Source organism: Rhodnius prolixus, unplaced genomic scaffold (assembly GCF_049639745.1).
Source record: "Rhodnius prolixus isolate KJV_2025 unplaced genomic scaffold, Rpr scaffold_1, whole genome shotgun sequence".
In the NCBI taxonomy this organism is placed as follows: domain Eukaryota; kingdom Metazoa; phylum Arthropoda; class Insecta; order Hemiptera; family Reduviidae; genus Rhodnius; species Rhodnius prolixus.
This window is the reverse complement of record NW_027411581.1, coordinates 32,044,332-32,116,420: the sequence shown is the minus strand read 5'-3', so window position 1 is coordinate 32,116,420 and position 72,089 is coordinate 32,044,332. Positions and strand designations below refer to the sequence as shown.

The 72,089-nt window shown below is 33.6% G+C and overlaps 1 protein-coding gene across 1 annotated transcript; it reads left to right on the top strand.

Annotated features, from left to right (window-relative positions):
• Positions 1-13,272: 13,272 nt before the first annotated feature.
• Positions 13,273-69,404, top strand: LOC141458952 (homeobox protein B-H1-like). The gene is made up of 3 exons (XM_074137582.1): positions 13,273-13,694; positions 45,358-45,568; positions 68,357-69,404. Exons 1-3 carry the CDS (start codon positions 13,433-13,435, stop codon positions 68,766-68,768), a joined length of 885 nt encoding a protein of 294 aa, XP_073993683.1. The 5' UTR covers positions 13,273-13,432; the 3' UTR covers positions 68,769-69,404.
• The last annotated feature ends 2,685 nt before the right edge of the window (positions 69,405-72,089 follow it).

Below are 72,089 nucleotides of genomic sequence, written 5' to 3'. Positions count from 1 at the left end.
CTCCATCAAAGAAATATTAATATTATAATAAGAAATAATACTGTGAATGCTAAGATTTATAAGAGTGGAGATTTTTTATTTTTAATGATTTAAGGCGCGTCAACATCTGAGGTTATTGGCGCCCGCAACATTTTTCACTGCACTGCCGGCCTCCAGACATTGTTCTCTCGTTACAGACAACACTGGACAGTGAACTGTAAGAAGATCCTAGGAAGTGGAGATCTTCCAAAAAAGATATTTGCCTTAAATGCCAAGATAAAATGATAACTTTGGAAGACCTTAATTCAATTATCCCTACCAAATTAATTATAATTAGATTAATACCATTTAGTTATATAGTTCAAAGTAAAATATTAGTAAATTCATTTTCTGGATGCTCCAGATAATAAATATCACTTAGATAGTTGCAGTTTTAAACTGCAGGTGTTGCGGAAAAACGGAGTTTGAACACCAAAGGATAGTTCATGTAATCTGAACAATGAAAAATCAAAAACTAAGAAAATAAATGGGAATGATATTTTTTAATAATATGAAAAAATAATATTGTATCTACTGCTACAGACATAAATTATTACAACTACTGAGATGTCGATTCATTTGTTTTATCCTTAATATTTATATATTAATGTCAGTGAATATTAAATTAAAATAAAATATCGTCTTCCACAATATTAATTTCATATTCAACTTGTTGTTTTGGTTGTATTTAGGGTCTAGGTATAGTAGTGGGTGTCGGTAAGTATATACTTACATATGGACAACTTGTAGGTAGAAGACAGACCTCCGCCGGTGTAACCAGGTTAGTATACCAGCCTGATGTTCTTTCAATTATTTCATATTTATGATATGAATAACGATATTTGAAACATAAATCTAATAATTGGGAGAAAAAATTACTAAACTTTTTAAAATGTCTAATACGCTCTATTTCCCCAATAATGTATTATACTAATTTATTCTATATGAAAATGGTTAGATTATTGATTCTCTTATGTTATAGTTTGTAACACTTATAACTGGCCGATCATTTATCCCATTTATCTATTATGGGTTATTGCGTATTCAATTTTAAAAAAGTTTTCTCTATAACTGAAATAAACTTATCTAATAAAAATAATAACTGCATTTTCATTTTATTACGATGGTATTTCAGTAAACTAACCATTATTATAAATAAATTTATCCTCAGGGAACATGGATATTTTTAAATCGTACCTTCTGAGGGATGGAAAGGTAGCGTTGCCAAATGGCCTGCATTACCCAGGGTACTGACTGGTTAATGCTAGTCCACTATGATGTAACTGATTTGTGCACCTGCACTGATCTTTAGAGATTGGAATCGTGGAGTTTATGCCGGAACTCTATCATAGAGAAGATGATAAAAAATATTATTGGAACTGTGGGAATTCGCTGAGGGGATTCCCAGACGAGAAAGAGTAACCAGGATCAGATTATGACGGAGAGAGCCTGAAGGGCGCAGCAAGGAAGCTGGTATCCACGTTAAAGCACTGCAGTTGGTGTTTAGCTGGAGGAGTTCAATTAGGAGGTATTTGGCCAGCTGCATGCATAAAACGCACTCCTGAAAGAGTGAAGTCTGGAGCGTGCATTCATCTGATTTTTTTTTTTACAGCAACTTACGTGAAAAAATTATTTTTGAACCATTTTCTGTGGCACTTGTCCATTTCAGCACCTGTCTTTCAATTCTATTTGAAGCATTTTATGGGTAAACATATTTTAGTGTTTTGCAGGTGATAAACATAAGGACAAGAAACACGGTTTAGTCGTTTGGCGTGGAAAGGCTCCTGCGCAGTTTTAACAAAATCCTTTCGCGGCACCGCAAAATTTCTTGCCAATGCGGTCGTCAGAAAATTGGGTGCACAACAAATTGAAGTAGTGATGGAGTGAAAACCAGGCCAGAGGCTAGCAGCTACACTCCCAAACTTACTCCAGCAATGCCGGCCTGCCATTAGCATGGTACTAGGCCTCTTCAATGCTGGCCATTGTAGACTAAATAATCACATGGACTTGCAGCCTAATTAGGTTGTGCCAGGAAGAAGATTCAACTTCAAAGCACGTATTATTTTAATGTTAAAGGTTTTTTTTTTTGCTCAGGGTTCAGCAGTTCAGTAAAAAATGAACTCACGGTTTCATATTTGCCAAGGAGCCCCTTACCAGACCCCCTAAGTAAAGTTAATCAGACAGAACTTAAAGATGTGCCACAATAGATTCGCCTAGATCGGCGCAGGCTTTCTAGCCTCCCTTCTAAGAACCTAATCTAATCTAGGGGATAAATAAACCTAGAAAACATAGTTCTGAATTTGGCGCTGCAAGGTTGTGCGAAATATAACTACTTACATTTACTACAGTTTATGTTATGGCGCTGACATAATGGTCGACCGAATCACCTAATTAGTTATTGTAACTTGTAATATGAATATCTAGGTTTCGTGAACGTAAATTATTGAACTAAGGATTCAAGATTGGCAAGGAATCGGTCAAATAAAAATAACAACTCGTCTTTTTTTGCCAACGTTTCGACAAACATATTGTCTTCTTCAGGGCGTGGCTATGCGGGTAGGTTGAGTTACAAAAGCAGAAGAAAACAATACACAGGGTGACCATGGTTATAGGCTCCTCCCAAATGTTTTTAAAATTATCTAAAAATAGAAAACACGTATTTAATCATTTTTAGTCTAGTTTATTTCCAGTGATTGACCAATTTTTTTTAAACCCTTGTATCTCGAGATGCAGCGTCCAACTTTGTTTTTTCAAATGGAAAGTTATAGTTTTTTTTCAAATTTAATAGTGTTTGAGCTCCTAAAAAACAAAAAAAAATTTTTGAAATCGGCTAGGTTTTTCAAAAGTTATGGTAATTTAAAATGTGAAAAACAAATTTCAGTTATATTGTCAAAATTACGTTATTTTTTTTAAAGAATCTGTTCAAACTGAGCACAACCAACGGATAGGCAAGCTAAAACTCTGGACTCCCACGCTCTGTGTGTAGCAGCACTTATGGAGGCGAAGTCAAGATCTAGGCAGGCTAGAGTTATTCGACGTTTCATCAGATCATCGACTGAAGCCACTGGCTTAAGGTTACTGTACACTTTATTTTTTAGATATCCCCACAAAAAATAGTCCATTGGTGTTAAGTCCAGAGATCGAGGTGGCCATTGGATGGGAAAAAGAGTCCCTAAGCACTTTTCATGGAAATTTTGTCCAGGTAACCTCGAACAACTCTCGCATTATGGGCCGGGCAACCATCTTGTTGAAAATACATATCTAGCTGACGTTGTATAGGAACATCTTCAAGCAGAATTGGCAAAGTGCCTCTTAAAAAAAGTTAGATACCTTGCACCAGTTAAGTTCTCTCTGTAGAAGTATGGGCCGATTAGTTGATTTCCTAAAACTCCACCTAAACGTTTGTTGAAAAAGCAACCTGAACGTCGAATAACTCTAGCCTCCATAGATCTTGACTTCGCTACCATAAGTGCTGCTACAAGCAAAGCGTGGGAGTCCAGAGTTTGGGCTTGCCTATCCGTTGATTGTGCCCAGTTTGAATAGATTCTTTAAAAAAAAATAACGTAATTTTGACAGTAAACTGAAATTTGTTTTTCATATTTTAAATACCCATAACTTTTTAAAAACCTAACCGATTTCAAAAAAAATTTTTTTGTTGTTTTTAGGAGCTCAAATACTACAAAAATATGCAACAAAAAATATAACGTTCCATTTGAAAAATAAAAGTTGGATGCTGTATCTCGAGATATAAGGGTTTAAAAAAATGGGACAATCACTGGAAATAAACTAGACTAAAAATGATTAAATACGTGTTGTTTTATTTTTTTGAAATTTCCCGCCGTTAAAAAAAAAAAGTGGGTGGAGCATATAACTCCGGTCACCCTGTATTTGTCGAAACGTTGGCAAAAAAGACGAGTTGTTGTTTTTATTTGACCGATTCCTCGCCAGTCTTGAATCCTTAGTAACTTTTAATTTTTGTTCACAAAAAATTACTCAATAAGCATTGTTAATAATTGCCGTTAATAAAAGTCGTGTGAGTGTTCGCGTATTTATTTTTTTAAAAAACTAAATATTTAATGTGTGTTTTTCGCTATAAAAAAATATTAACTCCATGAAAATAGTTTTGTTCCAGCTAATTGTTCTGATCTGAATAATCTTTAATTCTCCAAAATATTCATTTTAGTATTATTCTATTTTTAATTATAAAAAAGGCAGCGTTTATAAAATTAAGGATAATTATTACTATAAAACTAAAAAGTTTATTAACAAAAATTCCTCATTAATTTTCAAAAGATGGGTAATTGAAGTGCGTACCAGCCCAATTATAGAAGTTAAACTTTCCGCAGTTTTAGTTAGTGTTCCTCTAAGCACCACTTCCGTCTCCCTAATTGTTTTAACTCAATAATAATTAATAAGCAATTATGTAAGTTAGTATATACATATAACGCAAGAGTTCTGTCTTGTTACTTGGACACGGACGAAGAGTTCTGGATGGGCGATAAACATGTGGGGAGTGAATTAAGTGAACGACATGGGCCAGCTGAAGAGAGGTATATTCTACTGGAGAATTTCAACCAAACGGGACACCAATCTGAACATTAAAACGAAATTAATAGCCCAGATAGAGTTTTAAAAACATTAGTTCAAGTTACCAAAATTAACTCAAATTATTGAACTTCATTGCACCCTCTGATAATTAACTTTCTGAACATTAATTAATAATCCAATTATAACAAATACTTCTTCTAGCGAGAAAAAATATTGTGATCCTATTTTGGAGGTTAAGTTTTCTCTAGATCTAGACTGTTCTAGATAAAGTGACCCCAAAGGAGCCATTACAGCCCCTTTTGAGTTTGTTCAAAGAATTTAGACGTCTGATTGAGATCAATCTGTAAGTGTGAGGCATTTAAGCATGGTGAGAAGAGATAGGTCTTATATGTGGGTCCCATAAATCCAAATTGGCGCCCACCCACCTACCTCTGGAAGGCTCTACGTATTCTTTGTGTTGTGAGTGTCAGAATATGTATCGTTAGGTTGGCATATTCGCAGAGACGCCATCATTCCCGAAGAAGTGGCTAGTCTATCTCCGCTCCTGATTTATTCGTGTAAAAATATTCATTAAATGAAACATCAAAAAAAAAAAAAAAAATTATCGATTGTTGGTGAGTACGGCGCTGCAGACTGAAAAACCCCGGAAGTAAAAATGACTGAATTATTTTTCGATTTCACGATTTTCTTTGAAAATGACAAACAATTTATTGTTCTTCCAGATCTGATATTTTGATTGTCCATTGTTTTTACAATAAAATTGATTTTGAGCTTGGCGAAATGAGGCGTCATATTATGGACAACTCTTACATGAACCTACCTAAAATTTATATTACTGTATAATTTATTTGTCGTATTAACATAAATACATTTCTAGATTTCCGGTTTGAATTTCTCGAACTAGCAAGTTACGAATGTGTTCTAAGTGTCCTACAACTGGCACCCTTCTGCGTTTAAAATCTAGCATACAGGTTAATCTAGAAGTATCCCCAAAATTAATGTGTCAAATAAAATAATAGCAATGATAATGGTTTATTTTCCTCACAGGAATTAACATCTTCCGCCATTGTTTACCAACTTCCACAGTCAAATGGGATTTCTTTATCAATATAAAATTAAATTTAAATAAAAATGTTCATAAGCTAAGGCTAAAAATAAATATGTATAAAACAAATAATTTCTTTTAATACAGATCTAAATAAATACAATTAATTTATAAATTATTGTTCTAATAAAAATAAAATACCATTCACAATGCAGAGCAGACTAAATATCTCATTAAAGAACTTCAATCGCAACCATTTCATTAACAAATCTTTCTTAAACTGATAAACGTTTCCAAACGCTCAGTAGTCGATCTTTAAACTCCACCATTTTTAGACATCTTCGACTTTGTGTGCTCAGTTATTATAAATAAAGGTAAACTTATCGGTTAGTGGATAGAGGTTTGACTTGATTTATTGTATTTAAAAACTTTTACCTTATTTAATTTTATTAAAATCTTTTAATTTATGTAGATATGAAAAATTATGAAGCTAATAATGTTATTATTATTATACTTGTGCTTCCTGGAAATGCGGTGCGCACGCTCCTTCCCCAATTTGCTAGTTTAAATAATTACATCGTGCGGCCGATGTGAGAACTATCATAATTAACAATGAACACGTTGTGCAAATATCATTATTAACCGTAACAGTTACGTCATCTAGATTAATATTATGATTCTTTTATTTCCATTAATTATTCTAATCCAAACTTTGGATTCGAGTGGTATTCATTCACTTTCACAACTCTGAGTGTTAAACAACGTCAAGAGGAAAGAACAAAACAAAATAAAAGGAAATGCGATTAAATCATTAATAAGTGGAAAGTAAATGTTTATTTTCGTAAAGTGCAATAAAATACAGTCGAAACTCGATAATTCGAAACTCGATAATTCGAACTCTACAGCTGCTAACTTCGGTAAATCGAAAAAATGCAGTGTATTTAGATACGCTCGATAATTCGAAATCCTTTTATTAACAACAGGGGGTAGTGCTGCACGAGACCGAGACAAGGCGAGACTTTATGCAGTCTCGATCTCGGTCTCGGTCTCGGTCGCTCAAGTCTCGGTCTCGGTCTCGTCGAGATATCTCGGTCTCGGTCTCGGTTTTTTGAATTTTTGTTTAAGTATTAAAAGCGGTTTGCTGTTAATAATCTTTTCAAAAAATGTTATTATTTTCTAATAATTATTTTAATTAAAACTGTCCGGTAGGACAGTTGTATAAGGGTTGATTTATATATTGGTAATGAAAATGTGTGTAAAAGAAGACAACTACTTACACTTCAATGCATCATATATTACTATTACTGTTATATATCTTTATATAATTTCAAAAAGATGTTGAAAACGCGCCAAATGAAAGACCCAAATAACATATCTGCCTGCTATAACAAGTCGATTCGTGAAATAAAAAATACACTTCCCAACAAACTTCCCGCTCCATTAGTTATGGCTGTTGGTGAAGATAAAGAATCTGATGATTCACCTTTTGACGACGACGACGACTGCATCAATATTTTTGCAACATTTGCTCAAAAATCAGCAAATATCACCGAAGCATGGAAGACAGAAATAATTAATTACACCAAATTAGACCAAGCACCAGTAGACGTTGACATTTTAGAATGGAGAATTCCTTCCAAAATTTGTCTAGAATGGCGAAAGATATTTTTAGTATCTGTGCATCTTCAGTGCCATCGGAAAGATTATTTTCGCAAGCTGCGATGATAATGACCAATAGAAGATCTTCTCTAACTTCTGACTCAGTAAAAGCTCTTTTATGTATCAATGCTTGGGCAAAGTGTATCTTAAAAACGAAAATTTGTGGCAATATTTTTTAGGTGCATAGATAGTCTTTTTTTCAAATTCAATAATTCACTAATTCTAAAATATAATTCAAATAATATCAAAGTTCAAAGTATTAGATTATTAATAGTGAAATTTATGAAATTGAATGAATGAATGATATGAATAGTGAAATTTAGTGAATTTATGTAAAAATTATGTAATTCGAAGGGGGCCGCCACGGTAGCCGAGCGGTGCGAGACCTGCGAAGCTAATGTGAATTGTGGTACTGGGTTCGATTCCCGGTCTTAGGCCTTGGATTTTATTTAATGGTTAATATGAGAAATTTACAGTAAAGTATGTTTGCTAGTCGCCTCCGTCCGCGACACCAAACTGGTAGTTGGACGTAAAGCCCCGCCTGAAAAAATAGGCGATTACTTTACTTTGCTTACTTTACTTACGTAATTCGAAGTCAAATAGATGTAGTAATATTGAACATATATAATAAAATCGTATCTTTTAATAATTAATTCATTACCCGTAATGATTATTTATTAATAAAGAACACAATTTTATAAGTTTGTAGCTAAAAATTAATATTTGAAAAACCGAGACGAGACCGAGATTTCTCGACGAGATATATATCATGTCTTGATCTCGGTCTCGGTCTCGGTTGCTCAAGTCTCGTCTCGGTCTCGGTACCGAGATTTGTCTCGTTTCTCGTGCAGCACTAACAGGGGGAGAGAAGGCTCTATAATTCGAACGAGGCCGCTTCCCCTCTTTATAATTCGAATTTTTCCTAGTAATGTTAACTTCTCATTTTCCGCTTATTGTTCATTTCCTGCATAATGTTTCCCTCCTTCCAGCCCAGTTTAACTTTCCAATTCTCTTTCTTAGTTTGTCACGATGGGAAGTACGTCTCCCTTACTGTGTCCGACAAAAAAAAATTATCGCGGCCGTGAAAAGTGGTTCGAAAAAAAAAATATGTCGCCAAAACTTTCAATATTCCACCATCAACGCTTTCCACAATTCTAAGTCACTTGACCAAGTCAAGCCACATTGAAACAAAAACTGTTCTTCATTTTCTTAATTAGGTTCATGTGTATATTATTATTTATTGAAATGTTAATACATATGTAATTTTTTCGTTATTTTTACTTTTTTACTTGAGGCTATATATGTCTAAAACTTAGGTGAGCTCATACGTATTTTCAATGTATGTATGTACATACATATATACGTAATAAAAACTCTTAATAATTCGAATTTTTTTCCCCCTTCTTGATAATTCGAAGTCTCGATAATTCGAATTTTTCTTGTAGTCCCTTGGATTTCGATTTATCGAGAGTCGACTGTAATTCTTAGATCTAAGTGCTAGCAAAGTTTTGATTTGCCCAATTCTCTAAATGTAGGATATTGTCCTAAACGAATTATAATTACAAGAATTCAGTTTAGTACATCTATAACTGGATCAGAGTGTTTAGAACCATCTGATTTATGTAACAATATCATTACGTAAAATAGAACTTAACAAGCAATTTAAAAAAGAAAGCTCTCTTTAGATAATTATATGATGCTTTGGCATATTTATATTTATTTGAATTTCATTTTGTTATTAGTTGATAGAAAATATTAACCATTTTGTAGCTAAGGTTATCAGGGATGCAGTGCTTATAATCGTAGAAAGAACACAGTAACTGCTTTTTTACAATAAAAAAAAAGAAATTTGTAATAAGCATATTACGCACAAACGTTTGTACCGAATTGTGGGGGAAAATAATTAAGTAAAAACATGAAGTTTATAAACTACATATTAATCAGTAAATAAACATTAGAACAATAATTAAATATTGCATACAGGCTCGCCAACTAAACTGTACTGCAATCATCGGACGTTTCTTCTGCAAGTTTTGGTTGCTGTCAGCGACTGGTTCCGGACTTGTGTTTGGTATAACTTATAGGACACATCACTGACAGAGCATTTAACGAATCACTTCCACATTGTGTAAATTTACGTTCGATTAAAATCCAAATAAATAAAATCATTCACCAGAGTTTTATTGCTACAGTTCTCGAGGTGCTAATTATTTCTTTAAACTCAGAATATCCAAAATAAATTCCATTTTTAAAAACTCACTCTGTAAAGTCAACTGAAATGTTAGTTTAGAGAGACCCTTTCTTTCCTCCATATTTGCCGTTGAACAAATTTTTGTGGGATTATGTATTGAATAAAAGTTGTATATCACCATGTATGTATTTAATGGGAATACTAAGTGAATCTGGCAGCCTCCAATCTACACTCGACTGACTGTAAACTGGATTGCCTTGATTTAACAAGTATGAAATAAATAATTGAATATCTTTATTGGGAAGGGGTCCGGCTCAGTGCAGGCTGGCGCAGAGCGCTGCAGAGAACAATGCTTTACATATTTTACTACATAGAGATCTAATAGACTGTCGTCTAGTGAAGAGCTGGGTTATCACAATCGAAAAGTAACCTTTAATTTAAAAATATCGTATTTATTCAGCGTGAAATTTGTACAATCAGGCAAATTTTGTATTAAATTCTATATAAGACTAATTATTATCTATTATTCAATACGACAAGCTGAAAGCAAAAACTTAAAAGAAAAGAATTTTGAACTTACTAATTTGAAAAAAAAAAAAAAAAAATCCACACGCGATTTAAAAGTAATATTTCGCTAAAACAATAAGACTCCACATTGGTTTGAACAAATTGCCGTTAATTAGACTGTTGTAAGAAAAGCCATAACACGCATTACACATAACACAAACCGTAATATATAACTAATAATTAATTTGAGATAGAATAACACCATTCAGGAAAACATAACATATATTTAGAAACCAAAAATTTAGACATTTATCATTGTAATAAACATCTATTGCATGAATAACCTATTTTTATTATTATTTGATTAGTCTATATTAGTAACAACTATTTTAATTATTATATAATGTATACATTCACAATGACAATGGTTTCATTGTCCAAAAAAAAAGTATTTCTTGCTGTTGGCAAATGAACAATTAGATTAGTAAAAATTCAATTTGAAATTAAACTAACAATAGCTACCTTTAGTTAATTAATTTTTTGCTGCCAGACATAACATACTTAGTCACAAAACATTCATTCAGGTTGATTCTTGAATTATTTTCAGTTAAAAATACGAAGCCCTTATTTCGTCAGTTTGTTCTCCTAAAAGTTCTTTCTCGAACGCCGAGACTGTTTTAATCACCAGGTGTGAGACTTCTTGAGCTTTATTTGGCAATTGGCCATTCATTTCTTTGGCACTTTTCCCAGTAATATATATCAGAAAAATAAATGGAAATCCACGAAACCCGAAAAGTCAAAGCTTTACTTACTATTTGCGAATTTAGAGATGGATTGTTTAGGGATCATGAGAATAGACTAGAAAGCAGGAGAACCCTAGATAGATTTCCACGCGTAGCAACTCTTTACTTTCACCTTCTTAGCCATTAAGAGAAGATGCTGCAAAAAAAGTGCATTTAATCACATGGTACTCCCACCAATCTATCTGAACCATATTCCTATTCCTCCGGCAGATAAGGTGCGTTATCTCTAGCCTGCCTAGATCTTGACTTTGCCACCATAAGTGCTGCTACAAGCAAAGCGTGGGAGTCCAGAGTTTTGGCTTGCCTATCCGTTGATTGTGCCCAGTTTGAACAGATTCTTTAAAAAAAATAACGTAATTTTGACAATAAACTGAAATTTGTTTTTCATATTTTAAATTACCATAACTTTTGAAAAACCTAACCGATTTCAAAAAATTTTTTTTTGTTATTTTTAGGAGATCAAATACTACAAAAATATGCAACAAAAAATATAACGTTCCAATTGAAAAAAACAAAGTTGGATGCTGTATCTCGAGATACAGGGGTTTAAAAAAATGGGTCAATCACTAAAAATAAACTAGACTAAAAATGATTAAATACGTGTTTTTTATTTTTTCGAAATTTCCCGCCGTTAAAAAAAAAGTGGGTGGAGCATATAACTCTGGTCACCCTGTATAAACTTACTCAAAATTTTTAGCAAGAAGTAATAATCAAATCAAATCTACATTAATACGTAAAGGAAACAAAGTGCGCATGTCACTAAATTAACTTCGATACGATGCCTTTTGCTTAATGTAAATTATTTGAAAAGTGGCCGAGCTAACCAACCGGATTCACTATCTAATCAATGTATTTTTTTAATATGTTTTACAAGATGCAATCTTTCCTGGAATGCATCTTAAATGTATTCTAATTGAAAATCAGCAGTACTGAGATGCACTTCTGGAAAATAATTTAGTAACGAAGATATTGAAAATTAGTGATTAGAAGCTTAAAGAATGTGACAATTCTGATGCACTTTCGCTGCAGGATTTTCCCTCTTTTTCTTGCATTTAACTTTTTGCATCACATCCTTATACAAACAGTAAGTAAGAAGGGATTAATATTATCAGTTTACTGTATTTCTTTAAAAGTTTTACGTAAGATGAATCATACTTGTAATAAGGTAGAAAAAGCTTCTTTGAAAATTTAGAAAAGAGGAATAATGGGATTTTGTGAATTCTTATATTTGTTAGCGAAAAGTAAAAGGCAATTTGGAATCGCGTAATTCTCAAAGATTAAGAAATTAGCGCCCGTCTATTTTTTTCAGTCAGATTTTTTGCCCATTGATCGAAGGCAAAGAGCTGTAACATGTTTTGCTTAAATATTTTATTTGACCCTTTAAGTGAAAGTAAAAAAAAAAAAATAAATTATATAATCCAAGGTACTGAACGGGAATTGAACCTAGTACGTCAAAATATCTTAGTATTGCGGACCTCACCTCTAACCGCTCGGCTATAGTAGCGGCTAAACTGAACCAACTGTCATTTGTTAAATAATCGACAGCTGATAAATACAATTTACATATTTATTTACCTGATTGTAGTGGAGAAACAAGATGCTATGGCCCCTTAGGGCATTTAGAAGGGTTAACCGCAAGAGATCGGGAAGGAAGAGGTTGACCTAATAGGTCCACCAGTGGATGCAAATTGAAATGAATATTTTTTTGGCAAACTTTTCTTTTGGTTAATTTCTTATAAAAATTTCTCATCATAATAGAACGATTTTTTTTTATCAAATAAATGTTTCAAATTACTGAAGAATTAAAGTAGATGTAGAATAACGCTTATTTTTTCATACGTTCAACTACCAATTAGGGATAGAGGCAATTAACAAATAAATTTTATTATAAAATTCTCATATTTAACATTAAATAAAATCCAAGGCCTAGACTGGGAATCGAACCCAGTACCACAGTACATATTAGCTTTACAGGTCTCGCCTCTTAACCGCTCGGCTATCGTGGCGCCTTAAAATAGATATACTTATGGGTTAATAATAAATTTAGCAGGATTAATATATAAATGGGCGGAAGTGCCTACGCTACATATCAATTAAAAACACTTATTTTAAACTTTTCAAGAAAACACAGGGAGAGTGTAGAACAAATACAAATTTTTAGAAATAGTAGAGATAATAAATAATTGGAACAAATTCTTATGTAAAAATAACGTTAGCAATGTAAACAAATTAGGAGTTAAGAGAAGTTAAAAAGCAGGTAAATGGATCGAGAAGGGGAATCAGAGTTAACCGTTGATTAGAGATTAAGTGTTTGAACGCGGGTATGAGAACTAGCGATTGGGGGTGGGCGGGCTCTGGCCAACTTCCAGCCACTTACGTCATTTGATCAATTCAATTGCAGGGTACTAGTCGGCCAACGATTGGCTGGTAGGCGTGGCCACACTTTAGTAGTAGGGGCAAAAAGGACTAAAGAATACTTTTGTAGGGGGGGAAGCGAGTTTTAGTGGTAGGAAGGTTTGGAGCGGGTGTTTAGCGCGCCAGTTCAGTGTGTCTAAGAGTCCCGGTGTGTGCAGGCATTTGGAAAAAAGAAAGGATAACATATATAGTTAGGCCAGGAACACGGTGACTACTGACCGGGGCGGTTGGGAGAGCTCCTCTCCCATGACCATACACGACATGACGGCGGGCGTCATGCCGCATCATCTTTCAGCCAGATCCAGGTTCATGATTACAGATATATTAGGTGGACCACCACAGCCGTCTCCAAGTCCTGACCGCCCGAGAGATTTGTCCATACATCACTGTAGACAGCCGGGTCAACAGCAGCATCTCCATCAACAGCAGGATACTGAATCCGACGGACACGAGAGTGGCACCGATTCCGCGGGACTAGCTGCCGATACATCTTCACTTGGTTCAAACGGTGAGTGTGTTTTGTGTACTTAAAGTGTAGCCTTTTTTAGTGCCTTGTGTACCAGATTCGGGCGTTGAATATTTCTTTTAGTGTTTTCATCGCTAATCCATATTAAGTGGGTAAACCAGAGCTTATTTTGGACCATCAAATCGGTAAAAATACGCTATTTTTTCACTGAAGTTTTTATTTACTTAAATAGGGTATTTTTTCATCTTAAAATTAAAATATTGTAAACAATTCAGTCAATAATACTAATAAAATATCGTGAAATATTCTTCAGTAATGAAATATACTTCGAGGTGTTCAGTCAGGTGTAAACATTGTTTACTTTAGAAATTAATCAATTTTTACACTTTCAGTAGTTTGGAGCAATATTAAAAAAGAAATAAAAGCATTTCTGGGATTCGAATATTTAATACTATCCAATTCGTAGATTGTGTACCATTCAGGCTCTATCTAATTTCAAGCTCATTCAATTTTTTTTTTCTATTTTGATCCATTATTCATATAGTTTGTTTTATGATTTCAAAAAAAATTGCGTTAAAAGCATTGCATCTTACGCATACTTGGTTTGATTAAGTAAATTTATGGCATTGATTTAAACAAATTATTTTCGAAGTAAGAAGTTATTAATTAAATGTAAAATGGATATTTTTAATTTTGTATTTAAATTTTTATTTACAAAAATAAGAGAGTTTCCTTCTTGCTAGTTTCAGTTTATGTTGTGTAGTCAGCAAAAATAGTCAGAATAAAGTAACAGTTCTGTCGGTTGCGCAGGGCAATAAATATTTAACTGGAGTTCCCAAAAAAATAAGTGAACTTATTATTTCTGTATGATTAATAGTAAAGTTGTTGACTAGAGAGATTTAGTGGACTGTATAACAATACAAAGTGTGTATGTTTGTTAAAAGAAGTTGCAAGTCACGGCTTAATTGATCAGTTCGCATGCTCTCCTTCAGAAGCGTTCAAATCCTTTAATTTTTCACACCCTTTTGTTAGTACATTGAGCAGCAATAGGTTTTTACGTGCTTTTAACAATCGAATAGCTCGCTCACAACAACATCACTCGACAACAATCTCAAGTAGGTATACTTAATACAGTTCCCTTTATTGTCACTTCGGGCCCCTAGTTACTTGGGGGTTAAAAGCACAATAAGGAGGCTGCTACCTTTCTGATCTTGACATAATTTTAATGGTAATGCAGTTACGGCATTGAGTCTTGACGCTAATATTTTAACTTCTTTCTTTTAAATTAACTGTTGAAATTTTATTATAGTCTTCAATCTTAAATCATTACAAATCTCTTGTTCTACTAACTCAAGTTCTATCCTCTATTTGCCTTCCCTGATGAGCAAATGCTTTTGCTGGTCGAATTTCCTTCGCTAGACGTTCCTTGGGATCAAGAAATAGTTTTAAATACCTAAATCAGTTCAGATTCAAATCGTAACAATGTTTATTGTAAAACGTTTTATTTTTTTATAATTTGCAAAATAAATAATTAGAAAATGTTCCGCAGATGAAATTACTGTTTTGGCTTGCCACGACAATTTTCTGTCAAGCGGTAAAAGAAATCTCCATTTCTAAATAAGCATAATATTAAGTTTATAAGTTCACCAAGCTTGCCGCTTATTTTTTTTTCTTTTTTATTTAAGGCGCGTCAACATCTAAGGTTATTGGCGCCCGGAGCTTTTTTCAGTGCACTGCCGGCCTCCGGACAGTGTTCTCTCGTTACAGACAACACTGTCCATCACCGGACAGTGAGCTGTAAGAAGCTCCTAGGAAGAGAAAATCTAAGGGTCAGCTGCTGGATTCGAACTCGGGACCTCCGCGTGGGAGTCCAGCATGCTAACCTCTCAGCTAATCTCTTCCCTCTTGCCGCTTATTGACTGCAGAAATAAATCTGGAATTTATTAGATAATTGACAGATTTAAAATACGAAAGATTCACGATTTCTTTGGAATTCTGTAGAATAAAGGGTATGACGTAAGAACAATTGCAGTTGATGATTTCATTGAATTGGAGTCAAGTGTTTCACTCTAAAAATGGCGTCTACTCATCATACATACATTTTGTATGAAACATAAATCATAATCTAAGGTTACACCGACCGCCATGTTTATAGTAAATGGAATTAAATTTTATTTATTATGTACAAATTTAAGTTTAGATAGAGTTGATAATGGATCGCAATTTAGTGATGCAGTTGGTATGGAGAAACAATTTTGATAATAACTTTTAAAACTTGGTAGTGAAATTCAAAATTATGAATTAGCTTGAATTAGAATTATCAGCTTCGTGGAATTCTAAAATCCTTTACAATTAGATCTTACTTTTTCAAACCCCTTCAAAAATTTAAGTTTCGTTTAAGACCGAAAATTTTACTAAATATTTTTGAAATACTTTGTTTTGTTATGCCACTTAACAATGAAATCATGTCCATAATTACTTTTAAATACATTTTATTCATATTTTTATTTTATGTATTCAATAATTCGTTATTTATTAATTTGGTTAGAATTCACATCAAACCTAATTTTTACTTGGTAGATTTTTATTTTTATTAATTATTAATCATCTTTAGTTAGGTTTTTAATGATGGTTATTTCCAATCGATTCACGAACCTAACTTCTGTGTTTTATTGTACGATCGTGAAATTTCATCCCTAGCTTTATTAATTAATCAACTACCTTTCTGTTGACTGATTACAATAATACGGAACTTCCTAAAATCACTTCTTCAGGAAAATAAAAGATGAATGAACTGTTGGAAGTCCATAATAAAGTATCTTGGTTGGTACATTTGTGTAAAGTTAACCGTGACAACTGAAGAGCTTCAGGTATCTTTTCTGGAGGATGAATTTGCAGCTCAGAGATTCTTCGGATACGGAAGTAGTTTCGTACATCTCCTGTCAGTGATTATGATCGGGCCTTGAACTGTAAGAAGCACCTAGGAAGAGAAAATCTAAGTGCTACTAGCAGTTTGATTAATGTTATTTGCAACAAATAATTTTTGTTATTTTTAATTTTAAGCGTGTCAACATCTAGGGCTCTAGGAGCTCGTACTCCAATGCTCTGTCAGCCTCAGAACCATTTTCTCTTGATACTGGCAGTACAGTACAACACCAGAGAGTGATCTGCAGGGAGCTTGTAGGATTCAAAGCCGGGATCTCCACGTGGAGATATTGTACGCTACCCAATTAGTTCCCTTTAGTGTTATTATTTTTTTTATTCAATGTATACCTAAGTGCCATTTTTTTTAAAAAAAAATCATGAATACTGATTTTCGGCATAGTGGTAACGATTTCTTTTTTTATAAATTATTAGTTTAGACGTATATAATGTTCCTCTAAAGCAAATTGAAATCAAAATTTTTAGAAACTTCCTGGTTGGCCAAATTATTTTGGAAGCGCCCTTGGTAAGCCCAACAAGGTTTCCAATTTTTGGAACCGAGTTGTCGCCGGAACTCTTTATTTCACACTATTTGTGTCATTTTTAGAAAAAAGTTTTTCACACAGGATTATTTTAGAAGTTCTGAGGACGGTGGATCTTATTTCTAATATTAATATACTTCCTTGTTTGGTAGTTGCCCAGTGGATAGTGTAACCAGACCACCTACCTGCAAGTATAATATGTGGCAGGCTATTATGGAATAACTAAACCCCATTAAGTATAATTCAATATTAGTATACATTTTGTTCCAACTTGGATAATTGAGAGAGAATGACGTAAGAGATCGCCAACTGCTTTTTTAGATTTGCTCGAAGTGACTGAATAAGATAGTTACATTACATTGAATTGTTATGACGTTGTCGGTACTAAAATTCCATTCACAGAGTTCTATCAAAAGTTATACAAAAATAAATGGTCAAAAGTTATCATTCTGGTTTAATACTTATTTAAAATTTCAAAAACAAATTTTCTAGAGAAGGGATTAGTTCAGCGGTTATTGAACTGGATTTTCACGCGGAAATCCCAGGTTCGAATCCTTGGAGCTTCCTACAGCTTACTGTCTGTCTGGTGATGCATGGTACTGTTTGAACACGGTCCTCAGGCTGACAGGACAATAGAAAAGGTTCAGAAGGCCTAGGACTCTAGGTGATAAATTAGAAAAAGAAATTGTTGCGAATATACGAGTAATTAATTTATTAAAGAAGCGTTAACGACGAGTATTTTTACCAAACGGTGAGGAACGCTCCTGGTTCTCACAAACTCAAAAAGTGTGGAACTTGTTCCTAGACATTATTTTAGTGCGGTTTGGACTATTCCGTTCATATTTATTGTTCCAGTCTAGCCCAGCTGGTGCTGGCCTCCATAGCGCGTGGTTAGTCGTTATTACAAAACGATCTTATCAAGATATTGTTCAGTGATATCAAGAAGTTGCTTTACACTTCAAGCAATTTTTTTAAATATTTTTTTTCTTAAATTCGCAACTGCGTAATACATAAACGAAACAAAGGCAATGCGATAGCTATAGTATAGTACATCATAAATGTGAAATAGAAAACTGAAATCAAATAAAATAATATATAAAGTAAAAACGAAATAAAATAATAAGTAAATAAAATAAAATCACTGGAATGGCATGAATGAAGGCCATCCAACGATGACCATCACAAGTCGGTTAAAGTAAATACGGAATTTATTTCCGTTTACCTTTATTCTCGATTTGCGGAACCAGGGTTCGAGGATATTAAGATGAGCCTGAAGGGATCTAGTGGCTCTATAACCGGATGGGTGTTACGGCAGAGGATAGCAGTATCGTCTGCGAAGGTATAAATGCTCGTATTTGGATGAAGAGGATGGTCAGCCGTGTAGAGAGTGTATAATAGGGGGCCAAGGATACTTCCTTGCGGGACTCCAGCTAGGATCGGATAGATAGCGGAATAGGACGTATCTTGCACAGTTTGGAAAAAGCGATCTGCTAGATAGGATTTTAGGATAAGGGAGTAGTTGCTGGGAAGGACATTCTTGAGCTTCAGCAAAAGTCCTTCGTGCCACACTCTGTCAAAGGCTTGAGACACATCCAGGAAGACTCCTGGACAGTCAAGCCCTTTTATGAGAACTTTCTAACAAAACGATTAGCAGAAGTTCTTCGCGACAACAATCAAATTTTTGGTGTGTGGGGGACCTTTAGGGCTGAAATTTCTGAACTTTAGAAGGGAACGAACAAGACGCTAAAGTACACACTAAGTGGCCTATTATTTAACGTTTCACGATATAGTTAGAGTGGGCTAGTTTTAATACAGGGATCGCATGTCACAGCTGGTTTCATATTTAATTACAGCATTGCAGAGTGTGTGCCCAGCTGGGATAGAGCTGCCCACCACGGTCATGGCTGCAGATTTCACCCAGTCACTCGCCTAACCACCCTTTTCCACTCTAATCCTTTAAATCTGTTAATATTTTATATTTTGTAACGCTTTTTATCTGTTACATTTTTACATATTTTATAACCGGCTAATTCTTTTTCATGTAATCAGTGAATAATTTTGTTTTAAGTTTGTACATTATACATTCATGTTACAAATAATTAATACATATCATGTAGTAGTCCACAGTTTTGCTTAAAACAAATAATATGTTAATTAAAGAAATGATTTAGTTGAAAAAGTCCAATGAAATAAAAAGCAATATTTTCTATTCAAACAGTGTTATATCATAAAATTTCCAAAATTGAATTTTAGCTCCGAAAAGTTTTGAAAATTGACTAGTATGAAACAGGCAACATGTCTACTAGAATCGGATAATTTTGGATAACGGAAGTCGTAAGTGTCACACACTAGATATTTTTTCAATTTCAAGAATTTTGTTAGCATAGAATATAATTAGCATCATTGAAGATCACAAACTACCCATTTTGTGTCTCAAATATGTCTGTAATTCGTAAAATAAAGAGTAGCTTATGTGTTCTTAATAAATAATAAATTTGCCAACATAAAATGAAATTTTATCAAATATTTAAAAAGCAAATGTAAAAGATTCTCTACGAAATCGCTACTCAATACTGATTAATCTACCTCTTCAACGTTTAATTGTTCAAAATTAATTTTTTGTAAGAAATTAACAAAGGTTTATTGTTTAACAGCACTAAATCCTAGTCTGTTTAGAAGTTTGATTAAAGCTCGTTAATAGGCTGGGGTAAGCCGCTTTCATTCTGTCTAGTTACAGAGTTGAATCCGTTAAATGAAATAGATTCTTTAACAGGTTCGTATAGGGAATTTAATTGATAAAGCGTCCCGAACCGCTGCCATTGTTCCAGCGATACTCTCCAGCATTGCTAAATTTGTCAAATTCATTTTATTATACTCCCCAAAGCCAGTGGGGTAGAATCAAACTACTTCAATGAAAATTGCCATCAAACGCGTCAAAATGTGGGTGCTCCTGTTTGTTCCCCCCCCTCCCATAATAATTTTATATAAATTACAATTGTAACTATTTTGGAAGTAAATTGAGAAGAGTGCTCATCTAATGATGACTCTTCATGCCGCCTATTATTGAATTCCATTTGGATGAGGTAATTCGCGAGGCCAGTGCCGCCTCAGTCGAAGATTGGGTTGGTTAGAAAAAGTCTTCAAGATAAAAGCTGGTCCATGATAGGGTTAAGATGTGCGAAAAGGCGAGTGAAATTTCTTACAACGGGTTGAATTGTGCTACTGTAGACGTAATAGCATCGGTTATACGCTATAGAATTTTTGGATTTGGTATTAGAGTTGGCTTGGCTTAATTTTTGAACGCCTGCCAAGAAGTCTTGTCCGTAAGTAGTAGCATTTTTGAGTTCTTGTCGTTGTAAGACATGTATGTGGTCACAAATTTTTTGAAAACCAAAATTCGCATCCAGAAGTTATGGACTAGAGATTCTCTCCCGTACTTTGCGACAGAAGAATGCACCGATCTGATAAATCAATCTCTGATGACAGATATAAATTCGAAACGCATTAACAGTAATTTATAAAAAAAACCACAACAATGAGTAATAACTGTAGTTATAAGTTATTAAAATAGTTTAAAGTGTCTAACTAATCAGACAGTGAGGACAAATCCTAAGGTAACACTAAGAACATAATTTTCAATTTAGGACCATTTCTTTAAATAATTCCTTCTGTTTATCTTCGGCTCCATTTCCTGCTATAGTTAGTGACCTTGTGGATTCCTCTCTTCTCCGATGACGACTGCACTCCTCTTTCTGCACACTGTGTGTGATAGCGGTAACTTGGAGGAAACTTTATTCAATTCGTGGGAGCTCGTTAACTAATAATATCCATTTGTTAACAATAAAACTTAAGATATGTATACATCTTTTCCTTCTAAATAATCTTTCTCTTTGATTAAATTGTATAGCAATATTTTTGAATATATATTATCATTATCATTAATATTGATTATTATTTTTATTTATTTTTTCACTCAAAGATTTATTATATATTTTAATTTAACTAATTACGTAGCTAACTGAAAGAAAAAACACATTAAGTTTTGTTACAAACATATTATTCAAGGTTGCGTTGTTAGCATAAAGTTAGTTGAAAGCAGAACAAAAAACCTACGTTTGATATGGTTGTTGTGTGGCTATTAACAAACACCCCTGCCAGCAAACAGCAAACAGACTGGACAGCATGTGGAATTTATACTCGAATCGAGGCTAAAAACCACACGCGTACAATGCTCCTATATCCTGGCTGCGCCTAATGGATTTTGTAACCAAAACTAGAATTTCCACAGAAATAAAACAGTCTGATTGTCGTTTTTATTCATTTTTGTAAACTATTAAATTTACAATTTCATTATTTTCTTAATCTTGGCCGAACTATTCAATTTGATAACATTTCTATCCGCAGAATATTATGAAAGCCAATTGGCTTGATATTGACAGGTTTGTATGTGCCAGGTTTAAAATTATAGCTTTTGACTTTTAAATAGTAATAATATTTCCTGGAATACCTTAACATTTGTTTTTTGCTTTGAATAGCTCCCAATAAAGGATCATTGCACAGTATTGAATGTTAACCTGGAACGCACTCCAATCCTGTTTCCCTTTGAGAGTATTAACCAACTTTGTGGGCCCGCAGGATTTGAGAATTAAATCGTCAAAAACGTAGATACATGTGTAAAAAATATTTTTAGATAGAGATCAGTCAAAAATAGATGAATTACTCGTACAAATCCTTAGCTCAGTTTATTTTTAAATAATCTTCGCGAAAATTTTTACTTTGTAGACTTAGATTTGGTCAGATTATTCCACATTGAATTCTTGTTTGACTAACAATTTCCCTTATCAATTCCTCAATCTACTGGCACCATTTCAATGTTTCAATCGATCAGGTTATATTACACCGATAATGCGACTATGTACAGTGTTTCCACTGAACAGGCACCGATGTTCAATTTCAATAATGCCACTTCAGCAACAATTTCTAACATAATTGAACTTTCAATTGAAAATATATTAATCATTCAAAAAAGTAAATTAAAATGCTCAGAACAACAGTTTTCTTTTCGAAAAGTATTGATTTGTTCAACATTTAAAAGAGGCATTTTAGTCACAATTATCGAAAAAACTGTATTGCCGTTGAAAATATATGTTTGCTGACATATTGTTAATGTAAGAGAATTTGTACGTTTTTGATATATTAATTTAGTTTTAGGTTTAGTTTCTAATTCGGTAGAGTTCATCAGGTTTACTTGATTCATTTAAATCTTACCAGTTTTAGCATTTCATTCTTCATTGTCCATATTGTTGGTCCTGAGTTAATCGAGAAGAATTAAGTAGTATAACTTCCTGGTTCTTCTGGCTCTTGTTCCATTCTGCCTCATCAGATTCTGTTCGCCAAAGCCATCAAGTTATAAGGGTATTGATCACCTTTCTTTCCCTTAGGTAAAGAAAATAAGCTACCTCCAGAACATTAGGATCGTTGGATTTCAACCGCTAGTACTCTCAGTGGCTAGGGTAAGTGACGGACTAATAGAGCATTCATTGCATCTTCATCAGGGTTACTTTATCACTAAAAGATGACAACTATTGTCATTAAACATTAAAGCTTTAAGATTGATGTAAATATTCAATTGGTCACTGAAAATTCAAACGAGAAATAACACGGATGTTATTCTTATAATAATGTTATTTTGTTTAACTTTCCAACAAATTAATTCATACGTTGCCACATTTAAATAAAGTAATCCATGGCAAATATTACTTAAAAGTAATTGCAAAAATAGATACTCTTACAAAAATAAATAAGTATTTAAAAGATCCCTGAAGCAAACCAAACTACTTGAAGTTTTGAAGTGGCAATCCGATCCATATTGGACTTTTTACAACTTCAACTAATACAAATTAGTCAGTACTAATATGTATTCATGAAGTAAAGCGCTACTGTTGCTGAGCGGATATAAGCCGAAGCAAACAAAGATGTTTTGAGGGTCTGGGTTCGATTGCGGGACTAGTTCTTTTTTTTTTACGTTTATATGAGAAAATTATTGTAGAAAAATTCGCTATCTGTCTCCGTCAAAGAGACCTAATCGGTAGTTCGACGTAAAACCCGCCTAAAAAGTAGACATTACTTTACTTTTTTAAAAAAAGAAATGTTATTATAAAGGAAGCGAGAACATAGAACAAATCTTTTGCCACTTAGAATTTTTGAAGTATATGACCGCGTTTGTTCATAGAACTTAAGCGTCGTAACTGTTCAGAGATAAGTGAGAATAGTAATCTACAAGTGCAATTGGGCGGGCTAAATCTAAATAATTGTAGGTGTCTATATCAGTGTGATGTATCAATTATCAGTGAAAGTTTTGCGCAGAAAAAGCTAGGCTGTGTTACCCGCAGGGGCTTCCAGAAACTGAAGAAGCGATTTATCTTAATTTACTCATGCAATATACTAACAGACACTAACAGACTCAAATGATTTACGACGTCTGCGCATTAAGGAAAAGATAACTACCAAATACTGAGAACTCTTTTTTCAAAGCAGTTGTCTTGAATAAACGTTTTAATTGACTCGCTTTTCCATTAAATTAATAAATAATTTCATAAATGTTGATTTTTCCTTATTTTGAATTAATTTCCCGAAGGTTAAAACAATTATTTTTTTACACTGAAAAAAAAAGCATTCTACATTTCAAATTTATTTACTGACACAATTTTCAATGTTGCGTAAAATTATTATTTAGTAAAACTTAGGTAATTTACTTTTTCGAAATCAATTATTTTGAAATTTTCAAATAAAATTAAATAATTTTACATTAAGATATTAGATAGTATGGATAGAGAACAATAATGCAAATTATTGGGGCAAAAAATTATAATTTAGGATTAAAGCAAATATTTTAGGTTTGGCGGAGGATAAGATGACAATTGGGCCAATATGGCGGGAAAGTAAAAAGTAGGCGTTCAAGCGCGACTGACAAGAAGTGCATGAATTTGGAAATGTCGCGCCAATGGCAGTTAACATTGACACGCTCCGTGAATATGGCTCCGCTTGTTTAATATCAGGACGCCCTCTCCGTCTCCTAAATGTTATTTATTTTATTTTCCAACCAAACTTTCTCCTGCTCCTTGACAAACAAACACAAAGAGCAATTTTTGCTCCAAATTATTCATTTTTGTTTCCTTCTCCTCCTCAGATTCATGTTATTAGATAATTAATTTTAAATCAAATTAGTTTTTGAACTTAATGGGTACTCAGTACTCATTGTTGTAATGTTACTTTTAATTTTTTGCTCGAACTTTCATTCAAGGGTGAAATATCTGGCCAACTTCATTTTGGTGTTTTTCGAGCCAATTTCTTATTTTTATTTTTTGTATCATACTATATATGTACACTATTTATACAGAGAACTTGGCCACTCATTTAACTTTTGTCACTTGAATGAGGATCATTCCTTGGGTCTAACTCTAACTGAACTCCGCTGGATCTTTAAGTTAAGATGTGAACTTGTCTACCTGAATCATACGCCATGGCTGCCTAGGAAGATTGAACTTTGTTCTCTTTGTAATTCAAGGTGCATTGAGGACGTGGTTCACTTTCTTGGTGACTGCTCAATTCTTTCTGAAATCCGGAGACTCTATTTCGGACGTTCAGTACTTACGAGAGAACAACTGATTTCTTTCCTAAATGGAACGCAAAATTGTCAACCTCTTATTAAATATGCTCGCCATGCTTGGTCTTATCGTTATCAGCTGGTTCAGGAGTTTAATTATTAATTTATAATTCTGTTATATATTGGTTATTTCGTTTTATTTTATTTCTAGGTCGGTTATATTTTTTGTTTATTATTACTATTATTATTTTTTGGTTTATTGGTTTTTCTTTTCTCTTTGTACAATATGTATGTACATAACATTATAGTAACATCGACTCCGGCTGACGGATTTTCCAAGCCGTACAATATTTTCATTTTGTAATTTGTAATTTATATTTCATATGAAGAATAAATATTATTATTATTATTTTTTTTTTTTTGGCGCATCAACAGCTGAGGTTATTAGCGCCTATTATTATTATTATTATTATATACACTATTAGTTTGGGAGTTACTCACCTCATCATAATCTTCTGAAGAAGCCAAATATGGATTTATTTGTTTTACGTAATGATGGATTTTTTAGACTTAACCCTTTGGCTAGGTTAGTCAAAATTAAAACCAACAGATTATGAATTAAAAATTGCTATTTCATTTTCTTTTCTAATAGTTAATTTATAAATAACGTTGGCTTCCATTCCATAAAATTTTAGCGCATTTTTTTATACAGTTAATAGTTATTTATTTAACAAGTGTGGAAAGTAGTACTTTTCCTCACGCGAGGCAGGGTTTGCACGCACGAGCGAGCGAAGCGAGGCGAGTGCAAGTGCAAATTGCCGAGTGTGAGGAAAATACTTGACACTCGAGTTAAATATTATATTTTTTCTGCAACCATTAGATTTATTAACTAAAAAAATTAAAAATTTCATTTTTACAGTCTACAAAAAGTAATTTATTTATTATAAACATTTATTGTTATATTACAATTATTTACATTACTTACGTATTCACATTACTTATTACATTTTCTGCTGTTTCTTTTATTGATGGAGGAGTGTTTTCTAAACAGGCATCACTAGAATCCATTATAAATTTCTATAAGGTAACACTATAACCTTTTTAACTGTTATAATTAAAAATATCTATTTATTAATGTATTATTTTTATTTCTATATTCCTTTCAATTTTTATTTTATTTTTTAATATTCGTTTTTTAATTATTTAGTTACGTTAAATAAGCTTATTAAAGTTTTACAGAAAATATTTATGTTAATAACAAAACTTCTTATATCAAGGAAGCACAATAAAGTTTTTCCACTCACTAGTGAGGAAAGTGACACTAATGGGAATTTTTCCCCACTAGTGTGGGAAGTTGGGCATTACACAGCTGATTTTAATTGAGTAATGAGAACTTCCCCACATGGTTGCAGAAAAAGTAAATATACTCCTCAACAACAATCCTTAAAAGAAGTTAACAAAATTGTTTAATTTATTTAATCCTAGTTAATCCCCAGTTCGCTTGTTGCGGGTCTCTTCATGGTTACCCCAAGTAACCTTTTTTTTGTCAGGAAAAAAAAATGTAGTAGTAAAGAATGTGCTATTGTGAAACATTTCAGCAGGTGTATTTTTATTATTTTTAAATTTTAATTTATATAATTATTATTAAGGAATCTAAAAAGCTATTAATGGTTGACTGGACTCTCCAATAACAGCTTTACACTAAAATACAATCCTGAAAATATGGTTCAGTCCCTTGTCCTGTTGATTTATCGTCGTAGAACAATTTTTTTTTTTAAATTCTTACTAGTTTCCGATTTGAATCCATCATTAGATGCTGATTGTCACCTATGGCTCAGAAACGTGGGTTTTGACCCGAGCAGATGAGCAAAGGATACGCAGGTGGAAAAGAAAAATATTAAGGAGAATATTTGGACCTGCGAGGACAGAGCAGGACGAACCAAGAAGTGGCTGAAGTGTTTGGTGAGCCTGATATTGTGTCTTGCATAAAAGCAGGAAGACTGCGCGATGGTTGGGACACATACACCGAATGGAGGATACAAGGGCTCCAAAAAGAGCGTTGTATGGGCATCCTGGCGGGAGAAGACCCCGAGGCAGATCACGGCTGAGATGGCTGAGGGATGTGGAGGATGATATTGAGGCGGTCGGCCTGCACCTAGTTGGAGAACGGCTGCGAGGGACCGTGAATGGTGGAAAGCTGTTGTGGCTGAGGTCCAGGCCCTTCATGGGTTGTGATGACCAGGGAGTAGTAGTAATAGTATTAGATGCTGATTCATGAAAGTTTCACATCTACCTAAGTTTCAGTCTCTCAGTACACTTGCTGACGGATTGAGGTTGGTTACACAGTTGCTATATTTAACTAGTTTTTATTAACCTTATATTTCTATATTTTTACAAAAACTTTTACTGTTTATTAACACTCTCGCTTGTTGCGGGTCACTTCATGGTTACCTCCAGTAACCATCCCAGATTCGCCTATCTTGTTTCCTTTAAATTGTTTTACTTTATCTACATCTTAACACCCAACAGGTAGATGTACATCTGGAGATAATTGCCCTTTTTTGAATATGCTTGAACTTGCAGCGCCAACCTGGAACAGTTTTGTCCCATAATGTTGACAGCGACGCGTAGTCAGTCCAAAGTAAAAAAATTAAACAAAATTTAATTGCTTAAATGTAATTCAGAATACCAGAAGAAGAAGAAGAGAAACGGCACATATATTAACTCGAACAGGAAGTAATGAGATTAGCGAGAAGTAAGAAGCGTGAACATTCTTTCATTGAATTGTAACGCGCACTCTGTTCCACAATTAACTAAAACAACGCAAATATCGTGGAACACTCGTAATAAACGGGAAGTTCAGATCCTGTTTTCAATGGTTGTGTAATTTTCATTCTAAATTGTTTAGGTAATTATAATAAATATTTTATCAATTTAAGTATCCAAACATTCACAATTGTCAGTTAGTGCTGGACGAGTTCTTTTCGTGAAGGACATGGACTGGTGGCTTTCTACTGCGAGCTGGAGAGTTCTTAGCCAATCTTCGGGCAGGCGAACTGGCTGACTGTTGTTAGTAATGATCATTGATAACAGGGATTTCAATATCTTGTTCTTAGTTAACGTTTAGTCAGTAGTGAAGTTTATAAACCAGTTTTGAGGATGCACTAACAAAAGAAAGGTGGTTTAAATTTTAATTGAATTTATGAAACATGATTCCTGATTGAAATGGTTATCGGTAAACTTCAAAGAATGGATTCAATGTGGCATATGTTTCACTTTCTATAAGCCTCTTCAGCCACTATCTCATTGTAGTTTCCAAAATTCTGATTAATATTTTCTTTTCAAACTTAATCTCAAATTTCGTAATTTTTACTTTTTTTAATAATCCAGCGCCTCCTCAAGCCGGCATTTAAGGATGTAGCTCAACCTATCATAGCACTCGCAGACTAGTTGTGGGGTATTCAACAAGAAGAAGGAAGATTTCCCAGAAGAGGACATTTTAGAGAACGTATGAAGCTGAGAACCTCATATACGTATTTGTTCGACACTGTAATAATTTCCTCTCCTCTGATTTCGAATTCATTGTTTATTGTTTGTAATCTAACCTTCATTATCTATTCTAAGCTCAACGCTACAACTCAATTTTTTTGCTATCATCTCAAATCGTGTAATATATTTACTATTGTTTATACTTTAGTTTACCTGAACATAGTTTTAACTGCTCTTTACACAATTCTTTCCCTTAACTTGCATTTTCTGAACATGTAGGTATTTCTCTGTCATTTATCATTTCTTTGTTTATTCTTTTCTTTAAAAGATAAACTTAATCTTGTATATCTCCTAGAATCTGTTGATGTTCCAAAAACATCCTCAAAAAATGTGTTAAAGTAGAACTGTAGAAAATCACTCGTCAATTTGCAATCACGAAAGACACATTATGACCGAAAAACTTTGTATTTTAAGGAGTTTTTCATTAAGTCTATGTGAATAAGAGTTACGCTTGTAATGTACCCCTTTCACACTGACTGTTTCATTGACTGACATGCTTCGGAAAAGTTTAAGTTGGTTGGCTGCCATGGCAATAGGGTTTTTTAATTCCAAGCCCAAGCGTTCACAGCCGGACTTCCATATTCTACCATATATGTGAGGATCATTCACTCCCCCATCTGCCAGCTTCTCATTAATTGCATTGAAAAGGGCATCCGAACGTGGAATAAAAATGAAGTAATGTAAAAATGCCAAAAAGTGCATTAACTCTGATTGTATGTGAATCATAACAGAGATGCGTATTTCTTATCTTTTTATCCGAGTGCACACATCGAATAAAGGCGTAGCACACATATTATTACAAATTCTGCTCAACTCTATACACTAAAACATTAACGACGTGAATCTAAAAAAAAAATAAAAATATTCAGTTTTATCAAATATGTGTAATCCATTTCCTGGTAAGTTTGAATCACTTAAATTAAAAAAGAAAAAATATCGATATAAAAGAAGTATATAACACGGCAAATAAAACAGATAAAGTAGAGTATACTAGCAAATGTCTCAAAAAGTACAATATATGTATATATACAGCTGATCTATTTCAAAATACGAGAAAAAAAGGGAGCGTACTCTATGTTCAATTCAGAACGGAAGTGAATCCTATGAAAGGCAAGAAGGGTAAATCGATTTAGGACACTTTTAGGCTGATTGTAAGTGTATGGTTTGGAGCAATATACATCAATGCTAGAGAGAGCAGTGCAGAGAGAGTCCTGAGGCTGGGTGGAGCAAACAGGACAATTTAGGGTAGACATAGCTAGTGTATGTGTGGAAGAAATGGTGGGCATATACAGATAAAACTCGCTAAGAAGGAAAGTGTATGTTTCCAGGCCGACAGAAGAAAGATTAGATTTGAGCTGGAAGTAGAGGCTTGTATTGAGTGAGAGGTTTTGTGCTCGCTCTGGCTTGTTCGTTACCCTCACTCACACTCCGTACAGATTGGTGATTGTGGATGTCTACATGTATACGAGTTGAACACCATGTAGTCGGTGTATAGATATACACACTTGGTAGTGATCAGCTCAGCTTAAATCCCAAACCTAATGTACCAACCACGGGATACTTCGCAAACGCTAAAATGTAATTGCGTACACTTTATATAATTAAGTCAACAATTTGTGGCCATTGGCCTACCCAGAGCTCTGTCAGCCTCCGGAATACGTTTTCTTTTTGCAGGGAAACACAAAGAATTTTTTCCGTGGACGTTTATTTAAATTTTTACTTTTTTTCATTCTTAAATGGTTCATTTCAGCTTGGTGAAATGCTATCATTCTTTACAGATAACAGAGCCTAATCTAAGAGCGCTATGCTGAAGATCTAGTCTGTATGCATATGAATACAGACTGCTACTGTTCAGCATAACTTAAACCCAGATCTAACATACCAATCTCGGTCTTATTAATATTAAACAAGTTCATTTCATACGCTAAAATTTAATTCTACAAACTTTATTCTTAATTAAGACGCGTTTAAATCACAATCATATTCTCAGCGACATTACTGCTGACTATTCTAACTTTTAAACTATAGTTTAGCTAACTTGATTTCTTTAATCTAAAAAGTAAACTTTTTAATTATTAGAAGTCTTCAGTAATGATTGTTTATGGCTCTGTGAGAATCTCTGGCCGCTCCAAGACAGAAGAAATACGCCATTCGGGATGAACGACGTTAATCGGAAATCTTATGATATCCTGGTAAACCTTGGAGACTTACCCACAGCCTTTTAAATAGAACAAGTTACGATAAATTTGTGATGCTGTAATTATGAGAGGAGAATAAACAGTTCTCGAGTCGTAATTTTCCCTACGAAGGCAGAGTGCGACTGCCTGGATCCATTTTGTACGTTAAGTATTTTTCAATTTGATAATATTCTATTTTTACATCACGCATCAGGCACAATCGCCCGTGCAACATTTAGTAAGTGAAAGAAAAAAGATTTTTCTCCATTTTAGGGGCTCCCAAAACTATTCAATTCTTCTTCGTAAATTGGAAATAATTACTCTTGGAAATCATTTCCAAGAAAAAAATTAAAATATACTTTCACAAATACATTTTATGATCTACTAAATTTACTTGGGTAACATCATAAGACAAGTTAATCAATGGTACAGATTCAAATTTAAGTGTACTTTAGACAGAAATATTAAATGGAATACTTTGAATGTCGGACTTTTTGTTCTGCTTCTTGAACTTGTTGCATACAAATGAATGATTATTGAAATATTCAGAAATAATTTGAACAAATCATTAAATAAATTTAGGCTCGGAAATGGGAGGGTAATTAAGGTGAAAATAAAATTACATAACTGTTATGTGATTTAATTAATAAACACAAAGGATATGCTTAGTAACTTGACAGATTGTATTCAACTTCAGTTCAACGTGAGAAATCCATCTGTAAAAATACTTTGTTCTTTAAAGCGTTAATTTGAACAGCTTATTTTGTAATAATTTTTCAGATTTTACAGTTTTATACATACATAGGTAAATATAAATATATATATATACAGGTATATATTTGTTCGACACTGTAATAATTTCCTCAACTCTGATTTCCAATTCATTGTTTATTGTTTGTAATCTAATCTTTATAAATTAATTCCTGTATTTCATTTTATGAATAAAAATTTAGCCTACAAAAGGGGAAACGTACATCATTTTATCGAAATTAAACCTCAAATTCGATTTTCCAGAATCGAACCCACTACTATTTTCCTGACAAATTGACAAACGCAAAAATAACGACCGCGTTAAAAAGAATAGCATTTGTGTGGTAACCCTTTAGAAATATCTTTAACAACTTCAAAAAAAGTCTACATTTAGCTACTTCTATATTAGTTTTAGTTCAAATGAAATACTATAATAAATTTCTTTATCATTATATTGCACAAATATCACTCAGGCATTGGAGGATAATCAATTTACTAAGAAGTAAATTAAGTCAGCTTTCATTTAAGTGAAATAATGAATGATTAGCAGATGTAAAAATCGCAATTAATATCTAAATTAGTATGTTTTGGTACTTTTTTTCTTATTACGAGTTTCTTTATTCGTATCTCGTATAATGGACGAAAAGCATCGCTAGAGTTAATTTTTGAGTAATACTGAAGTATTATTCGCGCGGGAGTAACATTGCGATTTGTATTATTGATAAAGTAATGTTCTTTCAAGAACACACAAGAACTCTTCTTCGCTCTATACCTATAAGTAAAGTAAGGCCTATTATTTCAGGCAGGCAGGCCTATTATTTACCAAAATTTGGTGTAATGGACGGCAAACACACTGTATGAAATCTTAATTACACTAATAAAATCTAAGGCCCAATACACATTAGCTTTGCTGGCCTCGGCCATCCACTATACATACTCGTATAAAGTCAAATTGCCATTATGATACAACGCCACCAAAATTTTGTGAAAAACTGCAGTAGTTCCAAATTATAATTGGCAAATGTTATCAGCAACTTACTTAACTTAAATTAATTATTAATTAATACCTGCTATCTATTAATCAGCTGTAGCAATTATAATATAGTTTATTAATGTATTCTCTACCAATCCTTGACGCCAGGTTCCTGCAAGAGGATGGAAGTTTTGTGGAGGGTCTGCTCCGCTCTATCCTAAACTGGCCGTCCACCTTGCATTCATTATTTTATATTGTTAGGGTTATTAGAATTAATCTGATATAGAATTAAATTTTGGATATAATAGTAGCAGTTAGATTTTCAAGAAGATTACGAGAATATCAAATTTGAGAAAAATAATTATTAACTGAAAGTGCAACTTTATATTAAATTATTTTTTTGAAAAAACCCATACTCCAAAGGTATTTATTAAATTGGAATGCTTAGCAGTTTATTATTTTAGAGGGGTAGCTTAATGACTTCGGGGACATTAGCGCTCCACTATCATTGTCCTCGGACAGTACTCTTATTTTATGAATTATTTAGAGCTATACTAAATAAATTTTCTATTGATACTGCACAGTACATAAATTTATAATAACATCTAAGCATACCATTCGTATCGAAAAAATGTTGAATTCTAAATGAGCAACATGCATTACATCTGCGGCAATTAAGTTATTAAAAATGCAAATTCATTTATTGTAAATATCTTGCACAGTAAATTGCTTGAATATGTTTTTTTATAAGATTAAAATTTACTAAAAAAGAGTCCAGATTATCAATCGCTTTTTAAATGGGAAAATGTTTTTTAAGTCAAAGATTTAAAAATATGATTATTAAATGAAGATATCACTAGTTTATCAACCGAATAGATTAAAAAACGATATCTTTAATGTCTCTAATTTAATTGTAACATTGGACTTGATATCTTCTAATTTGAATCCTAATGTTTATTATAATTAAATAGTTAGATTTTGTCTCATCTAAAAAATGAAACAAATAGTTTCGTTAGTTTCACTAGCTATCAGTAAATTTGCATTGGTTTATTTCTGAACTAGAGAAACCTCCGTCGAACTACGTGATTTACGTACAAAAATTTAAATAGACTTCTTTTATTTGGTCAGTAAATTTGGGATTTATTAAATATTCTGATACTATTAAAATCATGGCAATCTCTGTGTCAAATTTATATCTTTAGATAGAGGGGTGAGTTTACAATTATATTTTTGCAATGATTTTAATAAATTATCTTTGCCACTGCGAATGGCTGTGGTTAAATATGTATTTCCTCAATTAACGTCAAATAGACAATGTCTTGTAGAAGTAACGACAAATTAGTTGCACTAACTATCAAAGACAAAAACTTGTACTGTTACATAATTGAGATAATAATTTACTTTCACTTCTCAAATTCTTTTGTAATAAAATTATTCTTTAATAATTAAAGATTAAGAGTCTTTGTTAATTTTAGATTATAATCTCGCTTCCTAATTAAATTTTGTGGCAAAAAGAATTAAGAAATCAGGTGAATACGTTCACATTATTCAAATATAAAATTTATGGAAATTGATTTTCATAAAGATATTCGATTAATTGAAGTTAATATTAATTAATATTCAGTAGATAACAATAAAGTGAAAATACTGCTTCCTTGATATCCTGCACAGCTGTTAACTAACAGGGTTAATTAATTACTTCTAATTGGAATTTAATATTTTCATTATAGTCTTATAAATATGGATGAAGAGTTTATATAATAATTATTCCTGATTCTTTTTATATAATTGTCTAGCATATTTGGTGCTTCACTTTTTTCCTCATTGAACCAAATAAATTTGTACAACTTCTAAACGATGATGGTTGCGCACAAGGTTGTTTAGTTGTTTATGTGTTTGTATTCACAAAATTGTCTTGGTATTAAGATAATAAAAGAGGAATTGTCTTTAAAATATGGGACTGGTATAATGGTACAATAGGTACTGGATGATCTGTAATTGAAGAGCATGGGATAGGTGACTCTGTAGGCATATTAGAAGAAAGAGTGCGGTACATTTCACATCAAGAATTAAATATGTGGAAGATTCCTGCAAAATGGTGGCCTTTGCTGGATACTTAGAAATAAAAAACTAAAGTCACAACAATATTTATAAATTCTTAGAAATAATCCACTATAAGATGTGCACTGATTCGTTGTAATGAATGAGGCAAGAACACTAGACCCCAAGGCTCTAAACACCAATCAGAACAATAAACGGGTTGTTCTGACCCAAAAAAGTTGAAGTCAACTTCATCTATTGCTAATATGGTTTTAGTATGTCGAAGAATTTTTGTTTATTGATTATCTAGCGAATGGTAAAAAAATAATTCTAACATCAGGAAGTCTTTTGGACAAATCACACGAAACAGTCGTGAGAAGAGGTCTGGTTTACGAAGAAAAACTCGATTTTCATGAAGACAATCTGTCTACCTAGGAGCTTTGGTCATGAAAATGTGAGGGATTTGTATTAAAATTTGTTGAACACATTTAATATCCTCGGAAATTCAACTACATCTAAATCTTAAAGAAATCGGGGATAGAAACTGTTTTAAATGAAATGGTTAGAGCAGCCGTCACAGCTCAATATCTTTTTGCCTCAATTCCAATCATCCCTTATCTTCTCATCATTCCTTATCTTCTCTGTCCTTGTCTCTCCAACAGAACGTCACACAATATCCATTTCCACTACTATCATCTTTCCGCAGCTTCTTTGTGTTGTTCATCATCATTATTCATCATTAAATGGAACGTTTTGTTGTTGAGTCAATGCTACAGCCATAGCAATGGCAACAGCATCTAAAGGATTTTAGATTTTCGAATTTCTTTATTTACTGGATGATTTGATATTCTAAGTAATTATTAATTACTGTAATTTATCAGTGGATAATCAGAGGTTTATTTTTCTTTTCATCTAATTGTTTTACGTTTCTAAATGATTTAACATCAAGCGAATGTAATTAAATATTGATTTTTTAAAATTAAAGATTTGATGGGGGAGCCCCGTGAAAGGTGGCATAGAGGTCAACAAAGACTCTCGCTGAAGAGGATTTTTAGACAGACTTTCATATTGTTAACATTGTAAACGTTTTTTAATTTCTAATACTTTTAGTTAAATTTTGGTCATTATTATGTGGTAATTAATTTATTTTAGACTTTAAAGTTGGGCGCGGAAATCCTCTTCTTACTAACTCCTTACTAACAACTATAGCACCCTCACACGGCTGTTTCTTACCACAAATCTCGAGGTTCTGACCAAATCTCTCTCTCTAATTGCATCTCAAAATGCCCTAACAACTTTTCTTCAGAAAATATATTCAGATATAAAATTTTGATCTACATAAAAAAGTATAGAGAAAATTTCGGATAGATTTTTGAAAAAAATCTAAGAAAAGTGAAAAACTCATTCAGTAAAATTGTACTTCCGGCAAGGACATTTTTTACGAACTCAAAATTTATAAAATACACAGAAACGTACGTCTTACTGAAGTAGAACGTCAGATGAAACTATTATTGTAAGAATAGATATTCTTAAAATGCCGTGAGGGCCAGATAGATTCGGGATGACAATAGGAAATAGCAGAACCATCAGCGAATGACTAAGTGATTATACAGAATGCAAAGGAAGATTTGCAGCGTAAATTGTGGACACAGAATACTTCGCAGCGAAACTCTTACTGTTCCACAGAAGTTGGCGGAAAAGTAGAATCCAGAAAAGAAGTGGCCAAACTGGTCACTCAGGTCTGACACATAGATATGAGAAAATCGGAATAAGGTAAAACGGCCCTTGATTTTCGACACTAACCCGGGATACAACACCTTGTCAAACGCAATCTGATTAGGGTACACTGACTTTTCTTCCAAAATGTATTCAAATTTTCAAACCTTGGAATTTACGTCATCTTTTTGGGTTCCATGGTGCAGCAGAACTCACTTTAATTTTTAGACGGACAGAAATTCTAATTCAACTAGGTAATCTCATCTATTTTGAAAAATATATTTAGTTAACAATAAAAATATTTGATTATTAAATATCTTCTAATGCCGGAACAACGGAAATATGACAGTACAGTTTTTGTAATTGAAGCTTTATCACAAAAACTGCCTCGATTTTGTTCACTTAAAATAGAACATTAAAAAGGAATAATTCGCGCAAAAAAAAGGTAATAAAGTTTAATAGAACAGATATTAGAAGTAAATCTTAACGTAAACTCTCTTTAAGGTATCAATCAAACTTGTTATTGCTACAAAGGCGCCACGATAGCCGAGCGGTTAGAGGCGAGACCGTAAAGCTAGGATGTATCCGTGGTACTGGGTTCGGTTCCCGGCCTTAGGCCTTGGATTTTATTTAATAGTTATTAAAAGAAATTCACAGTAAAGTATGTTTGCTAGTCGCCTCCGTCCATGACACCTAATTGTTAGTTGGACGTTAAGCCCCGCCTGAAAAAATAGGCAATTACTTCACTTTACTTTTATTGCTACAAAAAAATATTATTTTTATGTTTTTTGCACAATCCAAAAGAATTAAGTCCGTACATCAGCTCAGATTTTAGGGCAACATTCAAAAGTGTTCAAGGCCACGTTTTTTTGCTTTACCAGCGGATGTGAGGAGAATCAACTCTCTAAATCCGAGATTGTTCTAGTGCGTTCCCAATTATGTTTACAGAGAAAAAATAATATAAATCAATTAGCAATTGGGATGCTAACACTCCACTTTTTTTAAAGATTAAATTGGGCAAAAATTATGTATGAATTAGACAGTCACAAGTAGTTTAAACAAAAATATTTACTAGAGAAAGAGCGGATATTATCTGAGATAAACCGTTCGACCATACTAGAATCTAGAGTTGACACAAAGGATGCCAGCGTGGACCAGAGGGGCGTATAGGGAAAGGGTTGCGAGAAGGGGTGAGAAGGCGCCTGCGTGGTTACCATTGGTTACCCCCTCATCAGTGCCCCTCTACACGGTTTGAAATGGCTTCTTAGCCACCCTCTGATATTCTCTTGGCTCTGAGTAAAGCAAGGCTTCCATCGCCCTGTTATTCTCACAAACATTGAAACCCTATACTCGCAAACACTTCAACATATATATATTCCTGTTAGAAAGAGACGGTAATACACAAACGGTACTGGTTATAGCAGAGCCAGCTAATAGCTGAAATTACTGGCTGCTTCATACACATATGGGGAAATATGTGTATATAAATGTATACCTTATTTTATATACACATAAAGAGAGAACGAGGGAGATGAATGTGGTTTGGTTATATTACTAAGGCGCCATTTTAATTCAATTTTCATATCTACATGTAATCCCTGTCTAAATATCAATTTTGGAAACCATTAGCCTGAAGTAGCGATGTTCCAAACCGTACAGCTTTGCCAGTCACATAATTGAGTTCTCGAGGAATGTTCTGTTGTTTTGTACACTAATTATGGTGGATGTTTTACGTAGAAATGGACAACATAATATGTAAATTATTCAACTTTTAATTAAAGAAAATATTATTGACTTTTATTAGATAACATTTTCTTTTTAAATGGTGTACAAATGATAGGCTGTTTAAATCTTTTTTAATTTAACAATAATGTTTTATAAAACTTTTGTCTCAAATCACTTATTTTGTCATGCTCATTTTCCAGGCCTAAAACCAAAATAAAACTAGGCGAACTGAATGTAATGCCTATTCTCAGATAAATGAAATCATTTCGAAAATTTCAAGTTGCATTATGTTTTCTTCGAAAAGAGTGCCAGTGTACACTGACTCATGGTAGCTCTTAATTACTGATTACAATATTTTGTTTTAAACTTAATTAAAGCAGCTAAGGCGAAGGCTTCATAAACTTTACAAACCAAACCGGAATTACTTTGTACTTTAGATTTGATTTTCATTTATTGATTATTTACAATTTTTCTGTTCTATTTGCAAAACATTGGCAACCACGTACTTTATTACTGATTATTCGACATTATCATACTTGGAAAGGGTAAGAGGCTGCGCTATTCCTCAAATTGTATATTGAAAAAGATGGGGCTGGTTTTTTCCACCAATATGTTGGTAAATTAAGACGTTAGGAGCCAACTGTAATTGTGCGGTACCAATATGTTGGTTTATTCCAGCCCTCATATGAAGTAATGGTTAATGTGCAAACAAGACCACAAATACAATAAATAAATAAATCAATAAATAAATACTTTGAAAGGGTCTTAATATCATGATCATGATCTCTTTCACTCGTGTCAGGGACCGTAAACATGATGGTTTTCGAAACTTCTATCAATACATTTTCAAAACACTCTTTTCTTTGGTTAATCATTTCACTTAATGCTAATCAAACCCTAGCAGCGAATTCCGCTTACCTCCAGTCTCCAAGGGAATAAGCACAGCGTTGTATTATATGTATATAATATCTGTTAAATAAAAAATATAAACGATTTTTTGCTCTTCACATCTCTATACAATTTCTCTTACTACACCAATTCGTGTTACTCCATTATCATATTAAAGAAAACAAAGAAAAAGAAAATCCAACCGAGATCAGTTTTAAAAATTTTGTTTTTCAAATTATGTAGTTACATAATTACTTCTGTCATTATTATTATTATTATTATGATTTAAGGCGCGTCAACATCTAAGGTTATTGGCGCCCGGAGCTTTTTTCAGTGCACTGCCAGCCTCCGGACAGTGTTCTCTCGTTACAGACATCACTTGACCATCACCGGACGAAGATCCTAGGAAGAGAAAATCTAGGGATCAGCAGCTGGATTCGAACCCGGGACCTCCACGTGGGAGTCCAATACGCTAACCTCATAGCTAATCCCTTCCCTATCTGTCATTATTAAATTTTATTTTGAAAGTTAATACACACATGAGATACTTTTGGAAATGCGGTTAGATCCTCAGTGATGGATATTTAGAGCTGATCTTATCCATCAGAGTTGAATTAATAATTTTGGTGCGGAGATTTTGATTTCACTTTTGTTTCCGTCTCACACTCCACTGGCTGTCTTGAGTTGAATTCTCCCCACCAAACTGATTAATTTAACTCTGATGTTGGCTGAAAATCCGTCGCCGGTCAGGAATACAATGAATATATTTGCTACGATGGATAAAATCAGCAGTTGCCTCACTAATATTTGAACATCCAGAATAGAATCTTGAAATTTGAAACGCTTCCCCGAGAAATTTGCCATATATTAAGTATTTTTAAAAGCAACGAAAGCATTTTAAGTTTTCTTAGTAGGCTTCGGAGTTGTTTACATATTTTTTTTTTAAAAAAAAAAATTAATCCATCGAAATTGATTAAATTTGGAGTGTTTGTTAATTTATAAAAATTCCGGAGAACAAATTATTTCCGTATGGGATTTGCCACAGGAACATTTCTTAGAGCACTGCCACCTCCGGACAGTTCCTCACTGTCACTGCTGGTTGTGCTGTATGGCTCTTCAGAAAAGTCTAAGAAGGAATATTATTTTAACCAAAATTGTGCTACTTAATACAATCAAATACTTAGTATACGTACGTAGTAATCTAGTATAGAATACAGTAATTTGGAAGTCCGAATAAAATTGAAATTATTAACTAAAATTGCACTGAACAAATGAAAGGTTATCAAAATGGTTACCAATTGGAAGGTTTATTGTTTGCGTTGTAAAAATTTTGACATTTAATGGATAAATATGAAAACAAAAAATTAAAGATAATACATTGTAATTTGTAGAATTTTTCTAATAAACAATTTTCTGATTCCTTGAATAGTATTTGGTATAAACTGGGAAAAGAAGGCCAATTTGTCAAAACTAGACAATTTTCTCAGAAACTATAAGATACAGATAATTCTACTCATTATTAAGAAGTAATAGAAAAAGAGTAAAAGATATTAAATAAACTTTATAATAAGATATATAAATTTAAAGATGTTACAAAAATTAAAACACAAAACAATGGAATAAAGTAGAAATAAATAATCGTGTGCTAAAATAGAGGGAATAAGGTTTGGCTGATGGGATAACACGAGAGAAGGAGCGTGATTATGTACAGCCATCAACCTACTCAGATATTTATCGCCATAAATTGTAATGAGGGCAACTTTACTCCAGTTGGGATTAGTGGGCTCTGAATGTCACCCAGAGTCCATGAATTAAATATAACCACTCTCAAACTGTCAGGTAAACACCATTTCAAACCATTTGATCCCCCCACTGTCAGTTCGTACAGCTAGTATTACCTACCAATTTAGTTTAGCTAATAGCTAATTTCCCACTTTAATTAAATAGTCATATCTCCATTACTCGAAAATAAAACAATAGTCATTATTTTGTAATTGAAAAGAAATATCAGTAATTCACAGGATTGGGAAAAAAAGTATTAGATAGAGAAATGCGTGAAAGTTGGCCAATTTGCCCCGAGCATCACGATACAGAGGATCTACTTAGGGAATAACCCGCAGGTTAGACGATCCACCTCCTTGTTATATTCTTGCCCTGAATATCTAGACGGAAACTCCAGAATTTTCTAACTAATTCTTGATTAGGGTGACCGAGTTATGAATTAACTTTATTAAATCCAATTTAGGGGACTCGTACTAAGTATACCTTTAATAAAAGAAGTTGTAATTTGATGTGAGAAACGTAAAGATGGAATTCTGTCCACGGTAGAACCCGCCTGATAACATTAACCTCGCATTACTTTTCATTTACTTATCATAAAGATAAGGTGATTATTAGTAATTACTTTTTTTGTTTCATCCAATTAATAATTTTATTTGTTTAACAAAGAGAAATTAGTGAAGGATTATAAAGATCCCCATAAATGATTTTTGCAACTAAAGAATACAGTGAAATGAACATTTCATTTTTATGAAGATAACAAACAATAACCTAAAACGAAGTGAAATTCAATGAGAAGTCTGCAAAAATAATAAACCAACAAAATACGAGTATAATAATTCTAATTAACATGAACAAAATGTAATATTCTAAGAGAACTTTGGCATGGAATGCAATTTGGCCAGTTTAAACAACTTCACTTTCTAAAGACGTCCTTCTAGCTTTAGTTAAAGCAATACTTGGGCGTTTCAATTGAGGTAAATAGTCCAATTTAGGCATTCTATAGCCCCAATTACTTAAAGTACCTTTATTTTGAAAGAATATACAAGATAAAAAGAAATTATTGACACCTATACGTACTGGTAATTGAAACGAACATTATATTTAATTATTTTTAAAAGGATATTATTAAGTTTTGTATTGTCTGAAGAGGATCATTATAAAATAGGCAGCCTGACAACAGATTCACGCAATAAAGTGAATTGTATTATTAAACCGTCAAAAAAAATATTCTATTGGTCAAATAATTTATAATTTGTTGAGATTCTTTGTTTATTTTTTTTGCTTTGTTTTTTTGTTCAATGTACAATAGATCACTGGTGGATACTGTGAGGTTTAAAATCGGGCCTAAGTAGGGAGTGACCACGGTAGCGATATACAGACTACATTACTGCAAAAGTGCATTATGATTGCATTTTGTTAACTGATTCTTTAAGCCAATAGGAAGAAAGAATAATGCCAATTTCAGTCAAAATATTTTATTAACTCTAATGCCATGTCCACGACCTAAAGTCATCCTCAGGTCTGTATCTGCATCTTACTGAAACAGATTGCTATGGGACATTGATTTGAAGATGTGTAAGGAAAATACGCTCCACAGCTCTGAAGATAAACTAGTGAACTAGGCCGTGAACTTGGCAATAAACAAAAAAATTATGATAGAATTTCGCAATAATCTTTCTTGCTCAAATATTATGATCTTTTGCCCACTATGAACGTATGGCCAGCATAAATATAATTATAAAAATTGGTACATTACCTGTCTGCTTCTGCTGAAATAAGCTGGCTATTTTTACTGTCATAAAGTAAAGAGTATTTTCAGTTTCACATTAAAAGTAAAATCTAAGACCTAAGTTGGGCTATTATATTTAGTGTTGTTTAATAATCTATTAGACAGTGGAAATAACTACTATCCATTCCCAAGGTTGTTTGTCTGAGAGCAAACAATGAACATCTTTCCTTCACTGGTAACTATATATTTGGAGGAAATGAACACCAACGGGCCTGTAATTATTTATGAGGTTCAAAATGTCCATTGAGCGGTTGAGATAATATTTAGAAGATGCCAGCTCAGTGAATGCAAACTCGGAGAGGAAAGAGGTCAAAATTTAAATTTTTGACTGCACTTGTTATGTACGCTTTTTACGTTATAATTTTTTTTAAATAATGAGGAATATTTTTCAATAAAAATGAAGGGTACTTTTCGGGCTTATATACATTTTTGAGTTTTACCAAACGTAACGTCTCTCTTTCATCGAAGAATTCCTCTTCAGGGAGCGGATACAACCGGCTGACCTGTTCTATCAACTTTCCTGTTTGTTCGAATTGTCGAAATAATTATTTTTCATCGCATCTAACCATTCATCGGATGAAATAAAAAATCTCGAAGAGACAGAATTTTTTTCAAGCTTTGCTTCCTGGACGTAAATTGATATGGGACTCATTGGCGTTTCTGGGAATCATCGCTTCTCTTTTGCGCTTCATTGTTGAGAGAGAGAGAGAGAGAGAGATACTTATTCACCGAAAAGTTCTTGTGCGAAGGTTCGCTTCTACAAATATTCTGCTTTAGAGACTGAAACTAAGGGGCACAGGGCTCTATAAATGGAAAAGTTATTTCTAAGTTCATTTTTACCTCTTCAAATTATTCTGTTTTAGCCGATCTTAGTAACAGAGCTTTCTCCTTCACTTCAATATGAAAGCAGCAATTGTAGCGTTTTGTTCTAGTGAAAATGCTCTTAATTTCCAACTTCAATCAGAGATCACTCAAATTTTTCATAACCTAATATAAACATAATCAATTGTAACGTCAGAAGCAAGAACAAAAGATAACTAGAGTAACTAATACCAGATGTGGTAAAGAGCACCAAGAATACTTTAACCGAAAGAGTAAAAACGTACAGATATTTACGCACATATGAGCCGTTCACTGCACAACTCGATTAACCCCGTAAAACAAAAAATGGAGAAATGCGATGAAATAGTATGAATTCAAATAAATTTACCGTCATCATTCCAGCACTTGCTCCTGTATTTGAGTTGAATTATTGCAATGATTTACATTGGAGCACAGAGTTAATCAAAATGGCTTCTGAAATAAATTATTTATTATTCAATGGCCAAAAATTTGTTGTCGTTTTTATGGTGTTAATCTTTATTATTTGGGAAATTAATTATAAATAAAAAAAAGGTGTGACTGAACCAAGCGCATTGGCACTTAAATTCAAGTTATTCCAAAAAGTGAAGTTGTGCAGTGATTGGCTCTTTTAAATATGTGTGTGGTGTAAAACACCGGCTTTAACAAATTGGCTTTCCAGGACTTGAACATGATCATTTCTTAGCTTTGTTGAAATCTACTGATCAAATAGAACTTGAGAGTGTACTAAATGAAATTCGAACGAATGATTTTTGCCAGAATTAATGGTTAACTTAGACAGTAAAATACTAACTTCACTATTAATTAGCTTGAATGTATTAAATAAAAATAAAATGTGAATTATTTTGTGAAATTATTATGTATATAGAGAATGTAACAATTATTTGAAACAAATAGCTAATCACAAACTAGGAACCATATTCTCCAGCGAGTAAAGACAAACAAGCACAATTAAGGACGTTGAACTCAGTTCAGTGTTTAATTAATTCTTATCTTTTCCTTTTAATCTTTTCCTTTCTTAATTTTTTAAATTAGATTTAAAAAGAATGTTCCTTGTCTAATTTATAACTTTTACAAAATGTTGATCCTTTTTTTTTATTTATTGTATAAGGAACAATTTAGAAATGATTTCCTTTTCACTAATGTTACACAACTGGGGGTTGGCAGAGCTAATTAGGGATTATAATGCAATATGTACTTCTGAAGATCGTCATTTCCCCATTTTCATGCCACTGTATTGAATTGAGAAGCTACCGTAAAGTTTAGATTATTAGAAGAGAAACCAAGAAAAATTCTTAGATGCGCACACGGAGTGTGGAGCCATAGAAGATGCTGTGTTTGTGCATAGAACTCAGTTAACTATAAAATGTTGCTTTAGTATGAGCACGCAAATACTAGAAGTTGAGAGCCCAAGTAGCTACACCCTAAATAGTCGTTCTGATAGTGTTTGCCCAATTATTCAAGAATCGTTATCCTGTGGGCTGCCCAGCCTAATACACACTCACCATCACTTTCAAAATTTACTGCAATTAATTATCTTATCTCATTTTTAATAGAGATGAAATAGATGCCAAAGATCTGTATTTTTTTTGACGTTTTTCCATGCCTTTAAGAGTTGTAGTTAATGAACGATCTATAATTCATTAGTTGTATAAGTACAATTCCCTTATATAATTCAATCCTTACTATTTTTAAAAATATGAAAAGGGCTCTTTATTTAGAATGTCTACCATCGCTTACTGCAACGTTAGCTAAGACAATCCCTTCTCATGGAACTCTTTCGAGGATTGAAAACAATATTTTATATTGTAGGATTTAGTATGAATAAAGTAATAATTTATAATAATAGTAAAGTATAATGTAATAGTAAAGTAATAATTTATATTGAATAATGTTCGAATAACAAAAAAATACAATTATTGCAAGCCTCATTGTGTTTATTCCGTTGGATTAGGAAAAGTCAACTTTGGAAAAGCTGCCGCTGTGTAATAAAATGACTCTCAACTGGATTGTGTCGCTGTTTGAGTGAAAATGGTTAATATATGAATAAATGTTGTGATGGACCTGGCGCACGCTCGAAGGAAGGTTAAGTGCTTATTTCTGCGAAATGAAGGAAATGATGCCAGGAAAGAAATAGTGTGAAATGAAGAGAAATTGGCTGATGAGAGGAGAAACTAGGTGGCACGACCTTTGCCAGTTCCGTCCCTACTTCCCTTCTCAGTGTCCTTCAATTCTTCTCCTTATCCCTCTGGAGGTTCCTCTCTTACGGCTTGAACAATTAGCAGTTAGTTTTTTAAAAATCTTATCACAGTGTTTTTGATTGTTAAATTCATTTCAAGAAATAAACTTGACATCAACCAATGAAAATAATTTGATATTTTACAGGTCATAAAGATGACGACAGCCGTTGTAATCAAGGTGGTGGTTTAACCAAAAAGCAACGGAAAGCAAGGACTGCTTTCACCGATCATCAATTACAAACTTTAGAAAAAAGTTTCGAAAGACAAAAATACCTCAGTGTTCAAGACCGAATGGAACTGGCAGCCAAACTTAGCCTTAGTGATACTCAAGTCAAAACGTGGTATCAAAATAGAAGGTAAGATGTTTGTTTTTATTACTTCATTACTAATATTACCCTGCAAAATGAATCAGTGAATCGCTGAATCGTTTCTTGACTTCTTAGATAAGGTTCAATACTTCCAAAAAGCAGAAATTCTGCTTCTCCAAAGATATGAACGTCCTTAAAACGTTTCAAAATTTCCAGTTAAGAAAATGTACAGCAATGGGTGTTTTTCGCATATTTATATTGGAAGATTTTTGCTTCGTTTGATTATCGGCAAATGAAAGCTAAGTTATGTTTAGTCGTTTTGAATGTCCTGCCAGAGTGCAGCCGGTGAATTTTCAATATCTTCAATTTTATTAATCATTATTAATATTCAAATTTCAATACTAGAAAGCCTGAAAACAAGTTTTGAAGTACAAAAAATGAAATGCAGTTACAGACGATAGTATATTGTTTGATGGTTATTTACTATTACAAACTTTTAGCAGTTACGGCCGGACGTAGCACAATCTACACTTTGTAGCAGCCACTGATGAAAGAGGATTAGGCGCGAGAAATTGTACGCCCAACGCCTGGTTAAGTTTCCTTTTTATTATGAGGAAACGATTTAGATTATTTTGGTACCCCAGATCTCTAAGTGGGTCAAGGAATGTAAAAGGTCGATGACATACTTGCAAATTTTCTCGAGTCCTAGAAACTAGTCTGGTAATTAGGACAATCCTCTTCCGAAAATGATATTTTGGGTTGGCGGAGTCTCAAGACAATAGTCTTAGGACCGCTTATAATCCTCTTTAAAACTACGATATAGATGGTACAGATTATTTGTAAGGAAAATTTATTGCTACGAAAACGTCAAGGCCTCTTTAGAAAATTGCCTGGAAAATGCATTCATAACTTCAGTTACTCCCGCTTAAGTGATTTTAATTGAAATCTTTAAGTCGGTTCAACCATGTACTAGTCAATCGATAAGTAATAGAAAACAAATAGAACTCGCTTTCATTTTACATCAATAAGTAATAGCACAACAAATAATGACTATAATAGAGGGAGATTAGCTGAGTGGTTAGTACATTGTAAATCCGCGAGGAGATCCAGTGTTCGAGACCTCCATATCTTAGGAGCCTTTTATAGATTCCTAACTGGTAAATAACAATGTTGATTGTAACGAGAGAACACTTATCGGGGTGCACCTTAATCGAATTAAAAAAATTATTATTATGAAAACCCAACGAAATACTAGTTATTTAGTAGAATTATCAGGTAATTGACAAATATCTGGCACTTCTTGAATAATGAAAAGTTAAACTCAGTAGAAGCTTGTAGAATACAGGACAGAATTTCAAAGTAGGTGATGACCGTGTTGGCGAAACTATGCAATGGCCACATTCCCGCTAAAAGTCAACTTATCTCTAATGTCGCGGCTTCCAATAAATAACGGGTCAAGCGAACCTTAAAAATAAAAAAAATGTAAACCTCGTGCTACGGTTTTGTTGGTTAAAGCGATCCAGTTGAAGATTATTAAGGTAATATTAAATTGTTTAGTCCAGATTTTAGTGAACCGGAACCTTTATTTCCGTTGCATTGCTTTTTAGAGTTTAACGACTCTAAGTAATATGGTTTTTTAATAGAAACTAAATCTAGAGAAAACGGTCAACTGGTATTTAGGCACTTTCAATATTAAGAAAGCGTTCATGATGAAGAAAGAATCGAGAACATAAACGATGAGTGCTTTGTATGCATTGAACAAAAATGAGAACGGATTCGTACGTTTAAGCGAACCCTCCGTGGAGAATTTCCCTTGGCAAGGTTTCCCCACCCACCCTGCAGTCTCCAGAATCAGAGCAAACTTATGCCTCCCATCTCTAGTTGTGGAGAACAGGATTGTTCGGAAGGGTAATAATAATAATAATAATATACTTTTATTGAAATAGAAAAGAAAATGAACAAAAATTCTTGAATACAAAGTATGTACGGCTTGGAATAAATTCCGTCAGCCGGAGGTTGGGGTTACACAAAATATCAAATATATATATACTTATTAACAAATAAAACAAGATAAGAATACTTAAAATCAAAAAGTGCCAAAAAAATAAAACAAAATAATTTAACTACAATGAAGTGATATAAAATAAAACAAGAAAAAACAGAAATATGCAATATTCCAGCAATTTAATAATTAAATTCTTGGACAAGGAAATATCGGTACTGCCATGCACGACTAGCAAATATAATTAAATTTTTATTAAAAGAGTTTAGTAAAGTGACCATCTCAGCCTTGACAAGGTAGACGCACCCAGATACCTTGTTCGAAATTCTGACAGTATGGGACACACTGCCAAAAAATGCATAATATCTTCCCTAACATTCAAATTACATAAAGAGCAGAGTTCAATTTGCCTTTCGACCCAAGGAGTACAGTTTAAAAACAACAACTCTCCTCTCAATTTAAAAAACCAGCAAAGATCTTTTAATGGGTAAGAGTTGGCCTGGGAATCCCGCTCAAAAGAAAAAAGATTTAACGAGAAGTTTAGTTTTTTATAGAACAAAAACTTTGTCGACGATCTGGCTTTTTCTAGACGCTCTTCCCGATGCGCCAGCCTAACAGTATCCAACAGAACAGGCAACTGACCACTCCATAGATGCATATTCTCAACTGAGGGGAAGAAACCAGTATATTTGTCAAAAAGATTAATCCAGTGTTCAAACCAGAATACTTTACGTTTAATTACTTCCAATGCAAGTATTCTAGGAAGACGGTACTCAGGTAGATTCAAAACTTTTAGACAATATCTGAAATGCAGTCTCAGGGTAAACACCTCCAACAAGTCCACACCAGTCTCTAAATACAATATAAAATTTGGGGTTATTGACGGTAAGCAAAAAAGTATTGACGGAAGGGTATATTCCAGCTCTTGGTAGGTTCCTAGATACTTCTAGGAATCCCAAAGCGAGCGGGGAGTAGGCAGTTGGGATAACCACTCCCTGGTGACCAATGCAACCCGTTCTTGCAACGCATTCCACAGATATCCCACAGGCGGCACTTCAGATTAAGAATGTGGAATTATTCCTGGTAGGGAACACTGCGCTCCAATCTTCCTAGGCTCGCTAGGAAAGCAATGAGCTGGTAATTAGGTAAACTCTTCATGGCTCCTCTCCTAGAAAAATAGAGGATCTAGCAGAATAGGAATTGGGAATACAATTCCCTGGTGCTTACAAAACCCATGGAAGGTTAATGCTCCTCTAACTCCCGATAACTAGCAGACCCTTTAGAAAAGTGTCCACCCTCCCAAGCCAGCGTTAGTCAGAAAAAACGTCGTACGCCTACTGCCGCTTTTCCCGACACTGACATCATTGGACCATCTGACCTTCAGCACAAGTCTCATCACATCTTGGATCGAACTGAGTTTGAGATAGCCTGTAGGCGTAAACATTTATAAATAAATAAATCTTCAGATTGATTCCTTTAAAAGTTTTAGTTGGCGAAATGTGGAAAATTTAAAACAGGTCTACCAACCCTTCTCTTACAGAGGGAAAATACAAATACCCAAAATGAAATGAGTGGCCTTTAATATTATGTAATAATTTAAGAGATAAGATTTCCCATAAATTTAGTGGTTTCCATTATTGGTTTCTAATGTGAAAATGGAGATGCAATTTGTAAATTTTAGCGTTTTCCTTATACTTTATTGGTATACGTGTATGAATGTGAGTGTGTTGCTGTGTTGAGGTTATCAGAGATGTAATTTCAACCTATTCCACAAATTGCGTAATGACAGCTAGTCATAATCTTAGTTCAAAACGTTCCCATTTCATTCAATGCATAATTCATAGTTAGAAATAAGGCTTAGAGGGCCGGCATTAAAGTGGGGAGAATGGAAAATCATGACATGAAGAGCTGGAAGTCTTGGTGGAGAGCTAAGCGAAGACTGAATACTTAACAGTAAGGTGAGATAGTGATGTAATTATGGATGGCGTGACACACTACTCGCCCGAGATATTCAAGTATGATGTTGAGGAAGTGCATGCAAACGTTGCTGTAAAAGCTAGCGCCGACTAACTGCTGCCAAGGGTGGGGAGTAAAATGAAACTCTTCAATAAAGAAGGGAACCGTAGCTAAAGAGTGGATCTATGGCTCACCATATAGTTGGCAGCTATTAACAAATGGTATAACCCCCTCCTCCTCATATTTATATGCACATAGATACGGCTAGGTGTAACTCAGCAAATATGCAATCAAGGCCTTTGAACTGCCATCTATATCACGTACTTCTACGTTCAACACCATTCATTGTCCCGCACTCTGTGCGCCATTTACATTTAACTCCCTCCTACCAGACATTCTCTTTTCACGGTCATTCCCCGGCCAGCATTAGTTTTACAATTTTCGCGGCCCAGGCAACAGTTTTACTCATGTGATCTAGTTTATTTTTTGTTCTGCAATCGTTTCAATAATTCAGAAGTCTAACTCTATACTTAGACGGAAAGGGTACCCGTAGAAAGTTAGGAAGGGTTATTGAAATTAATGTTGCTTTAGAAGTTTAAAAATTAAGTAACGTATTAAAATTACTGATATATTTTAATTAATTTGTATTAATTAGTCACAATAAATTTTTCCCATAACTGGAATGGTCGCAATCTTGCTGTTGTTTGATTGTTACAATATTATATAAATAAGTTTTAAGTAAATTAACATAATTAAGTGATATTAAAAATTTTATATAATATTTAAAAGGTCAAGTCTAAATTATATCTCCTTAACAAAAACTTACAGTTTAAAATGTTAAGTATAAGGGTTGATTAAACGCCAAAAGGTACACAAATCAGCGAGTACACAACATTTCATTAATATTTAAGTAATTCTACTGCATTAATTTTCATTAATAAGTTATTTTTTAGAATTTATTAGATGTCACAGACCCTTATGCTGGCCACTTCATTCATAATATTTTTTTGTTATAATTATGATAAATCACATATACGTACATGCATGTTAAAGTATAAAAAGACAAAGTTAGAGTAGGCTACTGTCTTGAATTCGTTTTACCGAAATATTCGTGAGCAAAAATAACACACAGTTATAACAAGTAGATTATTCAACAACAATTATTGTAAACGTTTGTTTACCTATTATTATAAACGTTTAACTACTTCATAAAATAACAATTACTTTAATCGAAGAATGAACTTAAACCGACGATTTTTATTTAAAAATAAAAATAAATAAATAAAATAAACAAAATCATTGATGTATGTTGGTGTAAGCATTTTCTAAAAAAGGTTTTGAATTTTTTAGCCTCATATTTTTTTTTTATATTTTTTATAACGTTTTTCTTTTAAACCTGTATTTAACAGTTTGATTATTATAAATAACTAGATATTACAGTCAATCTACAGTGCTACTTGAACATATATTTTGTAGACGAAAATGGCCAGCATAAGGGTCTGTGACATCTAATAAATTCTAAAAAATAACTTATTAATGAAAATTAATGCAGTAGAATTACTTGACTATTAATGAAGTATTAATGAAATGTTGGGTACTCGCTGATTTGTGTACCTTTTGGCGTTTAATCAACCCTTATACTTAACATTTTAAACTGTAAGTTTTTGTTAAGGAGATTTTTGTACCTTTTGGATAGATTTTCCTTTTTGTCTATTTGGAATGTTACATATCTGCTTTACAGATTTTTTTAAAATTTGGAATAAGCAATTCTATCATTATAACCTGATAAGGTGGTAAGTCGGAACCATAACTACCACTGGAGAGATCTTTTTAAAGACTGATTATAGTTGCGGTGCCCCAAACCATCCTCAATAACAATTTTTTTGAAAAAGCGTTTTGAATAATATAGGAAGGTATTTGTACGTAAATAGCAAAATTAAACTGCGATTTCAGTACTTCCTTTTAAGAGGAGTAAGAAAAATAAATTGCGATTGCAGTACTTCTCCCTAAAAGGCAAAGAGGCAAAGATTTTTTAATCGACAATTCATTGATTTAAATCGGTTCACTCATTGATAATTTAAACGATTGCAGTACTTCCTCTTAGTAGATGCATGAGCATGATAGCACTTCACAGCAACGTAGAGGAGCTTTAACCACTTATTCGAGCTGAATTTTATCAAAATCGGGCTAACCGTTATAGAAATATTGGTAATAATAGTTTTAGAAAGGGCCTTTTTTGGGTGGGGCGAACTCCCCTCCTTATGAGACACTGCGTCGAGACTTTTAAAGTGTAAATCTGTACAAAATTTCAATTCGAATGACACTTCATTCATGAAAATCGGTTCACGTGTCGATAATTTGAAACGATTGCTATACTTCCCCTTAACAAGTGTAAGAGCTGATCGCCGCTTTAATGTTACGTAGGGCAGCCCTAACCCTATCATCCTACCAAATTTTATCAAAATCGGGCAAGATTTACAGAGTAATTAGTAATAATAATTTTGGAGGGGGCCTTACATTAAGACGGCTAACTCCTCTCCCATTTGATGTACAGGGTCGAGACCCCCAAAAGGCAAATCTACATAAAATTCCGAATCGAATGACACCTCATTCATGAAAATCGGTTCACGCGTTTAGGCGCTACGTTGTTTACAAAAAATGTAACAAGAACAAGAACAAGAACAAGAACATTTTTTGAAAAAGCCGTTTTTGCTCATTTTCGGCAACTTTTTTCTCGAAAACTATTAGATCTGGGTTGTTGCAAAAAAATTACATCTATAAAGGAGGGTTTGCCCTTTATTTTAAAGAAAATTTGGGAATTTTATCTTTTGTAGAAAAAGAGAAAAAAATTGTCAAAGTTGGGTGTTTTTCAACGTTACGCTTTTTCGTGCACTTTTTGTCGATCAACCCTTATACAACTGTCCTACCGGACAGTTTTAATGTCAGGTCTGAGTTGTTGCAAAAAATTTCATTGATAAACGCGGATATTTACTATATTTTAAAGAAAATTTGTGAATTTCATCTTTTATAGAAACAGAGAAAAAAAATTTCAAAGTTGGGTGATTTTCAACGTTACGCTTATTCGGGCAGTTTTTGATGTTAACCCCTTTAAAAATGTCTTTCCAGACAATTTTTAATTTTAAATTGAAAATATCCAATCATACTTTACACTCAGATCTACATATTCCTCTCGTCTCTGAAATTGCCCAATCTCGCTACACAAAACTCCACTCAAATCTACACAGTCATTATAACCCTCTGAGCCACAACATGTCTACCACAACACTTCATTCAAATCCACATCGCAGACTAAAGCGGCAGTGGCCACGCAACCATCTCAACACATAACGCCGACCTCCTAGGATGGTTGCTGTGTAAGCTTGCAATCGTGACGATCTAATGGCTTCCATCAATGGAAGGTCGTCGTTCACTCCACTTACTCCCTTAGAGCACATGCATGTGCGCGTATATGTATGCACACATATGTATATACGTGCATGTGTATTTGCGCTATCCATATCATTCATCTCTTTTGCTTGTTGTATTGGATACAGTTGCAAAATAAATAACCAAATTTAAAAAAAATTAAAATTGTGTTTATTAAAACTGAGTCTAACAATATATCTAAAAATATTTCAATCGTCAGTTTACTTGATGACTTAGAAAAGAAGAGTTAAGTGTTGGACAGTAAATCCATGATCAATAGTCCACAATTTTGGTTTCATTGCATCATGGTTACTGTTCGCTATGATTTTTTGTTAAAAGTTGCAGTAGAATGAGGACAATGTTTTGTCCTTTTCAATTTCATTAGCGAGTCTGTTTTGAGATCATTTTCCCAACTATTCCAATTCCATCGTTGATTAATTTGTTAGAATAGCAGAATGTTTTGATGTAATTGATAAGAAGAAAATTTTATTTTTAAGAAAGTCTATAGTGATTCCGCTGCCTGCCTTACAGCATGTCGTCTAGTATCTGGTGGTCGTTCAGTAAATTCCGAAAGTCTCGAAAGATTTCACTATTTCTGGCACATCTGCTATGCATAAGTGAGAGTGAGGAGAGACAAGCTAGAGTTCACCTGTCGGCACGCAAAAACCCAAATAAAGGCACACTTCTAATGGGCAAGCAAGTTTCGTGTATTGAGTGAATAGAGTCGCGGTAAGTGTAATGATTGTGTAGTTCTTTCTGACGGATACTTAAAAAAATGAAAGTCAATATCTTATTACTACGTATCCTGTGTGTATGAGAATGCGTTTATATAAAATATCAAATATCGCCTTTGAAGTAGAAACCTCAAAGGTCAGATTTATTATCAAAACTTTCACCTAATTGAAAATTAAATGCTGTACGTGTGAAAATGGTAGAATTACAAGATAAATGGCTGAAATATGAAACAAGAAAGCTTGAAATTTTGCAGGCCATAAAACAGGTTTTTGGTTTACTGAATTGAAAGCGTAATTAGATTACAATGAGTCTACTTACTTTAAAGAAGTATTCCTAAAAAAGAGGTTTCAATTTCAGTTCCTTTTATTTATTACCTAACATAGTTGATCATGTACAAGTAATCAGAGTTCTTACCTCATTTTTACAGTAAATTTATCCAAATGAACAAATCAACTATAAAATTAAACTTGTTCAATATAAAAATAAAATCATGGCAATATTTTAGGTACTCGTACATCATAAAACCTAAATATTGTACATTGTTTTCTTGCAACTATTTTAAGAATTGGATATCTTAAAAATGTTATTATTAAAATTATTTTCGTTCTACTGTTCGATTTCTCCAAAGCCGCTAGCTCTCAGTTAATCACTTAATTTTTACGATGCAACAAGTGTTAAGATGCATTAGCGTTCTAAAGATGGTCTAATTGTCACCGACATGTCTCCTTGTAAGATCAATGCATCAATGCATGTTCAAATTTATGAACGCTAGGGTCAGCTCTCCGTTCTATAACTTCTTGCAGTTTCAGTTCATGATCGCCCACAAATAATTGCTAATAAATCTTTCCGAACTCAGAATAACGTGTTAACTCTTCTTGTTCAATGGTCATTAACCTTTAGCCACTTTTCTGCGTACATACCTATTCAGCAATATTTCTTGATGTTCGGAGTCTTCCTTCACTCCTATGAATGATTGAATACGCTAAGCACCTGTTTAATCCACATTTACTTTGAGTCCACTTGCTTAACTAGAAGGTTGCTTTAATTTAAGGTGTTTGTAGATACGTAAATCTCACGAGTATTAATCAGAGCTCTTTAAAGTCTTGATTATGTCGTTGCAGTTTCATGTGCAGTAATTTGAAAATGACCAATAAGGGCATGTATTTCTCCCTCAGTTAAGGATTTGCGAGAGGTAATCATTTGTTTAGAAGTAGCGTGGTTTTGAGAAACATTTTCCCAATTTCTTCAGTTAGTTTAAGAGCCTTACTTGGGCCATGATTGATAGTTGCCCGTACCAGTTGTACATTACAAATGAACATATTGAATTGGATTGAAATGAGGTTTAAAGCTTTACATAATGGATACATAAGGATATTAGTGACACAGATATATAGAGGGTGACGCTGGAAATATGCCTGGAGGCCATGACAGTGGCATAACTGGATGTAGAGCAGATGTGTAGATCTGTCGGTAGTGGGGAGCCATCCCGAAACCTCCTCTTCTATTCATATAGCAATAATTGAAATTCAAATTATTTTTCTTTTCAAATTAACAAAAGAGTAAATCATTTTTCAACAATGGTGGATCTGCTGTGTTTCAGCTTGGGCGCTTTTATTGTATCAGTTAGACTTTTGAAGTTGCATTTTGTTAAGAATGGAGCAAATATCTCGCTACAGATTAAAAGAAATTATTTTAAAACGTTGATGAATCTTCACTTTCACTTCGTACAAACCGCAACTTAAAACTCATTTTAACTTAATGTTTGTGTGATTTAAGGAAGTGGGTGCTGTAGAACCTGAACCTGAAAAATTAATACCTAAACTCAACTCTTATTTCGAAATTCTGAACGTTTAAGGTCCGTCGTTTGTCCTCTTTTATTTAGTTACTAATTTAATTTTCTCACTGAAAGGGGACGCGAAGATACGCAATCTTTGTCAGAGTTGGCAGAATCTATGGAGGAATGGAACTGCGCAATCCCACTAAATGTGGAGGCTAAGAGATGTGAATGGAATGTCCAAACAAATTTGGGCACCAGGCTTTAAAAGACAATAAGTCCCTTAAGTCACACTTCCGCTTAAGAGATTATCTAAGTGTTCTGGACTCTCTAGGTACCAGCTGTAAGAGGACAACATTCGGACGCCGGTTGGCACTAAGTTGGAACTGGGCACCGATGACTCCTGATTATGACGTGACTTAATTTTGAAAAAATGTAAAGAATTACAGGATATGCCCCACCATTCAAGAACTATTAGGGAGACTAACTTGTGGTGCTAAAATTCCGAGTTTAATTCTTCAACAGAAGGTAGCACTCAATTTTTCTAATTTTTGAGATTTTCTCTAAACTGGTTTCGGAGACGTACTTTATTTATCACGCAGGTTACCACAAAGCTGTAAAATTCGAAGCACAAATTGCAAGAGTTAGACCCCACTTTAACCTCAATTTTCTTGATTTGATTTTCTCATCACTCAGTACAAATCTCCTTAACAAAAACTTACAGTTTAAAATGTTAAGTATAAGGGTTGATTAAACGCCAAAAGATACACAAATCAGCAAGTATCCATCATTTCATTTATACTTCATTGATATTATTTAAGTAATTTTACTGCATTAACTTTTCCTTCACATTTTTAGAATTTATTAGATGTCACAGACCCTTATGCTGGCCATTTTCATCTACAAAATATTTGTTCAAGACTGTAGACTGTAGAATCTATTTATTTATAATAATCAAACTATTAATTACAGGTTAAAAAGAAAAAAAATATAAGGCTAAAAAATTCATCACTCAGTACAAATATTCACAAACTCTCTGATTAAAAAATAAAAAACTGACCTCTATATAGTAGCAATCGGTTTTGAGCGTTCTTTCACATTTTGTAAGTTCAACGTAGCGATTATTTGGTTAAACAAGAAGTGGAAGAATGAGTAAAAACGGACGAACCATTCTTGGTCTTCATATTTTCCCTCAAAGTAAGATTAACAGTTCAATTAGATTTTGATAAAGAGAACAGACTTTTCTTGATTACTATTTCTGTAAGCAAACAAGAGAATTTATCTTCCTTATCGGTGTAAATTCAGAGATTCACTTCATTTAATGATTCAAGATTGGCGAGGAATTGGTCAAATGAAAACAACAACTCGTCTTTTTGCCAACGTTTCGACAAATATATTGTCTTCTTATCGCCATTACCAAAATTCCCGTGTAAGTCCCGCTATATCTGTATATATTTACCTGTTCTCCAGTTCTGGCTCTTAGTTTCTGTAACTCAACCAACCCGCATAGCCACGTAACTTTCAATAATTATAAAAAAAATTACTGTATTTTATTTTATTTATTTTTATATTACTGATTTTCTAAGTTACTGATTCTCTAAATTGTTTGTATTTTTGTATTTGTAATATCCAGGCCCTGAAGAAGACAATATATTTGTCGAAACGTGTGCAAAAAGCCGAGTTGTTTTTATTTGACCGATTCCTCGCCAATCTTGAATCCTTAGTTCAAAAATTTACGGTCACGAAACCTAGATATTCACTTCAATGTGACAACTTTGTAATTAAAACTTTTTGAGAAACATCTCTCGATTCCTTAATCAACAACAAATAAAAATCTTCAGAATAGGAAATCATTGTTTAAGAAATTCCTTTCATTTGGCTGAATTCTGTTGAAAAAGAGCAAACAAACAAGTTAAAATGATTACACAGCGTACTAAATTAGACAATATATCATAAGAACAGTTTGGGAGCAATTAATGGTCGCGTTTATAATATAAATTGGAATGTAATTAAGGTTTTAGAGCGAATCGTTTTTTGCCTTGTGAAACGCAATAATGAATATGATTATAAAGTGAACATGCCCGAACAATAAGCCGAACGAATGACCATACTAAGTGAGCGTTGAACTCTCCTTAACGTTGAAATAGTAGTTTAGCTGGGTGGGTTGGCACTTTTACAATGCTCATAGGAAATCTGATCAAGCAGTCCGGCGACTCTGTCTAAAATAATTCAACTTTTTTTTTCTAATTAGTACACAACATATGTTTTTTGATTTTCTGTTATGGTGAGGATCAGTGGTATATCTTTTATTGGTAGTAAAATTTTCTCCCTGCCTATGTGTTAAATCGTGCTCTTATAATTTACCGCAACTGCAAAGTAATTGTAATTTTTGACTGAAAATTTGGTTAAAATGAGTAGTTAAATTAATTTTTTTATCTTTTTACTTGGTTTATGTTTGTATTGGCCATAAAATTCAATTTGTTGATGCATTAATGCTTTTGCACCGATAGAGCGCTTAGATTAATGCGGAAGCTGATTAAATTGAGGAGAAAGAAAATTGAATATAAAACTATAAGATCGTTTGAAATTATCAATTAATTATTCAAAGTAAAGTAAAGCTCGCATTATATTTCAGGCAAAATTTTAAGTGCAACTTCAAAATTAGAGGTAATGGTTGGAAAGCACAAGTTTTTTCTTTTCTATTAAAATTTGTCTTATAAATAAAAACTAGTTGTATGCTTGACTCGAACTGGAGATCTCTCATGTTATACTAGTGTCCGAACTCACAACCGCTACACTAAACTCACCACCTAATTAATTATTAATGAGAATCTTGAGGTTGACGCTGAAATAATTATTTGTTATCTGGTTCAATGTTCTTAAAGAACATGCAGAGTTCCATGGAAATATTCAGACTGTTTCTCTAGTCATAACCGAACTAGAGCCTGATTCTACATCACATGAGCTAGGAAAATTTATCTATAACTTGAATATTATTTTCTAAACATTTAGATTTATCGCAAAGCTCTTTTTTTTTTTCTTTTTTTTTTTAGCGATAGGTTTGCAAGTCTAACACTGTCGAAATACGGATAAAACCGGCCACCATGAAAGCTTGTATTAGACCACTCATGGGGTTAGAGACCAGGTTGATTACCTGTAGTCTAGAGCATACGTTCCCAAATTAGGGGCTGTCGCCACCTAGGGGGCGGTTGTTGGCTCAGGTTCAATTTGGAGGCGTTTTATAGTGTTTTTTAAAACGTATTATCTTCCACTTTCTTGATGGTTCATGAAAGATAAATTTGCTGGTGCGGCTAGTAATTTAAAAAAATTAATTAAAAAGAGGCGATTAAGCTAAAAAAGTTAGGAACCTGCCACTAAAGGAATTCATCAGAGGTTAAACATGAGTTACTTTAGGCCTATTAATTTGTTTCTTTGCAAAGAGCACGATTTTAGAGGCGTTTCGAGAAGCTGTGATGAGTCCTTCAACTGAATCATTTCATCACAGTTAAGGTTTATTCAATATTTATAGGGCACAAATCTAAATTCAAAGAAATTAAATTTAATCAAACTGCACTAAAAGACGATCAATTGAGGAGTCTTCACATCAGATTTGTTTATGTTAAATCTTAATTTTATAGCCCAGTTTCTGATAAAAAAAATCAGTAGTTATTTGGAGGAGTCACGTCACATATGTTTACGTCACGCTACTCTGTAAATTAGAACGTGCTTTGCTTCCCCTCATCTTTAACATTGAATATACAAAATAAAAAATTTAACATTCAGGGAAAGAACTGTCTATCTTAATATATACATTAGATTATTGAACGTTACACATTACTTCCTAATTCTTCCTTCATTATGATACTCGTATAATTAATATTAAAGGGTTGTTTAATCTCCATCCTTGTTTATACAAGGAAGTTTTCTTATAGAACAGAATAAAGCAGTAAGCAACCGTGACAAATATGTGTTAAGACTGTTTATTATGGAGCATGAGCGGGCTCGTGTTGCATCCAGCGTGCCCAGATACGATGACAGGGCGAAAACTTTCTTTCTACAGACAGTATGTTCTAGAGATCTGCTGTGTACACTAGACTCAACTTTTTTTAAAAAACTCTTCTGCGGTTGAAGACACGGGCCGGCGGCATTTGTCGGTCTTAAGGGAGCGTTCGAGGAAGAACATTCTTGAATCAGTACTACGATTACCGTGAAATGGCCTCGCGCCGAACTAATTTTTGTCTTTTTATTTTTATGTTTTCATTCTATTAGAGAATGTTTTAGTAAAAAGTGGTAATGGCTTCACGCTTGCAATGTAGCCTTAAAAACGTTTGCTTATCTTTTGTGTAACCAGCCGCACAATGGAGAATTGTTACATAGCATAATCTATTCCATTTAGGCCAATCTAAACTATAGAGTTGCTGTTATTATTTTAATATTATGTATCCACCAGTGTTACTTCTAATGGTCAGATCTTCTCTTTCTCCTTTCCAGAGGGACAAAAAGGTGGTGTTCCTCAAGAGGGCCTATTAGACCCCCATAAGACCTCCCAACCAACCGAAACACCATTGTCTCTTACTATGCAGAACTCCTCAGATTCTGATCCAGTTATTCCCCATAGAAATATTTAGCACATTCTCATGGAAAATCATTTAACAAATAGAGGATTTGGCTTAGCGAAGATAAATGTTGGCAAGTTAAGTAAACCCTTTGGAGATGACTTCCCATCCTCTTTATTGCTATCAAATTCCTCTTCCTTCGTGCTTTGAGGTTCAACCAACAGACCCATCTCCACATCCATTCCCTAGAGTCTGAAATCCGAGGCAGTAAAACCAGAAGCGTTTATGTAAAATCAGAAGATTATGAATGTAATCAAACAATTACCTGAATTAATTCATTCTTATCTGAAGTAAATAAATAATATGAAATACCAGAGATTCTACTGTAGCTTAACCTCACATTCTAATCCTCTAGTCCATCGTCTATCAACTCAAAGTCTAACTCCTAGCCGGCTTAAACACTAATGGCCTCGAAACATCCTTTCAAGTGAGAGTGACGAGTTATTTTAGCAGTGCTGCCACTGGATAGTTTCCACACCTTATTTGTGTTAATAGATAATTTACTTCTGTATAATATTTACTTGCACCGCGGTGCACTAGAATTTCAAATAAAATTGAAAAAAAAAGAAATAATCGGAAGCAAGAGCTTACATCAGCCACAGGAGGTTACAATTTTGCTACTTCGAAAAAGAGATATACAATAGCATGATTACAGTTTGACATAGATGTTTCCTATTAAGTCTAAGGATATGCTGCAAATAATGGATTAGTTCTTGCTTAGCACCAGTTTTCACAGACTGTGTAAATTAAATGAATTATTACATTTCCAAAGTACACCAAGAATCGATACAAAGTTGAGAATTAAGAGAGCGTGAAACCCCTTCCTTCAATGTCATCAAGTTCTGCCTTTTTCTTTTCAGATGACTGATTAAAAGTGACTGGATGTTAAGTTGATAGAATGAAACTTGTTTGGAACCACACCTTGAAAAACGCAATGCCATTTAGGAGTAAATTCTTACAAGTAACTAGATGGATTAAAAATATGTGACAAGATAATGCGTTTAGGGAATTTTTTCCATCTTATACCTGCTCGTTGGATTGGGAGTAAGATGGCTAACAGAGGCTTTGCATAGCTCACCTCACAACTAAACACTCAGCTAAGCGTTCAATTTTCTAAAATCACAGAATAGCCGGTTTCTACAAAGAAATATTAAAGAACTAATTCGCTGGTAATTGAAAGGATACAATACTAAAACAACCAACTACAGAGCTGCTGATAAGTAAACGATCTGCTTTATCATTCTGTCGCACATTAATCCCTCTCACCTCTCACTTTTTAATTAATTAACTTTAATAATAATCAAAGTTGTTAATAAATAACTTATACGTGATTTGAACCAGTTATTAGATTATTAGATAGAATTGCAAATTAATCTTGAATTATTACATGTTTACTAATTGGTTCTAAAAAGGTAGCCAGATTGATTTAGAGACCAATATTGATCAATTATTTATAATATTTATTGTGGCTTTGTGACAAAAAAAAGTTTTTTTTAAAACGTTATATATTATCATTATTATTATTCAATAAATTTATTTTTAAATACAATTATTGTTGCTGTGAGGTCTTCATAATTGACTGTCTGCTGAGAAAAGTACTGTGACTTTCTCTTGCTGCAATTTCCGGCTTAAAATTCTATTTTATGTGAAATTCTATTTCAGTCTATTATTTGCGAAAAAGCCACAAAATTTATTCTGTAAAGCGGCACTTCCGTTCAATATCTTTAAATTTACAATTTTATTTACACATTTAACTCCTATTAATATATAAAAGGTAACACAGGTAATGAAGACGGCTGCACATTGCGCTTAGAGAGTGCACTCTACCCCTGAACTGCCATAAGAAACATTTTGGTGGGTTTATGTATCTAAACACGTCATAGATCTACATTTTGAAATGAGTTTAAAAGAATTTTGGGCTTTTGGTCTCCAAAGTGACGCTGAAAATAATGACTTTCTGCGATTTTTTTTTGTAGTTGAGTGTCGTTGAAACGCGCCGTCACATTGGGCAATTTGTAAAGAGTCCTATTTTTAGAGAGTTTCTGAATGTGGATACTTTCAGAGAAGACTCAAAATGGAAAAACTTCAGCACGATTACAACGCCTTCCTTACTACTGGAGTAAGAGAAAGCATTAGTAAAAAATTCTAGTGATATTTATTAATTTTTTTTTGTTTTTTTAATTATTTTAAGGCGCGCCAACATCTAAGGTTTATTGGCGCCCGGAGCTTTTTCCAGTGCACTGCCGGCCTCCGGACAGTGTTCTCTCGTTACATGGACAACACTGTCCATCACCGGACAATGAGCTGTAAGAAGCTCCTAGGAAGAGAAAATCTAACGGCTAGCAGCTGGATTCGAACCCGGGACCTCCGCGTGGGGATATTTATTAATTAAATAGATTTAACTTAATTTCGTTTAGAAATAACAAGATTATTGACTATTTCAGCCATTATGTTTTATTATTTTATTGCGGAGCTTACGACCTAAGGTCTAGGTCATCTTCAGGGCTGTGAACATGTTTTACAAAGTAGTTACAATATATTGTACATTAATTTGATGCAAAAAATTAGTTTAAAAAAATTAATTACCTTCTGCTTCTGACAATTATTCGTTTATTACGACTAATTTTGTCGCTCATTAATTACCTAATATCCAGTAATAAAATGTTCAATTAAATTTTTCTTATTACATTTATTTTAGCGTATATAATCCAAAATTTTGATTGTAATAAACTATGAGTTAATTAAAATTGAAACAAATCAAATACCAACACTAAAATATCGTTTAAATGAATGTAGAAATAAAATAGATATTGTATCCAATGTAATCATCGTTAAGAATTCGGCCTTATTGTTTCCGGCGTTTCGTTATGTCTCCATAGACTGAATTGTAAACTCAAGACAGAGTCTTTGAAATATTCTTTGATTCAACCGCTATTTATTTAACCCAGTTTCCAAAAGATGCAATCTATAATTATTGTTGTTCAATCAGTTACATTTATATATTTATTTTTTTTTAAGCCTAACAATTTGTTAGACTTTTTCTTTTGTGTGTAGTATTGCAGATGTTAAAAATCTAAAGATACGTCTGACTCTGTAAAGTTAATCCTCTTAAGTGAAAAAAATGAAAAGTAGGGAGAAGCGTAAAGAGAGGAAAGTGGATCGGTTGGCAACACTGAATAACTTCTTCAAAGAACACGTTACATTACTGTGTTGGCCAATCTGGCCAAATTGTTACAATACGTTTTTTTTTTTTTTTTTTTTTTACCACTATTCCCCTACCTTACAGTTATACACCAACTGAACGAACGAATCTTTTTTTAAAAAGATGGAAAATTAATAAAGAGTTGGGTCAATGAGGGTGTTTTTATTTGGGCAAGTTTCCCACGACAATAGTTGGTTGAAAACGGTGATACAAGACGGTACACTGCTGGACTAGTAGACAGAGCGCTTCTCGACTGTACGAGTAGCTCATTGTTACCCGGCACAATGCTGGCGCCACATCGGGACACGCTAATATTCCCTACTTCATTACTCACTTATTATTTCCCGCCTTGCGTCACGTGTGGCCCTGCCGCCTTTTGTCGTTTTTCTTCAACTAAGAAAATTAAAAAAGTTAACAAAAAATACATAAAAAAAAAAAATTTCCGAAGTGTTTTCACTATTTACAATCTCTTTACCTTTATGTCACCATATTAAGTAAATATTAAAGTATTTGTAAATGTAAGATTCTATTATAAGGTTTAATATACACCAATCTTTTGCTGGCTTTTTTCAAAAATAAAGAAATCTTAATAGAATGGGTAAATTAAATTTGCATTTTCACTTAAAGGTCTTATTTTCACACTTTGTTAATTAAATTAGGCCTCACCTCGTAGTTGCGTCCTGGGTGTAGAAAGTAGAAATTGTTGCTAATAGAGTGGCTTTACGTCAGCTGCTGTTTATAACTTTTTAAAAAGCAATTGATGTAATGTGCAATGCTTGTCTAAACCTAAAAGGCAATGGGCAAGTAGAAATGTTTAAATAGATCCTTATCACCTATGTTGGACTTAGGTTTGCAAGAAGTTGAATTAACTGTGAATAGCACCTTGGGAGCACCATCATAACGGCATGGTTACCAAATAATTAAGAAATATAGTACGTTCTCCCACAGATATCTGAATCTGATATTGTCGTGAATAATGCTAGAGCGAAAGCGATGGTTTCAATTTTGCACAAAGAATTCAAAGACTTGAATTCTATAGTGGATTGTAGTGTGATAAGGAAAGAAAACCAGTTCCATCTGCCAAACTCGGTGATTTTACCATTAATAATCCTCGATTAAATAAGAAATTATTGGCCAAGTACAGAGTGCCTTAAGTAATGGAAGAAATTTCATAGAATAACAGATACTCAATAGAAAATACTGAAGGATACAGTTTCAAACATTCCTAGTGGAGGTACGAGTATTAGCGTCCTGGCACTCAAGAAGCTGGATAAAACCTAGTAATATTTTAAGTAGCTTAAACGTTTATTTCAATTTTTTTTTTAAAGGTTTAAGACGATAAGTGGAATATATTACTTTTTTTAGACTTCGTGCAGAAATTGTGTACTTTTTAGAAAAATTTCTATTGAATGTTAAGTCATTTTCAAAGAATAATTGCAGACTGCAAATTTCTATCAGGTTAATAATGTAGGTTATTTTTTCTAGTTAATAATGTTGTTTTCTTTGTGAACTTAAATCAAGGGACTGTGGTCAGACCATCCAATAGAATGGCCAAACTGCTAGAAATTACATTGTTTTGTTTCGGACACATAGTTATGGAACGTATGCCAGATTAATAGAGATATACATTAGATTGTTGCAGATAAAATACTTGTCTGTACTAATAAAGTTGTTGCGATGTCTGGATTTTGTTTTTGTGTTGCTCTGTCATTTATAAACAAATCAGTACACTAAAAACAATCTCTTGAAGATGTTGAACAGAGCTCTGTGAACAAAATGCTACCAAAACGTCGGGAAACGATTTAAGAATCTCGACAATGTTTTTTACCCAATAATATAGTCTGCCAACAAATTTTTAAGAAAATATATTCTAATACTAAGAACAACGTCTCTATTTAAGAAAAACAATTTTTACTGCAGTCAAAAGATCATTGAGTAGCTAACAATAGAGAAGTGTTTTTAAATCTACATGGTGAAGAGATGGTAACATTAATAAGTAGCTATAGAAATGAAATTAAGTGTACATTCTAGAAGAGTGATGATGGTAGAGGGAGGTTACACTTAGTGCTATGAGTGGGAAAAGAGGGTCTACCAGCACTTGGGCAAGTTGAGGGGTTGTGGAAAAGAGAACGCTGCCAGGGTGTCGTCAGCGGATAAAAGAGAGGCCAGGGTTCTTTCTGAATCAGTCTGCCGTGTAATATGGGGGGTTGTGGTTTAATTTTAACTGCCGTGTTGATATTAATAGCCGGCCTAAAAGAGATTTATTGGCGACCCAGAGCATTTCTAAAGTCGTTATTACTGTAGAAACACTCTACTTTCAGTTTTCTTAGTGGCCACAATCACACCGTAAACTGATTTGATAAATAGTCCTACAAGATTCAGCTGAATTCAATTCTTCTCTTGTATACCATGTTTACACTTGACAGAACTTATGGGATCTTTTTCGCTTGATAATTCTTTTATTATTTTTCTTGCTGTTTACCATTCACCACCATTAGCAGTTCAGATTAGCACTGGATGTTCTCAGTTAGATGGAGTTCACAAAGTCACAGTAATATCAGCAATCATTCTAAACTAGATTATTAACTTGTCGCTAATTATTATAAAAAATGTTCTCTTGGAAATTCTCCATACATAGATTGTAATAACTTATGCTCTAGATCAGTTCTTACCATGTGACGTGTACCAATGCTATGAATCGCCGCGTCCATAGCTTATCCTATGTACGCAGAGATGACCAGCTGATGGACCATATAATTTATGGAAGAGCTTAGCTGAGTGGTTAGCAAATACTGGATCCCAACGCGGAAATCACGGGTACGAATCCAGCTGCTGACCCTTAGCTTTACTCTTCCTAGGAGCTTCTTACAGCTCACTGTCCGGTGATGGACAGTGTTGTCTGTAACGAGAGAAAACTGTACGATTTTAACACAAAAATAATACTAATAAAAAATTATTGTCGTACCTCTTTGAATTGATCCGTCTATTATTTATACATATTTATATCATTATTTATTTGCTACTATAAAGTTTACAACAAGCAAATGAGATACTAGAATAAAATGTCTCGAGTGTCACTTGAAGAAGAGATCCAGTAGGTTAAGAGTAGCATTGGAGATTTTTCGATGGATTTTGGATTGTAAGGATTGGATTGGGTAAGTTTGGAATGCTTGGCGGAATCCCTCAACTCTATTCCGTAGGTCCATATGGGTTAAAAGAAGTTTTTCACAAAGTTTGTATTGAAAAGTGAGTTTAGATCGTTAAGACTCCTTAAGATACGAAATAGTCTGTTAGTCCCCATTCTATAGTATTTTAATACCAGGGTTTCCAAGTAAGTCGTTTGTCCACGTCTTATTCAAGATAGCGTACCCCTAAAGAAGTGGGAAGTAAAATTTTATTGAATTTAAACTAGAACAGTAGAGTTGGAGTGTAGAAGCGGTTTGAAAGTATTTCTGTTTATTCGCCATTATCTTCCATTTCTCGTAATACTTTTCTATTAAAGACAGATGTTCTTAATGAAATATCTAGATGCATCTTGAGATGTCTAAGGTATCGAGATACATTCGTTATAGAAAGAAAGAGTGAACAGCAGTATAATCAGCAAAAGTCGACGTTGCTGTTTAGGGTGCTGTAGGAAGATCAGTTCCAAATTTTACTTAGAGTACATTTTAAAGTGATCATTGTTAAAAAAATAAACTATAATTATAGTACTTTAAAATTTTACATTCAATTTTTTTTAAAAAATTAAATCAAAACGGAACTTTACATCGTTCTACAAATATGTTTTATTTCAACATTTTTTTTGGAGTTTTTAATTTACAGAACCAAAAGAAATAATCTTCCAAAGAGCAGATAAAGCTCCACAAACACTCAAATTTTGATGCGAGTCTTAAAAGCATTTACTGCAACAAAAAAGCTAAATTCACTAAAATTAAACCTACTCAGTACTGAGGTATATTCTCTAAGTAATTACTACTGAAGTATTCCTAAGGTGTTTGATACGGAGGGCGGCAAACTCTTTAACAAAATCCACGTGACTAATTCTTGAACGTGCCTCTCCTCCACACGAGACATCGTCCTTTCAACTTAATACTTTTCTTCCTAAACCTGCGGCCCAACAGGTTCCTCCAAAGAAAAAAAAGGTTGATTAACATAGACAAGGTTCTTACGCTCAAGCCTTTGTAATTTCTTGATTTTTATATTATTTTTTAAAATTAGAAACTTTGACTAAGCATTTTAATAATGGAGTAACAAAAAGTCTTCGAGTTAGAATGAGGCGAAAGGCGTGTTGGCATAAACTCAAAGATGGAATTTAAATTGTCTAAATAATAATTCTAAATAATTTGAAATTAATAAAAAATAGTTACAAGAACATGTAATGGACAACGTGAAAGGCCGGTCAGTTGCGCTAAGTAGCTGTTAGTTTACAAATCATTCATAAGAATAATAATGTCAGCTTTAAATTCTTAAAAACAAGCAAAAAAGGGGTGCTGTAATTACTAGTAAAGTCAGTATTATTAGACGACCTGTTTCTGGCTGCATGACATTATAAATTAGACATTACTAACTCGCCGATAGTTTGATTTTAATTCACGCGGTAAACTGAGCCAAAACTATAATTTTGTGAGTATTATTACAAAATATTGTTTGACATTTCCAAAACTATCTTTTCAGCCTGTAGCCAGGGCCCGATTTTCCTATAGGCTAACTAGGCTTCAGCCTAGGGCCTCAAGATCATGAGGGGCCTACATTCAAATTGTTAGCAAAATTAAAATTACATTATTCTAAAAACATATTAGAGAAATATTAACATTTAACATATTTATATATCACAGTAGTGATATATTTTATTATCTCTCATGTAATTTACAAACTTAAAAATGGGAGGTGAAAGGGCGTCATAAGTGGAATAGCCTAGGGCCTCTTTTCATCTAAATCTGGCCCTGCCTGCATCAATCATTCCCAGCTTCCATTTACGCTTACATTCCTCTAAACACTGTGCTAATCGTAGTCCAGTTTTTATTTTACAATTTATGGATAATATCTACTATTTATGAAGATTTCTTTTCTCTCTTAATACCATCCTCAGCAACTAATGGTTACTATCGATTTGGATTGTTCACAGAACGAAATGGAAACGACAGACAGCCGTAGGATTGGAATTACTTGCTGAATCCAATAACTTAATGGCGTTTCAAAGATTATACGGTGGACCGCCGTACGGAGTGTGGCCCTACCCAGGTGGTGGAGCTCCTCCCGCCGATCTGTACTATCGGCAGGCCGCGGCGGCCGCTGCAGCTGCTGCTACGCTACAGAAACCACTGGCCTACAGACTGTATCCAGGCATGGCCGGACCGTCATCCGGCTTGCCTCCGGGCGCAGCGTTACCAGCTTCGGCGTCCCTGTCTACCTTATCATCATATTACCAACCACCACCTCCAAGGTCGCCTACTCCACCGCCTTCGCCGCCAGACTCAAGACCAGATTCTGTGGATGTGGAAGAATCGGCGCCGGACTCGCCGCAAATACAAGTCTAGTGAACGAAATCATTTCGTCGTCCAGATATCTAATCATCCTCTACCCGTTCCTTTCTTCCCAAATATCCTTCTTGCGTTCCTTCTACGTCATCGCAATACCTCTTTTTCTCTCTATTTCCTATTTCATTGTACAGTTTTGAGTGTGTGCCAATCCTCACTTGTGGTGTTAATATTTTGTCTGATTTGCTGGAAGTAACGTGCTGTTCCTGATAATGATAAAGATGGAATCAAGTTTCTTCTTAAAATAATAATAATAAAATAGTGCCATGTTATGAAAATATTATTTGTGTATGTTTTCTTTAAATTTGTTTTACATACTATGTAATCCAAATATCCTTCTGTACTATGTCGGAAACTGCCACAATTATAAATAATCTTCAACACTAGCGCTAATCAACTTCTCTTAAAGTTCGGGAAACGTCGACGAAAAATCTTGCTCACAACTTGTAAATATTAAAAATCTCACACAATCTGATAAACTTGATTCCGTAGTTGATCAACGTTAAATCTAGCAGATCAGTTACCCTGTACTTAAAGCGCACCTTTAATATATAATCCTAGTTGTGTACAGTGATATCGTGCTCTAACAATCAGTATATATAATAAAAACACAACATAATTAACGACAAAAAAAAATGACAAACTAAGTGAATACTTTTGTTAACCTACTCTCGGCTTAAGAACTGTTCCCCGTTATTTGCACTCGTGTTAAGGTAGAACAAAATGATATTTAAAAGAAAAAGAAACTGTATAATTTGTAAATAATATATAATTATATATATAATATAAATATATTTAAAATAAGAGCTGTCGATACATAGCTCAGATGTGGTCTGTAACAGGTGGGAGAGAAACAAGCCAGGAACGAGTCCCTAGGGTGCACGCTGAGTGGCAGTATTATTAGTAAATAAGTGTCCGACATTTAGGTGTTAATACCAAAATTGTAGCCAAGCTTTGTATATATTATTAATACAAAATTGTACTTAACCTTTCAACCCATTTTATGGGATAAATTTCAAAGTAAAATGTAATAAATATACAAACAAAAAATCTGTGTAGTATTTATGGATATTATCTTGTATTTGTAAATAATAATATTAATGTAGATGGCTGTAATTATTGATTCATTAAACGATTTAGTACAAATCTAACTTCTGTACTGTTGCATCACGAAATTCCTTTCGATGCATTCAGTGTTTAAGTATTGGGACAGTAAACTATGTGTTTTATAAACAAGAATTGAATTTTATTAAGTTACTTCAGACATATTGGGCAAATTGGAGAGATCCAACTCTTGTGACGCAAATAGCACACATTATATCATTTACATACTCTTTTTTTCACTCAGAGAATATTTCACCACGAATAATTACTAAACCGGTACAACTAACGTCGTTTACTGCTATCAAGAAATTTGACCGATTAAGTATTGTTTTATTTTGAAAAAAATATAAAAAAAAATTATTTCACGTGCAGGTGAGAGAGTAACTTTGATTTAATCGAAATTGCCCTTATTACCAATTATATTTTTTGCATCGGTTACCTTTGGCTGGACACCAGTCCAGTAATCAAGTAAACCGAATTTCTCAGAAGAGAGGGGACACTGGGAGAATCATCGATTTTTATTCATCAAAATTAAAACCGCTAGCAAGAACTAGGGTGTGCAGTTGTTCAAAGGCGGAGAGTCGAAATGAAAACTGGTAGTTCCTGTTTGATTAGAACCGAATTCTATTAAAACTTTTCTCAATACGTGCTACTGGATTCTATTCCCGGTCTAGGCCTTGGATTTTATTTAATAGTTAATATAAGAAAATTATGGTAAAACATGTTCGCTATAGGCGCACGACACCTAATTCGGTAGTTGGACGTAAAGCCCGCTTGAAAAAATAGGCATTACTTTAATTCTGTTTTGTATTATTTAAACTTTGTGCGGTGATTAGAAACACATAAATCTACAACTTTTACTAAAAACTTATTCGATAATTCTGTGAGAAGGGATTAGATTCTTTCTAAAGTGATAAGAATTAAATAAGACTTTAATGTTAGGAGTTAAGAGAAAATTTGTGAGCTGGGACTTTGAGAATAGAAGTAAGACAAAACAGATTTTTGTACAGATATACTATTTTGGGTAGGCACTGCGATGGAGTTTAAAGGAACGCTGTTGCTTTCAGAAGGATCTTCTACTAAATAAATAAAATACTTATCACTCAGATTGAAACTTATATAAAACTATTTCTTCAGAAAGGTCTTTGAGTGTTATATTATTCATTACAACCCATAAAAAATCATTCTATTTCTTTACGAAAATTCCATAACATTTATAAAACCAGTTATATACCAAATTCACAAGTTCCACGCCTTTCTTATTTTTCTCGCCCTTTATGTATACAGGGTGACCAAAGTTATATGCTCCACCCACTTTTTTTTTTAACGGCGGGAAATTTCGAAAAAATACAAAACACGTATTTAATCATTTTTAGTCTAGTTTATTTTCAGTGATTGCCCCATTTTTTTAAACCCCGGAATCTCGAGATACAGCATCCAACTTTTGTTTTTCAAATGGAACGTTATATTTTTTGTTGCATATTTTTATAGTATTTGAGCTCCTAAAAACCACAAAAAAAATTTTTTTTGAAATCGGTTAGGTTTTTCAAAAGTTATGGTAATTTAAAATATAAAAAACAAATTTCAATTTACTGTCAAAATTACGTTATTTTTTTTAAAGAATCTATTCAAACTGGGCACAACCAACGGATAGGCAAGCTAAAACTCTGGACTCCCACGCTTTCCTTGTAGCAGCACTTATGGTGGCGAAGTCAAGATCTAGGCAGGCTAGAGTTATTCGACGTTTCAGATCATCGACCGAAGCCACGGGATTAAGGATACTTTACACTTTATTCTTTTAGGTATCCCCACAAAATATAGTCCATTCGGGTTAAGTCCGGAGATCCAGGTGGCAATTGGATGGGACAATGAGTCCTTAAGCACTTTTAATGGAAATTCCTGTCCAGGTAACCTCGAACCACTCTCGCCGGGCAACCATCTTGTTGAAAATACATATCTAGCCGACGTTGTAGATGAAAATCTTCAAGCGAAACTGGCAAAATGTCTCTGAAAAAAAAGTTGGATACCTTGCACCAGTTAAGTTCTCTCTGTAGAAGTATGGGCCGATTAGTTGATTTCCTAAAACTCCACACCAAACGTTTTGTAGAAAAAACAACCTGAACGTCGAATAACTCTAGCCTGCCTAGATCTTGACTTCGCCACCATAACTGCTGCTACAAGCAAAGCGTGGGAGTCCAGAGTTTGGGCTTGCCTATC

Bases quoted from the DNA above. Each gene is read 5' to 3' on its own strand.
- LOC141458952 (XM_074137582.1), top strand. From the start codon at position 13,433: ATGACCATACACGACATGACGGCGGGCGTCATGCCGCATCATCTTTCA. The intron at 13,695-45,357 runs GTGAGTGTGTTT...GATATTTTACAG, and splicing joins ATCTTCACTTGGTTCAAACG to GTCATAAAGATGACGACAGC. The intron at 45,569-68,356 runs GTAAGATGTTTG...GATTGTTCACAG, and splicing joins ACGTGGTATCAAAATAGAAG to AACGAAATGGAAACGACAGA.